This window comes from Zalophus californianus, chromosome 6 (genome assembly GCF_009762305.2).
Source record: "Zalophus californianus isolate mZalCal1 chromosome 6, mZalCal1.pri.v2, whole genome shotgun sequence".
Lineage (NCBI taxonomy): Eukaryota > Metazoa > Chordata > Mammalia > Carnivora > Otariidae > Zalophus > Zalophus californianus.
Genome location: NC_045600.1, coordinates 3,803,810 through 3,875,898, shown reverse-complemented (window position 1 = coordinate 3,875,898; position 72,089 = coordinate 3,803,810). Strand labels below are relative to the sequence as shown.

Here is a 72,089-nt window from a genome sequence, read left to right as displayed (position 1 = left end):
GACTATTATAAAGTGATAGATGGAGTTCTGGTTGTGTTTGGCACACAATCCCAATGCTTTTATGGCATTTTGACGTTAGGAGTCACAGAAATCTGGTATTAATAAGGAAAGAAACACATTCTGTTTTATTATAGCAAAGGACAATCCTGGGACATTTTTCAAGGCTTTTCAGGCCACAGGCACTCAAGACCACCATGTGACTGCTGACGGGAGCTGGGGAGAAGACATCACTGGATGGAAATTTCAAACTTAGGAACTGGCCCTATGTGGGAACGTACATCCATACAATGTCTCTAATGGGCAATTAGGTAACATGTATAATCTAAAAAATACACAGTAATTACAGTTTGAAAAATCTGTCCTGAGGAAATATAACCAAAGTCTGCTTTTCTCACGCTTCTGGGATCAGCAATTGGACAATCCAGTCAGTTCATTAAAAAGTCAGTTAAATGGGGAAATCATTAACAATGGCAAAAACACACTATAAAGGTTTTATTATAAGTTATACACTGTGGATTCATTCATCAATTTTACAAGGAAGCGCCAAGGCCTTTCTCAGAGTTTTGATCCCTGATTAGATTCCTGTGATATCTTTCTTGCACAGACCACACCTGTATAATACATGTCCTTCATTGTGAGGTGGGGCCCAAACAGAAAGATATTTGTGTATCAACATGAAAACAGATTCTTTCTATAGTTAACATTTTTTTTTTTTCTCAAATTGGTGATGGGGCCTTGCCCATAACCTTATTTGGTAGCAACCTCATGACTTCACTTCATAGGGTCCTCCTTAAAGCATTCAAGTTGATTTTTATAGTTTTTGTAGAAGCAACCACGCTCTTTCTTTTTTCACTCATATTCCATGGTTAGTATTCCAATCAACTAAATCACAACAACGACTGGCATAAACACCTTTGGGAACAAACACTATTAGCTCTTGGGAAGCACACATCCCAAACAGTGGGAGCAGGAGAAAAGTGAATGTTCCCTGTGCGGTCAGCCCTGCAGAATGCGTGGAAAACTTTGATCAATCCAGCCAGTCAGTTAAGTGGAGAAGTGGTGAAGAGATTTCTTCTACAGTGAGATATGTCATCAAACATTTACATACAAAGATGTTTATTGGAATAGTAACTGATAGAGGCAAAAAATATGGAAAGATAAAATATACCCATGATGAATGTTTGTGCATGTATATACATACCTACACTCTATATAAGTATATACATTTATATAGTATATATATATGATGTAATGGTATGTAGATAGTAAAAGCTATATTTTAAAAATGATTTTGTGATATATAAGATGCCTGTAACATTACATTTATTCATTCAATATTTACTCAGCAATAGAACATTTTATAAGTTTTGAAACAAAATTTGCACTTAGTATCTTTCTTATAAAATTTAAAGTTTAGAGATTAGACAAAGGGGACTGATGTCATCTTGAGCACTTCATCTATTTTGACCTTGATTTATTTGGAGCTTAGGCTTTGTTCTTAAGAAAAACACATACATATGTCATGTAGGTTGTCTAAAAATAAAATGCATTTGCCTCCAGTAAAAGGTGAGAGGGAGGACTTCTTTCCCTGAGTATGGCCAAGTAAACTTTTCTTAGACCCCACTGTCCTGCAGATAACAACTACCAACTCTGAATAAGAATATAAAATAAGACTTTTGTTTAATGGAGGATGAACAAAAGGTAGGCAGACTCTACAGGAAGTCAACATTCAGAAGAAAAAAAAACAGCATAAGATGACATTCCTATTTTTATAGTTTTCAGCCTGTGGGCAACTCAGACTTGTCACCACAGAAGTGACTAAATCCCTGAAAGAAAACCAACCAATTTTCTGGGCTGAAGAACAAAAGGGCAGGCTTCTGCTCTGTCAAGTTGAGGGCAAACCAGGGTCACTGGAGCGTGAGGGGGTAATTCTGAGAGAGGTGGGACCGGAGAAAAGGCACTCCAAATTCTCTAGGTGACACCGGAACCATATATGTGACAGGTGGATTCAAAGCAGCTAGGCTAAGAATGAACGACTGAACTAAGATTTTAGCTATTCCAAGAGAAAGAATTTGCAGTTTCAATCCAATCAAGTTAATAGTCTGCTTTAAAAAAAAAAAAAATCAACCTTCTTCAGAGAAATATAACAGAATCCAGATGGCATCCACAATGTCCAAAATTATGGACAAAATTATGAAACACAGAAGAAAAAAAAAGTGACCTATTCTCAAGAGAAAAAAATAATACATGCAGACCAATTCTAAAATGATCTAAATGTTAAAATTATAAGACAAGGATTTAAAAACAAGGACAGAAATGAAAATATGTTCTCCATGCACATAAAGAGAGGAAATGCCAGCAAATAGAAACTATAAAAAATAATCAAACAGAAATTCTAAAGCATCAAACTATACGAAATAAAATACTCATTGTATATGCTCAACAGTGCAATGGATATGAGAGAGGAATGTCGTGAGCTTGGAGACATACCAACAAAAATTACCCAATCTGAGAAATATAAAGAAAAACATTAGAAAAAATTAATCAAGTCCCAGCAATCTGTGGGACAATACTACCAAGTCTATCATAATTAGTGGAATGAAGAGAAGAGTAGTATAAAAAATGTTTGAAAAAAATGGCCAAAAATGTCCCACATTTGATAAAAGATACACATTTATAGATAAGGAAGTCAGAGACCCTCAAGCAGAAAAACTACAAAAAGCACACCCAGGCACCCAGAGGCAACAGTTCCAAATCAAAGATAGAAAAAATTATGAAAGCAATCAGAGAAATTTAAATATTACATCCAGAAGAACAACAATTCAAATGATCTCCAGTTAATCATTACAGGCCAGAATATACTGCAACAACACCTTTAAAATCCTAAATAAAAAAATAAATTAAAAACCTGCTCACTCAGAATTCTATACCCACTGAATATATCCTTTAAGAATCAAGGCAAAATAAAAACAATTTCAGATAAAAGATTATTGAGAACTCGCTGACAACAGACTGGCACTGAGAAATATTAAATGAAGTTCTCCATTCTGAAGGGATATGGTGCTACATGGAAATCCAGATCTTCTGAGGAAAATGACAACTATGTGAAATATCTGGATTACTATAAAAAACTATTTTCTCAATGTGTTTAAAAATACTTATGACTATTTCATTGAAAAGTTATAGCATTGGATGGATTGATAATGTAGATGTAATACATATAACTATAACATAAAAGGAAGGGAGGTATAAATGAACTTATGCAATTATGAAGTTTCTACATTTTACAGGAGCTACAATATTAACACTAAGTAGACCATGATAAGTGAAGGATGCATACTGCATTGTTTAGAGAAACCACTAAAAAAAATGCAAACATGAACAAAAAACATGTGGGACAAATAGAAAACAAATAATAAAATGGTAGACCTAAATCTAACTATACAAGAAAATGCCTTAAATGTTCACTGACTAGGGGTGCCTGAGTGGCTCAGTCAGTTGGGCAACCGACTCCTGATTTTGGCCCAGGTCATGATCTCATGGGTGATGGGATTGAGCCCCGCATCAGATTCTGCACTCAACAGGGAGTCGGCCTGGGATTCTCTCTCTCCCTCTGCCCCTCCCCCTGACTCTCACTCTCAAATAAATAAATCATCTTTAAAAAATTTTTAAATGGTCACTGACTAAATATCTAATTAAAAGAAGTCTATTCTATCTGATATTATTATAGTCCTGCCAGCCTTCTTATGCTTACTGTTTTCATGATACATATTTTTACACTCATTTACTTTTTTTTTAAGGTTTTATTTATTTGGCAGAGAGAGAGATAGCACAAGCAGGGGGAGCAGCAGAGGGAGAGGGAGAAGCAGGCTCCCTGGTGAGCAGAGAGCCCGACTTGGGGCTTGATCCCAGGACTCTGGGATCATGACCTGAGCCGAAAGCAGACTTAACTGACTGAGCCACCTAGGCACACCATATACTCATTTACTTTCAACAGATCTCTATCTTTGTATCTTAAATGTGCCCCTCCTAAAGACGGCATATAGTTGGGTACAGCTTTTTTGTTTATTTTAAATTCATTCTTAGGAATCAGATAAAATAGACTTCAAGAGTGCCATATTAACAGAGATAAAGGATGAATATTTCACAATGATAAATTTATAACTCACCAGAACAACATAACAATCCATAAAGTGTTTGCATCTAACAGCAGATCCTCGAGTGTGTAAAGCAAGTATTGACAGAATTAAAAAGAAATATACAATTCCAAAATCATAGTTGGAGATTTTAACACCCCTCACTCAACTATTAATAAAGCAACTAAACAAGAAAACCAATGGAATTGGTGAAGATACAGATGATTTAACAATACTATCAACTACCATGACCTAACTGATATTTATAAAATGCCACACCCAAAACCTAGGGAATATACTGTCTTTTCAAATGCACATGATTCATCAAAACATAAAAGAAGTCACACTAAAATCATACAAAATATGATCTCTGACCACAATGGAATTAGAAATAAAAAAATAAAATATCTAGAAAATCCCAAATATTTGAAAGTTAACACATTGCTAAGTAATGTCATGAGTCAAACAATAAAGCACAAGAGAAATTAGAAAATGATGATGGAAATACATATCAAAATTTCAGGAAGTGATCTAGAGCAGTGCTTAGAGGGAAATCAAGCTTAAAATACTTACATTTGAAAAGAAGAAAGATCTAAAACCAATGATCCAAGGTTCCAACTTAACACACAAGGAAAAGAAGCAAAGAAAACTCAAAGTAAGTACACAGAGGGAAATAGTAAACATAAGAGCAGAAATCAATGCAATATAAAACAAAAAGCAAAGAAAAAAATCATGTAACCGAGAGCTGTTCTTGGAAAAATAAATATGATTGATACATAGATAGTCTGATCAAGAAAATAAAGAGAGGAGGAAAAATTAACAATATAAAGAATGACATAGGGAGGGGGGCCTGGGTGGCTTAGATGGTTGGGCATCTGCCTTTGGCTCAGGTCATGATCCTAGGGTCCTGGGATCGAGTCCTGCATCGGGCTCCCTGGCTCAGCGGGGAGCCTGCTTCTCCCTCTCCTTCTCCTGCTCCCCCTGCTTGTACTCTCTCGCTCTCTCTGTCAAATAAATAAATAAAATCTTAAAAAAAAAAAAGAATGAAAAGAATGACATAGGGACATTACTACAGATCCTACAGATATTAGAGACTATGCCACCTTTAACAAATATGACAATTTAGATGAAATGGGCAAATCTTTTATAAACAGAATATCTCAACTGCTATATATCTACAAAAGAAATTAGTTTCTTTATCAAACACATGCCCACAAAGAAAACTGCAGACCCAGATAGGTTCTTCACTAGTTCACAACATTTAAGGAAATAATAGCATCAACCATATACAAACTCTTTCTAAAAATAGAGAAGCAGGGGCGCCCGGGTGGCTCAGTTGGTTATGCTTCTGCTTTCGGCTCAGGTCATGATCCCGGGGTCCTGCTGCTCCCTTTACTTCTGCCTCTCCCCCTGCTTGTATGCTCTCTCTCTCCCTCTCTTTCTCTCTCAAATAAATAAATAAAATCTTTAAAAAACTTAAATTAAAAAAATTAAAATAGAGAAGGAGGAAACACTTCCCAGCATATTTTATGAGGCCTCTGAAACCTTAAAATCAAAGGCGCTCATCAGCATAGATGCAAGAATCCTTAACAAAATATTAGTAAATACAGCAAAATATAAAAAGGATAATACATCATGACCAAGTAGGAGTTACCCCAGAAATTTAAGGTTTTATTAACATTGAAAAATCAATGTAATTCATAACATTAACAGACTATAGGAGATAACCCATATGATTATTTCAACAAATGCATAAGAGGCATTTGACAAAACTCAAAATGAATTCATGATAAAAACTAGAAATAAGATCATGTATACAGCCAATATCATATTTAATGATGAAAGAGTAAAATTTCTCCCACTAAGTTTGGGAACAAGGCAAGAATGTTTATTCTCACCATTCTTATTCAGCATTGCATTGAAGGTTCTAGCCAGTACAATAAGCCAATAAAAATAAATAAAGAATTGGGGGGCGGAGCAAGATGGCGGAGGAGTAGGAGACCTGGATTTCGTCTGGTCTCAGGAATTCAGCTGAATAGGGATCAAACCATTCTGAACACCTACGAACTCAACAGGAGATCAAAGAGGAGAGTAGCAACAACTCTCTGAACAGAGAAGCGACCACTTTCTGGAAGGTAGGACGTGCGGAGAAGTGAATCCGAGGCGATATTCGGGAGGATAGACGGCGGGGGAGGGGCCTCCGCCGGCCGCTTCTGGCAAGTGCTAGAGCCGCGGAGCACAAAATCGGAACTGTTAGAAGTCGGCTCCGCGGAGGGACGTCGCTGCAGTGGCTAAGCAGGGGGTGGAGTCCTCCTGGGACAGTGTGGTCTCAGGACCCTTGGGGTCACAGAAAGACCAGGGGAGCCTGAGTGCGCCAGAGCTCCCAGGTATTGGAGCGGGGAAGCCGGCTGCAGAGACGGAACTGAGGCGCGGGCTCTCAGCTCGGGGTTGCCATAAACTGTGATCCGTGGCCCCATCGGGCCACTGCTCCTGCAGCAGGGACCCAACAAGCAACAGATCCGGGGAGACTCCCCTTCCTTCCCCGGGAGGAGCGGCGCGGGAGTGCACCGCAGGGATCTGCTGGGTTTGGAGACTCCACCCGGGGTCGGGTGCCAGAGATAGCAACGCTCGGTCACAGGCCGGGTGAGCACGGAGTGCGGCCGGAGACCGGGACACGGGAGTGACTGCTTTGCTCTGGGGGGCGCACTGAGGAGCGGGGCCCCAAGTTCTCGGCTCCTCCGGGTGGAGATTGGGAGGCCACCATTTTTGCCCTGGTCCTCCAAGTCTGTACGGAGAGCTTGCAGGGAACAAAAGCTCCTGAGATCAAACCCGAGCAGCTTGCTTAGCCCGGACCCACAAGGGCGGGGCAATTCAGCCTCCGGCAAAGACATTTGGAAACCACAGCAACAGGCCCCTCCCCCAGAAGATCAGCACAAACAGCCAGCAAGCCAAGACCAAGTTTACCAATCAAGGAGAACGGGAGAACTCCAGCACTAGGGGAATAGTGCACATAGAATTCATGCCTTTTTTTTTACCATGATTCATTAGTTCATCAAAGTTAATTTTTGTTAACTGTTTTTTTTTCTTTTTCACTTTTTCAACCAACATCTTATCAGTCTCTTTTTTTAAAAAAAAAACATTTTTTATTTTTCATTTTTAGAGTCATATTTTATCCCTTCATATTAGTTACCCTTATTTTTGGCATATATATATATAAGTTGTTCTCTCTTTAAAATTTTGAGATACAGTTTCTTCTAACAGATTAAAATATACCCTAAATCACTAGTGTATGGCTCTGTTCTAGTCTCCTGCCTGATCACATTCTCTCCCTTTTTTTTTTTTTAAGTCTTCTTTCTTTTTTCAAACAACTTCTTATCTTATCAAGTCCTTTTATAAAATCTTTTATAATTTTCATCTTTACAGTCATCTTCCATCCCTCCATTGTATCAACCCTTATTTTGTACATATATGTCTTTCTTCCTTTAAAATTTTAGGAGGCACTTTTTTCTAACAGACCAAAATACGCCCAAAATCCAGTGTGTGGCACTGATCTATGCACTAGCCTGATCATATTTGATCACATTCTGCTTTTTTTGTATTGTTCTGTTTTTGTTTTTATCTTTTTTTTTTTCTCTTTCTTTTCTCTTTCTTTCCCTTTCTTTTCCCCTGGTTTCAGGTCTTTTCTGATTTGTATACAGTATATTTGCTGGGGACGTTGTAAACCTGTTAGCATTTTGTTCTCTCATTCATCTATTCTCCTCTGGACAAAATGACAAGACGAAAAAAATCACCTCAGCAAAAAGAACAAGAGGTAGTGCCATCAGCCAGGGACCTACTCAATACGGACATTAGTACGATGTCGGACCTAGAGTTCAGAATCATGACTTTAAAGATACTAGCTGGGCTTGAAAAAAACGTGGAAGTTATTAGAGAAACGCTTTCTGGAGAAATAAAAGAACTAAAATCTAACCAAGTCGAAATCAAAAAGGCTATTGATGAGGTGCAATCAAAAATGGGGGCACTAACTGCTAGGATAAATGAGGCAGAAGAGAGAATCAGTGATATAGAAGACCAAATGATGGAAAATAAAGAGGCTGAGAAAAAGAGGGAGAAACAACTACAGGATCACGAGGGCAGAATTCGAGAGATACGTGATACGATAAGACGAAACAACATTAGAATAATTGGGATCGCAGAAGAAGAAGAAAGAGAGAGAGGGGCAGAAGGTATATTGGAGCAAATAATAGCAGAGAACTTCCCTAATGTGAGGAAGGAAACAGGCATCAAAATCCAGGAGGCACAGAGAACCCCTCTCAAAATCAATAATAATAGCTCAACACCCCGACAGCTAATAGTAAAACTTACGAGTCTCAGAGACAAAGAGAAAATCCTGAAAGCAGCTCGGGAGAAGAGATATGTAACCTACAATGGTAAAAATATTAGATTGGCAACAGACCTATCCACAGAGACCTGGCAGGCCAGAAAGGACTGGCAAGATATCTTCAGAGCACTAAACAAGAAAAATATGCAGCCAAGAATACTATATCCAGCTAGGCTCTCATTGAAAATTGAAGGAGAGATAAAAAGCTTCCAGGACAAACAAAAACTAAAGGAATTTGCAAACACGAAACCAGCCCTCCAAGAAATATTGAAAGGGGTCCTCTAAGCAAAGAGAGAGCCTAAAAGCAGCAAAGATCAGAAAGGAACACAGACAACATACAGTAACAGTCACCTTACAGGCAATACAATGGCACTAAATTCATACCTTTCAATAGTTACCCTGAATGTAAATGGGCTAAATGCCCCAATCAAAATACACAGGCTATCAGATTGGATTAAAAAACAAGACCCATCAATGTGCTGTCTGCAAGAGACTCATTTTAGACCCAAAGACACCCCCAGAATGAAAGTGAGGGGGTGGAAAACCATTTACCATGCTAATGGACACCAAAAGAAAGCTGGGGTGGCAATCCTTATATCAGACAAACTAGATTTTAAAACAAAGACTGTAATAAGAGATGAGGAAGGACACTATATCCTACTTAAAGGGTCTATCCAACAAGAAGATCTAACAATTGTAAATATCTATGCCCCGAACATGGGAGCAGCCAATTATATAAGGCAATTAATAACAAAAGCAAAGAAACACATTGACAACAATACAATAATAGTGGGGGACTTTAACACCCCCCTGACTGAAATGGACAGATCATCTAAGCAAAAGATCAACAAGGAAATAAAGACTTTAAATGACACACTGGACCAAATGGACTTCACAGACATATTCAGAACATTCCATCCCAAAGCAACGGAATACACATTCTTCTCTAGTGCCCATGGAACATTCTCCAGAATTGATCACATCCTAGGTCACAAATCAGGTCTCAACTGGTACCAAAAGACTGGGATCATTCCCTGCATATTTTCAGACCACAATGCTTTGAAACTAGAACTCAATCACAAGAGGAAAGTCGGAAAGAACTCAAATACATGGAGGCTAAAGACCATCCTACTAAAGAATGAATGGGTCAACCAGGAAATTAAAGAAGAATTCAAAAAATTCATGGAAACCAATGAAAATGAAAACACAACTGTCCAAAATCTTTGGGATACAGCAAAGGCAGTCCTGAGAGGAAAGTATATAGCAATACAAGCCTTTCTCAAGAAACAAGAAAGGTCTCAAATACACAACCTAACCCTACACCTAAAGGAGCTGGAGAAAGAACAGCAAATAAAGCCTAAACCCAGCAGGAGAAGAGAAATAATAAAGATCAGAGCAGATATCAATGAAATAGAAACCAAAAGAACAGTAGAACAGATCAACGAAACTAGGAGCTGGTTCTTTGAAAGAATTAACAAGATTGATAAACCCCTGGCCAGACTGATCAAAGAGGAAAGAGAAATGACCCAAATCAACAAAATCATGAATGAAAGAGGAGAGATCAGAACCAACACCAAAGAAATACAAACAATTATAAGAACATATTATGAGCAACTCTATGCCAGCAAATTAGATAACCTGGAAGAAATGGGTGCATTCCTAGAGATGTATCAACTACCAAAACTGAACCAGGAAGAAATAGAAAACATGAACAGACCTATAACCACTAAGGAAATTGAAGCAGTCATCAAAAATCTCCCAACAAACAAAAGCCCAGGGCCGGATGGCTTCCCAGGGGAATTCTATCAGACATTTAAAGAAGAATTAATACCTATTCTCCTGAAACTGTTCCAAAAAATAGAAATGGAAGGAAAACTTCCAAACTCATTTTATGAGGCCACCATTACCTTGATCCCAAAACCAGACAAAGATCCCATCAAAAAGGAGAATTACAGACCAATATCCTTGATGAACATGGATGCAAAAATTCTCACCAAAATACTAGCCAATAGGAGCCAACAGTACATTAAAAGGATTATTCACCATGACCAAGTGGGATTTATCCCTGGAATGCAAGGCTGGTTCAACATCCGCAAATCAATCAACGTGATACAATACATTAACAAAAGAAAGAACAAGAATCATATGATCCTCTCAATAGATGCAGAAAAAGCATTTGACAAAGTACAGCATCCTTTCTTGATCAAAACTCTTCAGAGTATAGGGATAGAGAGTACATACCTCAATATCATAAAAGCCATCTATGAAAAACCTACAGCCAATATCATTCTCAATGGGAAAAAGCTGAGAGCTTTTCCCCTAAGGTCAGGAACGCGGCAGGGATGTCCACTCTCACCGCTGCTATTCAACATAGTATTAGAAGTCCTAGCCACAGCAATCAGACAACAAAAAGAAATCAAAGGCATCCAAATCGGCAAAGAGGAAGTCAAACTCTCACTCTTTGCAGATGATATCATACTTTATGTGGAAAACCCAAAAGACTCCACCCCAAAACTGCTAGAACTCATACAGGAATTCAGTCAAGTAGCAAGCTATAAAACCAATGCACAGAAATCAGTGGCATTCCTATACACCAACAACAAGACAGAAGAGAGACAAATCAAGGAGTCGATCCCATTCACAATTGCACCCAAAACCATAAGATACCTAGGAATAAATTTAACCAAAGAGGCAAAGGATCTGTACTCAGAAAACTATAAAATACTCATGAAAGAAATTGAAGAAGACACAAAGAAATGGAAAAACGTTCCATGCTCATGGATTGGGAGAACCAACATTGTGAAGATGTCAATGCTACCTAGAGCAATCTACACATTCAATGCAATCCCCATCAACATACCATCCACTTTTTTCAAAGAAATGGAACAAATAATCCTAAAATTTGTATGGAACCAGAAGAGACCCCGAATAGCCAGAGGAATGTTGAAAAAGAAAAGCAAAGCTGGCGGCATCACAGTTCCGGACTTCCAGCTCTATTACAAAGCTGTCATCATCAAGACAGTATGGTACTGGCACAAAAAGAGACACATAGATCCAGGGAACAGAATCGAGAGCCCAGAAAGGGACCCTCAACTCTATGGTCAACTTATCTTTGACAGAGCAGGAAAGAATGTTCAATGGAAAAAAGACAGTCTCTTCAACAAATGGTGTTGGGAAAATTGGACAGCCCCATGCAGAAGAATGAAACTGGACCATTTCCTTACACCACACACAAAAATAGACTCCAAATGGTTGAAAGACCTCAATGTGAGACAGGAGTCCATCAAAATCCTAAAGGAGAACACAGGCAGCAACCTCTTCGACCTCAGCCGCAGCAACTTCTTCCTAGAAACATCACCAAAGGCACGGGAAGCCAGGGCAAAAATGAACTATTGGGATTTCATCAAGATAAAAAGCTTTTGCACAGCAAAAGAAACAGTCCACAAAACCAAAGGACAACCGACAGAATGGGAGAAAATATTTGCAAATGACATATCAGATAAAGGGCTAGTATCCAAAATCTATAAAGAACTTATCAAACTCAACACCCAAAGAACAAATAATCCAATCAAGAAATGGGCAGAAGACATGAACAGACATTTTTCCAAAGAAGACATCCAAATGGCCAACAGGCACATGAAAAAGTGCTCAACATCGCTCGGCATCAGGGAAATCCAAATCAAAACCTCAATCAATGAGATACCACCTCACACCCGTCAGAATGGCTAAAATTAACAAGTCAGGGAACGACAGATGTTGGCGGGGATGTGGAGAAAGGGGAACCCTCCTACACTGTTGGTGGGAATGCAAGCTGGTGCAACCCCTCTGGAAAACAGTATGGAGGTTCCTCAAACAGTTGAAATTAGAGCTACCATTCGATCCAGCAATTGCACTACTGGGTATTTACCCCAAAGATACAAATGTAGGGACCCGAAGGGGTACATGCACCCCAATGTTTATAGCAGCAATGTCCACAGTAGCCAAACTGTGGAAAGAGCCAAGATGTCCATCGACAGATGAATGGATAAAGAAGAGGTGGTATATATACACAATGGAATATTATGCAGCCATCAAAAGGAATGAGATCTTGCCATTTGCAACGACGTGGATGGAACTGGAGGGTGTTATGCTGAGTGAAATAAGTCAATCAGAGAAAGACATGTATCATATGACCTCACTGATATGAGGAATTCTTAATCTCAGGAACAAACTGAGGGTTGCTGGAGTGGTCGGGGGTGGGAGGGTTGGGGTGGCTGGGTGATAGACATTGGGGAGGGTATGTGCTACGGTGAGCGCTGTGAATTGTGTAAGACTGTTGAATCACAGATCTGTACTTCTGAAACAAATAACGCAACATATTTTAAGAAAAAAGAAAAAGAAGAAGATAGCAGGAGAGGAAGAATGAAGGGGAGTAAGTTAGAGGGGGAGACGAACCATGAGAGATGATGGACTCTGAAAAACAAACTGAGGGTTCTAGAGGGGAGGAGGGTAGGGGGATGGGTTAGCCTGGTGATGGGTATTAAAGAGGGCACGTTCTGCATGGAGCACTGGGTGTTATGAACAAACAATGAATCATGGAACACTACACCAAAACAAATGATGTAATATATGCTGATTAACATAACATTAAAAAATTTTTAAAAAATAAATAAAGAAAGAAAGAAAGAATTAAATAAATAAATATCCAGATTGGAAAGGAAGAAGTAAAACTGTCTCTATTTTCAGATGACATGATTGTTTACACAGAAAATCCAAAGGAATCAACAAACCTGCTACTAGAACTCATTAGTGAATTTAGCGATGTTGAAGGATCAAAGGTAAATATACAAAAGTTAATTGCAGCGAACAACTGGAAAAAAAAGTTTTAAAAATAATTCCATTTATAATACCATCAGAAAACATAAAATACCTCAGGGTAAATTTATTTTTTATTTAAATTCAATATAGTTAACATATAGTGTTGTTATTAGTTTCAGGGTAGAGTTTAGTTTTTCATCAGTTGCACATAACACACAGTGCTCATTACATCAAGTGCCTTCCTTAATGCCGTTCATCCAATTACCCCATTCTCCCATCCACTTCCCCTCCAACAACCCTCAGTTTGTTCCCTATAGTTAAAAGTCCCTTATGGTTTGCCCCTGTCTCTGTTTTTATCTTATTTTATTTTTCCTTCCCTTCCCCTATGTCCATCTGTTTTGTTTCTTACATTCCACATGAGTGAAATCATATGGTATTTGTCTTTCTCTGACTGACTTATTTCACTTAGCATAATATACTCTGGCTCCATCCATGTCACTGCAAATGGCAAAATTTCATTCTTTTTGATGGCTGAGTAATATTCCATTATCTATGACTAGGTCTATGTCTATATCTATATTATATATCTTTATATATCTTTCAATCTACCATATCATCTTTATCCATTCATTAAAGATGGATATCTGGGATCTTTCAGGGTAAATTTAGCAAGATATGTGCAAGACTTGTACACTGAAAACTATAAGATATTTTGAGAGAAATTAAAGAAAGTATACATAAATGGAAAAATATGCCATGATAATAGATCAAAAGACTAACCATTGATGAAATGTCAGTTCTGCCCAAAGTGATCTCTAGATTCATTGTGATCCCAATTATAAATCAATGCACAGAAATCAGTTGTTTTCTTATACACGAACAATGCAACTGTAGAAAGAGAAATTAGAGAAGTGATTCCATTTACAATAGCACCAAAATCCATAAGACACCTCAGAATAAACCTAACCAAAGAGGTTAAGGATCTATACATTAGGAACTACAGAACACTCATGAAAGAAACTGAAGAAGACATAAAAAGATGGAAAAACATTTCATGCCCATGGCTCGGAAGAATAAACATTGCTAAAATGTCTGTGCTACCCAGAGCAATCTATACCTTCAATGCCATCCCGATCAAAATTCCAATGACATTTTTCAAAGTGCTGGAACAAACAATCCTAAAATTTGTATGCAATCAGAAAAGACCCCGAATCGCCAAGGAAATGTTGAAAAAGGAAAACAAAAGCTGGAGGCATCACGTTGCCCAATTTCAAGCTGTATTACAAAGCAGTGATCACCAAGACAGCATGGTACTGGCACAAAAACAGACATATAGACCAGTGGAACAGAATAGAGAGCCAGATATGGACCCTCAAGTCTATGGTCAAATAATCTTCAACAAAAAAGGAAAAAATATGCAGTGGAAATAAGACAGCCTCTTCAATAAATGGTGCTGGGAAAATTGGACAGCTATATACAGAAGAATGAAACTTGACCATTCTCTAACACCATACACAAAGATAAACTCAAAATGGATGAAAGACCTCAATGTGAGACAGGAATCCATCAAAATTCTAGAGGAGAACATAGGCAATAACCTCTTTGACATCGGCCACAGCAAATTCTTTCAAGATACATCTCCAAAGGCTAGTGAAGCAAAAGCAAAAATGAACTTTTGGGACTTCATCGAGATGGAAAAAACTTCTGCACAACAAAGGAAACAGTCAACAAAACAAAGAGGCAACCCACAGAACGGGAGAAGATATTTGCAAATGACACTACAGACAAAGAGCTGATTTCCAAGATCTATAAAGAACTTCTCAAACTCAACACCCAAAAAACAAATAATCAAGTCAAAAAATGGGCAGAAGACATGAACAGACACTTCTCAAAAGAAAACATACAAATGGCTGACAGACACATGAAAAACTGTTCATCATCATTAGCCAGGGAAATTCAAATCAAAACCACATTGAGACACCACCTTACACCAGTCAGAATGGCAAAAATTGACAAGGCAAGAAACAACAAATTTTGGACAGGTTGTAGAGAAAGGGGAACCCTCTTACACTGTCGGTAGGAATGCAAGTTGGTACAGCCACTTTGGAAAACATTGTGGAGGTTCCCCAAAAAAGTAAAACTAGAGCTACCCTATGACCCAGCAATTGCACTACTGGGTATTTACCCCAAAGACACAGATGTAGTGAAAATAAGGGCCATATACACCCCAATGTTCATAGCAGCAAAGTCCGCAAGAGCCAAACTGTGGAAAAAGCTGAGATGCCCTTCAACAAATGAATGGAAAAAGATGTGGTCCATATATACAATGGAATACTACTCAGCGATCAGAAAGGATGAATACCTAACTTTTACATCAACGTGGATGGGACTGGAGATTATGCTAAGTGAATAAGTCAAGCAGAGAAAATCAATTATCATATGGTTTCACTTATTTGTGGAACATAAGGAATAACATGGAGGACATTAGGAGAAGGAAGGGAAAAATGAAGGGGGGGAAATCGGAGGGGGAGACGAACCATGAGAGACTATGGACTCTGAGAAACAAACTGAGGGTTTTAGAGAGGGATGGGTTAACCCAATGATGGGTATTAAGGAGGGCACCTACTGCATGGAGCACTGGGTGTTATACGAAAACAATGAATCATGGAACATGACATCAAAAACTAATGATCTATTTTATGGTGACATAACATAATAAAATTAAATTAAATTTTAAAAAATTATGCAAATGCCTTTTTTTCTATAGAAATTGGCAAGCTTATTCTAAAATGTGTATGGAAATTCAAAGGTCAATAACTGTCCTGTACGTTTTAATAGTCACTAGCCACATATGACTACTTAAATTTATATCTAGATTAATTAAAATTAAATACAATTAAAAATTCTGTTCCTTAGTAGCACCAATTACATTTCAAGGGCTAAATACTCACATGTGGCTAGTGGTTACTTCCTTAAACATTGAAGATATATAATATTTTTATCACTGCAGAAATTTCTATTGGTCATCAGTGACCTTGAATATACGAAGCAACATTGAAAAAAATAACAAAATTAGAGGACCTATACTACTGGATTTCAAAACTTACTATAAAGCTACAGTAATCCAAAAATTGTGGTATTTGTGAAAAGCAGAAGAATATGTTCATGACCTAAGAATAGGCAAAGGTTTCTTTAACAAGTCACATAAAGCAATAACCATAAAAGAAAAATCAGAATTAATGAAATTAAATGTTTCTGTTTATCAAAAGACATCATAAGGAAAATTAATAGGCAAGCCACCGTAGGAAAGAAAATATTTACAAAACAAACATCTGAAATAGGACTAGTATCCAGGATATGTAAAGAACCCCTACAATTCAACAATTATAGTAAAAGCAAAAACAACACCTCTCCTCAAAAAGGGAGCAGGAAGCAAAGGTTTAAAGAGAGATTTTCCAAAAGAAGATATGCAAATGTCCAATAAGCACAAGAAAGAGTACTCAGTATCATTAGAAATCAGGAAAATCTAAGTTAAAATCACAATGATATACTACTACACACCTATTAGAATAGCTAAAATTTTAAAAGAAGAAAACAGCAAATATTGGTGAGAAGGCAATGCAACTAGAACTCTCCTGCGTTGTTGGGGAGAATCTGTAATAATACAGCCACTTTGGAAACATACCTGTAAGTTTTCTATAAATTAATCATATACATATCCTATGACTTAGCAATTCCACAAGTGGGTGTTTACCTAAGGAAATAAAAATATGTATTTATTCACAAAAAGACATATGCAAAAAAATGTTTACAGCAGGTTTATTTGTAATGGCCTGAAACTGGAAACTTTCCCTATGTTCATCAACCAAAAAATGGACAAATATATTCATGTCACAGAATAACATTCCACAACACCAACAAAAAACTACTGATACACACAACAACATGGACAAATTGCAAAAATTATGCTAAGTGCAAGAAGCCAAACAACTGAAGAATACATACAGGATGATTCTATTTATATGAAATTGTAGAACAGGAAAAATTAATCCATAGTGTAAAAAAATGTCAGAAGAGTTTCTGCCTCTCGGGGTTTGAGGGTGGAGACTGAGTGGGAAGGAGCAGCAGGAAACTTTCTATGGTGATGGTAATGTTCTCTCTCTGGGCAGAAGTTTGGATTGCAGAGTATGAATTTGTGAAAACTCAGTATATTTGTTTTCTAGCATTGCATAACAGGTTACCACAAACTTTGAGGCTTGAAACCACACACATTTATTATCTCATAGTTTTTGTTAGCTGGAAGTTCACACACAACTGAACTGGATACTCTTCTCAGGGTCTCTCAGAGCTGTAATCAATGGGACAGCCAGGCTGTGTCCTCATGTGAAGCTTGCCTGGGGAAGAATCTGCTTCCACGCTCATCCAGGCTGTTGTCAGAATTCGCGTCCTGGCAGCTCTTAGACTGATGTTAGCTTTAGCTCTCTATCGATCACCTGGAGGCTGCCTTACATCCTACAGCCTCTCCACAGTTCCCAGGTGCCCTGGGTCTCTTGTGTGGGATTCTGCAACATGGCCCCTCATTCCATCAAGCTCACATGAAGAGACTCTGGTCCTGTCTGCTAGCAAGAGGAAAATGCTGGGGGTCCTTGTGTTCCAGAAGTCTTCCAGTTTGACTGAGAGGAATCTGTGAGGCATACCCTCTCAAAGTCTCTTGGGCTTAATAATCTGACCTTTGATTTTGGGGGTTTTAGCAAGAGGTTGTACTGTCACATCCTCAGATTTTTCTGTAGACCATGCTGACCGGATTTGAGCACCTGTCGTCATCTGGAGAGGTGCAGAATCTTCAAAATCTCCCAGTGCTGCTTCCTTTCTGTTTGACAGTTCCCCCATCAATTCTCTCTCCACCCACATTTTCCTGTATGCAGCCAGAAGAAACCAGGGGATGCCTTCAACACTTTGCTTGGCATTTCCGTAGCTATATAACCAAGTTCACGACCTACAAGTCCTGCTTTCCACATCACCACAGGAAGGAGGGTCACTTAACTTCCTGCCACTACCTGTCAAGGACTCCCTTCCTCCAATTTCCAAATGCACATTTCTCACTTCCTTATGAGCCTCACCAGCAGCCCCCTTAAGAAGTCCAGGTTTCTATTAGTAACAGTCTTTTCAGGAAGATGTAGGCCTTCTCTATCATGCTTCTCTAGCCACTGGTGAGCTCCAAAACCACCCCCCATTTTTAGGTATTCATCACAACAGCACCCCGCTTCCAGGTACCAATACCTGTATTAGTTTTTTTATTGCTGCATAACAGATCCCCACCAACTTAGCAACTTAAAACAACATACATTCATTATCTCATAGTTTCTGTAGGTCAGAAGGTTGGGCATGACTTAGCTGGGTCCTCTGTTCAAGGTCCTGCAGGACCATGTTCTCATCTGGAGGCTCAGCTGGAGAAGAATCCACTTCTAAGCTCACTCTCATAGTTGTTTCAAGAATGATTTCCTTGCTGTATGGCTGAGGGCCCAAGCTTTTTGCTGGTTCTTGCTGGAGACCACTCTCAGACCCTAGATGCCGTCCACAGCTCCTTGTGATGTGAGCCCCTCCAATATGGGCTCCTACTTCATAGAGCCCACAAGAAGTCCTGCTCCAGTCTACCAGCATGATGGACTCTTGAATCATACAACATAGTCACAGGAGTGACATTTTAGCCTCTTTGCCATATGCTACTGGTTATAAGCAAGTTTACAGGGTGTGAATGCCAGGTGACTATCACTGGGGGTCACCTTAGTGTATACCCAGCACACTCAGGGAATGGATACTTAATTAAGATTTGGGCATTTTACATCAAAAGGAAAAATAGGGAGTGCCTGGGTGGCTCAGATGGTTAAGTGTCTGCCTTCAGTTCAGGTCATGATCTCTAGGTCCTGGGATCGAGCCCTGCATCAGGCTCCCAACTCAGCGGGGAGTCTGCTTCTCCCTCTCCTTCTGCCCCTCCTCCTGCTTGTGCTCTCTCTCTCTCAAATAAATAAATAAAATCTTCAAAAAAATTTAAAAAGGAAAAATAGAATGAACTCTATATACGCATGCTGAATTGCTGAAAAGCATTAATAAGATGGATTGATGGAAGGGTAGAGGGTTGGATAGATGCATAAATATACGATAAAGCAAGTACAGCAAAATGTCAATGGCAAAATCTAGGTGTGGATGTATGAGTATTCACTGAAAATTTTTGCTATCCACTTGAAATTTTTCCATAATAAAATAGCAGAAAAATCAATGTACACCTATTAAACAGAGCATAGACATGGCAATCGTCATTGAGTAACAAGAATGAGTCTTTTCTATTTCCTGATACTTTTCGGCATTTCCTCACTCTACTGCAATAAGCATGAATTTTGTGTATAATCAGGAGTTGGGAAATTTTGTTTAATTAATAATGGAGCTAAGATATAAGCCAAAGGTCTCTCCAGCCCAGCATTGGTCTCCAGCAGCACTGCTGCCTTCCCAGGCATCATTCTCCAAGAGACCAGGATGTGATCTCGAACATTCTCAAACTTCCCTAATGCCCAGCTCTGGGTGGGTCATTTGCAAATTCACCTAAGCCCTCTGAGAGCTCATGTTTTTAGGATGCATCGATCATCTCTTGGGCATAACAGTTGTATAATAATAACAGGTGAACTACAGCTGTTCTTTTCACATATCCTAAAACTATCTCAGTTCTTCTCTCTGATTCTAGTATTTCTGAATTTGGTAAATAAACCTAAGCCCAGCTAATCTTAGTGATTCAGATTCTATCATAAAAACAACTATGTAAATCTGGAGTGCTTAGGACTCATAAACCACATACCTAGGAGTACCTATTAGTGTGATGCTGTTGTAGGTAAATTAATTAGTCAGTATTATTTAAAACATGTCCTACCACAGCCAATACCAACAACAGATGTTTGGAGAATGAAGTAACTGGTGTACACAGGCCTGGCAGACATTACCTTTTCCATTTTCTTTTTTTACAAGAGGAAATGGTTCTGTCCAGCCAAGCAAGGATGATTAAGGCATTCATATTTAATAAGTGGGTCCTGACATATGGAAGAAGGTTCTAAGGCTACTTACTGGCTGTTAATGGATTATCTATGCTCCCCACAAAATCATTTGATCTATAAGCACGAGTCACTTCCTCTGTCTAGAGGCAAGAATATAGAAAAAGAGAAGAGAGTTAAATACACAAAATCATTAGCAAATAATACAGTACAGTATGTAACATGCTAGAATAACTAACAATTTAATTCAGCATTTGTTTGTTAAGCTAGACACTGGAAGCGCAAAAGTGAGCTATTACTCCTGCTTTAAAGAGCTCATGGTGCTAAGCAGAACAGAGCTGAGATGGAGGTCCTCGCTAACTGTCTGCTATGCTAAAACAGACTAGAAAAGGCAATGAGTCGACAGAGATGGTAAAAATTCATGGACAAGGAAGCTAAGACCCATAAATGATGGGTTGGTTTTGCACTGGCATAAGAAAAACAAAGGAAGAGCCTTAAATATCATCTTTAATTTGGGGGTAAACCAACAGCAATGACAATGATATTGTTTGAGGTTTTAACAATAATCTGGCTGCTCCCAAGACAGAGAACAAACTCAAACTCTAGCATGGAGTTTTAGGGGAAAATGTTTCTTAGGATATGGCCAATATGATGAGGATAAAGAACAAATAAGTAAACCATTGGCAATGATTTCTATACTCGCAACCAGCCTTCTCCGTGAAAGTTTTAGGGGCATTGAGAAAAACTGGAGGGGGGGGGACAATTTTGCTAAATTTTGCAAACAATTTTGATTGGGAGATGCTATTTGAATTTTTAATAACCCTATTGACATAAAAAGGAAATACAAAGAATTGCATATATTTAAAGTATACAAGCTGGTGAGTTTCTACATATGTAAACCATTGAAGCCATTACCACAATCAAGATAATAAAATGATTCATCACCACCACCCATCCCCACGAGTTTCCTTGTGCTCCTTTGTACTCTGTGCCACGCCCCTCCCCACCATCCTTAAGCAACTACCAATCGGCTTTCTATCACCACAGATTACTTTCTGTTTTCCAGAGCTTCATGTAAGTGAACTTGTACTGTATGTACTCTGTCTGGCTTCTTTCACTCAGTGCAATGAATCTGAAATTCATCCATACCTAGCCCATGGTAAATAATTTCTTTTTATTAATGATCGATTGATTGATTCCTCCATATGGATATACTACAGTTGATCCATTCACTTACAGATGACATTTGGGTTGTTTCTAGATATTGGCAATTAACAAATAAGGCTGCTAAGAACATTTGCGTATGAGTCTTTGTACAGACATATGTCCACATGTCTGTCATTTCTCTTGGGTGGAGTGGAATGACCATCAAACCATTTTCGTTGTAAAGTGGCTTCCTCATTCTACCATCCTATTTGCAGGGGATGAGAGTTTCAAATGCCCCCCATTCTTGCCAGCACCTGCTATGATCAGTTTTTTTTTAACGTATCCACTTTATAGTTCCCTAATGACTAATGATGTTGAGAATCTTTCCATGCCCATATTTACCACCCATGTATCTTCTTTAGTCAAGCGTCTGTTCACACTGCTTGCCGAATTTTTAGTTGGGTTATTTATTTTCTTATCGCTGAGTCTTTAAAATTCTTTATATAATCTGGACACATCTTTTATCAGGTAACATGATTTGCAAATATCTCCTCCAGCCAGCTCATTCTCCTAAGAATGTTATTTGAAGAGCAGTTTTTAGTTTTGATCAAGTCCAATTTACCAATTTGTTCTTTTGTGGATCGTGCTTTCATTGTTGTATCAACAAAATCTTCATCTAATCCAATCTCAAAAAAGTTTTCTCCTCTTTTTCTCCTACAAGTTCTCTAAATTCGGTTTTGTGATGAGGACTAGGATCCACTTGGGTTAATGTTCTGTACATGCTTGTGTGAAAGCCCCAGCACCTACTGTCGACAAGATGACCCTTTCTCCACTGACTTGCCTTTCAACCTCCGTGGAGCTGTTCATATACATGTAGGTTTATATCTAAACTTTGTCCTGTTCGACTGATGCAGTTTTTCAAGCCAGTATATCACTGCCTTGATTACTGTTATTTTATGATGTCTTGAAAATTAAAAATGTTAATCTTCATTTTCAAAGTCGTTTTGGCTGTTCTCCCTCCTTTATATTTCCATAGGAATCTTAGAATCCATTTGCCAAGCACTACAGAAGAGCCTTCGGACTAGGGTTTTTGACTGGGGTTGCATTCAAGCCATACAGATATGTAGGAGAATTCACATGTCACCAGTAGACTCTTCTGACGTGTAGACAGAGGACATCTTTCCATGTGTTTAGGTCCCCCTTGATTTCTTTTGTAGGTTTCAGTGTTCAGAACCCACACATCGTTTAGTAAATTTACCCTTAACATATTTCATACTGATGCTGTTATAAAAGATATCTTTAAATTTTTATGGTTTTTCATTATTAGTACATAGAAATACAATTATTATTTGTTCATTGATTTTGCATCGTACGACCTCGTTAAGCTAACTTAGCAGTTCTGGCAGCTCTGTTGTTGATTCCATCAGATTTCTATTATAGACAATCTCATCGTTTGTGACTTCTTCTTTTCCAAACTAATTGCCTTCAATTGCTTTTTCTTTCCTGATTGCCCTGGCCAGAACTCCCAGTACAAGAACCAAAGTGGTGAGAGAACACGCCCCAGTCCTGTTCCTCCTGATCCTGGAGGAAAAGCGGGCTTTGATGTTAGCTGAAGGTTTTTTGCAGATGCCCTATAAAACATCGTGGAAATCCTTTCAATTCCTGTTTGTCAACAGTATTTATTAGAAACAGATACCAGATCGTGTTCAATGCTTTTTGATGGGAGACGAGGAGATCCTCTATTTGAATGACCAGGTGGTTCTTTTTCTCTGTTTGATATAATATATTGCATTGATTCATTTTCTAATATTAAATCAACAGTGCATTCCTGAGATAAACCACACACGGTCATGATGCATGATCCTTTTTATGTATTGTTGCATCTATGGTCATAAAGGACATTGCTCTAGAATTCTTTTTTGTAATGTCTTTTTCTTGTTTTTAAACAAATTTCCAATTGTTTAAAAAAAATTTTTAATGTTTGTATAGAATTGGTACAATTTTCTCTTTAAATGTTTGGTAGAATTGACCAGCAAAGTCATTTAAGCTTGACATTTTCTTTGTGAAAAGGCATTTGACCACAAACTCAATGTTTATAATAGATTTAGGGTTTTTTAGGTTACTGCATTTGTAATGAGCGAGCACTGGTGTCTTTCAAAGTATTTGTTCATCAAGTTGCCAATTTACTGGCATAAAGTTTTGCATAGTATTCCCTTATTTTAAACAATGGTATAATCCACAGTGATGTCATCTCACTCATTTCTGATGCCGGTTATTTGTTGTTTCTCTCTTTTTGCCTCATCAGTCCATATAGAAGTTTATCAGTATTATTGACCTATTAAAAGAATCAGCTTTTGGGTTCAATGATTTTCTCTATTGTCCTCTGGGGGCTTTTTAAAAATGGATTTCTACTCTGATCTTTTCTTTTTCCTTCTACCTAATTCAGGTTTACTTTGCCCTTCTTCATGCTTCTTTAGGGTGGGGCCTAAGGTCACTGATTTGAGGTCGATTTTCTTTTCTAACATAGGAGTTTCATGCACCTCGTCCCCTGGAATTCTCCAACAGGGAGCTCCCACAAATTCTGATGTGTAGTATTTTCATTTTGTACTATTTCACATTTGTACTAGTTCATAGCCCATGGGCTATTTACAAGTGTGCTTTTTAGTTTCCAAGTATTTGGGGATTGTCCAGATATCCTTCTATTCTTGATCTCTAATTTGATTCTATTGTGGTCAGAGAATACTCTTCATATAACCTAAAACCTCTTTAATTTATTGAGACTTGTTTTACGGCCCAGAATATGATCTATTTTGGTAAATAGGTCATGTCCAATTCAAAGAATGTGCATTCTTCTATTGCTGGATGGAGTGCTCTACAAATGTCAATCAGGTCAAGTTGTTCAAGTCTTATCAATTATGAAGAGAGGGTATTGAAATCCCTGACCGTAATTGTGGATTTTTCCATTTCTCCTTGCAGGTCTATCAGATTTTGCTTTATTTGTTTCAAAGTTCTTTTATTAGGTGCATAAATTGCTAAGATGTCCTCTTGCTGAATTGACTTCAATATCCTCACAAAATGACCTTCTTTATCCCTTTACTCTGATATTTTCTTTGTCTGATATTAATATAACCACTCCAATTTTCTTTTGATTATTATAATCACAGTAAATTTTTTCCCATCTCTTTGCGTCTTTGTAGTTAAGGTGCATTTTGTTTTGCTTTATTTTTTGCAGACAGCATACAGTTAGTTGAATATTGCTTTTTTCGTCTTCTAGCAAGCTCTAACTTTTAACTGGGGTATTTTATATTTGCATTTAATGAGATTACTAGTATGGTTGGGTTTAGATCTATAAACTCATTGTTTCCTGTTCATCCCATCCGGTTTTTTTCTCTTCTTTTGAATTGATTGCATACTTTTTTATGATTCTATTTTATCTTTTTCGTTAGCTTATGAGCAATATGTCTTTGTTTTGCTCTTTCAGGGGTGACTTTGGGATGTGTAGTATACCTTCTCGCAGTCTACCATCAACAGATATTATATCACTTTGCATACAGGATATGAACCTTAAAATAGTGTGCTTCCATGTTTTCCACGGACTTTTATGCTACTGTGGTCAGGCATTTTGTTTTTACACTCATTATAAACCTCATGCTACATACACTCAACTGTCGTTCAAAGAGATCTAAATAATAATATATATTAATTACATATATATTAAATATATATTTAATATATATATTAATATATATTAAATATTTCCCCATGTAGTTCCCATTTCCGGTACAACTCATTCCTGCATATAACCCATATTTCTATATGGTATCAATATCCTTCTGCCTGAAGGACTTCCTGTAACATTTCTTATGGTACAGGTTTATCGGTGATGAATTCTTTCAGCTTTTGATTGTGTTTATATTTATCTTGAGTCTAGAACGGCATTCCATTTAATGCATAAACACAGAGGGGGCCTTGGGGTACAGTTTTAACATAAAATTAATTCTCTAGGAATCTGACTGCTAGGTCAATCGAGGAGAAATATTATTTTTTTGTTTTCCTGAACTCAGCCAAAAATTGATCGCCATTACAGAAAAGCACATCACTGATGGTAACATCACTCACGGTATCTGACTCCCATCTGCTCAGCGGTGCACCTGATGCAGGTAAGTTCACGTGGCTCCTGGTACCTTCTGCTGCTTCATCATGACTTCTGTGTACTTAGGCTCCAGCACTCACGTGTTATTTATCATTAATTACTTTCCTATTATTTCCTTTTGTATTACAATTAAGGTAATGCATTTTTCTCTTTAATTAGATGTGTGGTCATTTATATAACCTACGAATTTCAAAGAAAATGAAGGGTCAGGACCAGTCTCCTATTGGTGCCTAACAAACCACCCCCAACTTAGTGGCTTCATGCAATAATTACTTCTTTGCTCACAATTCTGTGGGCTGGAAATTTGGGTAAGGCTCAGCCACAGCATTCTGGCTGAGTGCACTTTGCCTTTGGGAGGAGTTGGCTGATCATCCCGGGACTGGCTAGCTCCAGGCAGCCACACATCTGGTGGTTGGCTAGGACTGCCCGCTATGGCAGCTAGGTTCTCCTTCATGTGGCCTCTCCAGGTGGCAAGTTCAGGCTTCCTCACATGGTGATCTGTCTCCAAGAGGGAGAAGGTAGAAGTGGCAAAGCCTTTCGAGACCTTGGCTCTGAAACCACACATCACCTCTGCTCCATTTTATTGGTTGCAGTTAATCACAAGGCTAGCTGGGATTTAAGAAGGTAGAAAAACAGACACCACTTCTTGATGAGACAAGCGACCACATCCCCATTGCATAGGGAATACATACACAGATGGGGAATTTGTAGCCATATTTGGTAATTAATCACAGAGCGTTGCAAAATATATGTTATAAAAAGGGGCATCAGGTCAGCAGGATTGAGAACCACTGCTGTGAACAGTATTTTCTCCATTCCACCCCTCACCTCCCTCAAAGAGCACATGTCCTTTCTTGATTTCTCTTGCAAACAAATAAGGAAAAGTCCCCTATTTACTCAAGAGAGTTTCTCCTCTACAGACTGATAGCAATGGTCTACTTCCCAGCTTGCCAAGTAACAGGACCTGTTTGCCTGCAACGGTTAGTGTTTGTCACTAGGTACTACTTACACAGTCAAAAAGAAGTAAAGTAAAATGAGGATTTGTAATTACCCTTGTCTTGCTTTGTTTTTTCCTAGAAATCGATGAGCAGAATGCTGATAGCCTGTAGTGAATTTTTAGGTAAGCGGTCTTCATTATCGAATGGCTAAAAAATCAATCAGATAACTGACCGAGGAATTAGATAAATGACAACTTCAGCCACCCTGGGCGCTACACACACTTGACCCTGACATTCAACTGGCAGGGTCCCCACATTAGAGACAGTAAAACACCAGCTCCCCAGACACCAGAGAGTCTCGTCAATGGACACAACACATGACCCAAGTGATGGGATCTACCAGTTTGGCCCAGGAGTTTGGGACAGCACGTGCCAAGTTCTGCACAGCAGGATTCTGAACTCCTCCAAAAGGATAGACTATCCAGACCCAGATTCTCCCAGGCTGGCCTTGCTTTTGCTGATACACTTTCCTCACAACCATGGGTTACATTATCCACAGCAAGAGTGGGTAAAAATCACAAGTGAAAACCAACAGACATCTCAGCTCAGAGGGCACAGAGTCTCGGTGTTTTCATTACACCCAGGGTGGCAGAGGCTGGGCACGTGGAGAATCAGGGTGTTTTCATTCAGGAGAGCTCCTCGCCAACCACTCCAACGTCAAAAACCATTTCTGTTCACATTCCCTTTTTAGGAGAAACCTTCCCTGGAATCCCACTGCCTCCCCATAGGTCCTAGAGAGGCAAAGCGACTTCAAACGCACGGAGCCTGCAAATATTTAACAAAGACAAGTTCATGAGCCAGAGTGACCTCAATGTTCTGACAACACCTGCCGGCCAGGGATGGGGGCCAGCCAACCAGAGGCCCGGGGACAGCCCTCCTTACCACCACTGGAAGGTACCAAGAGACAGCCTCCCCGTTTGGCTGAACTGGGGCACAACCAATTCCAAGAAGTAAGTCTGAAATCCTATCAGGCAGCAGACAACAAATATGCTTTCTTGCCAGACTGAACATAAAAGGTAACATTTGCAAGGCACTGTGTCACATCCAGCCTATTAAAAGCTGGCAGCATGTAACTATTTAAGAAGAAGTAGGGAGCACCCTTCTCCCCACCCCCCAATAACATACTCCAGATCCTTGGATCTTCCAGTGGAATTTATTTAGGGATCAATTAGGTCTCATTTCATCCACCAGGAGAGCTGAGACCTTTGTTATGAAGTCTGAGCTCCATGCAGCGGACGCGACCCACCCAGATTCATCTACCAGGTCAGTGGACCCATCCCCCAGCTGTGCGTGTGGGGTGCTCCTGGCTGCCCCCTTCTCCCGAGGGTCTCCTCCATCTGCCACACAGGAGACACGCATCTGAAAGGTAATGCCCCTCCCCAGAGGCAGTCCAAAGACCCACCAACCCTGGGATTGGAGAGACTCCTCCCTTGACTCCAGGGAAGACCAACTCTGAGGCTGGTCTCACACTCACCTCAGGCTGGTGTGCCCCCAGGTGTTAAACAGAATCATGCATCTGTCCCGTGCTCTTAGCTTTTCATGTATACACAGCTCATGTGTTTATAACTCCACTCGACCATGACTTCAAGGACAGGAGCACTCTAATCTTTAATGTTTGCTGAACATCCCCTACAGCTAGGACTTTCCAATTTTTGACAATGACCCAAAATAAGACATTAATGTGCTATATGTTGTAATCTAGCGTATATGCGCATATGTGTGTGTGTGTGCACATCTCAAATGTGCATTTCGTGAAATAACATCCACCTTTACTACTCCTGTTTTCTATTTCATTTTTAAAATGTTGGTCACTAAGATTAAAACAGAGAGGGAGACAAACTATAAGAGACACTTAACTCTAGGAAACCAACAGGGTTGCTGAGGGAAGCGGGGATGGGGTAACTGGGTGATGGGCCTTAAGGAGGGCACTTGATGTAATGAGCACTGGGTGTTACATGCAACTGATGAATCACTAAATTGTACCTCTGAAACTAATAATACACTATATGTTAACTAACTTGAATTTCAATAAAACCTAAAAAAAAAAAAGTTGGTCACAACTCCCTAAAGTAATTTTACTAACCTAGTAATGTGTATGACACACAGTTTGAAAAACGCTGCCTTAACACTTAGCAAAGTGACTCACACATAAGAGGTACTCCATAAATATTTTATGAATGATTAAGCGATTGGCTGGTTATGAGAATATCCAACTAACAGTCTGGAAAGGCCTTGACCTTTGGCTCTGGGTCTTTGGATCTTTCCAATTTGTTAGACTTCCTGGCAAGTTCCATGATTTACCTTCACAGAGGGTGAGGCCCCTCCAGGGGCCCTGGGAGGGAGGGGATCAATCCAAAGGGCCTGTGTTGGTGTGTTTGCCCAAGTCCTTAGGCTCCCAAACAAGTCCTGTAGTTTTAGAAATAGGCTAATGGTAACAAATTCAAGACAGCCAGCAAGGACCAGAAATTAAGTCAAAGTATTACCTCCAGAGAGCAACTGCCAAAGAAGGCTGCAAGTAAATAAAATGGGAATCATGAATGAAAGCAGAAAAATAAAAAATAATAAAAAATTTAAAGCAGCAAAGAAGGCTGTGAGAGCGTTTGGTATCATTACTATAGGATGTCAGGCTGCCAAGCCGTAATCTGGAAAGCACTCCTTCTCTCTGTGGGTTCCTCAAGAAGACACACACATTAAAAACTGGGAGTAAAGAGCTACTTCGTTATGAGCTGGGCCAATGCATAAGCCGTCCCAAATCCAAGGGCTCCTGGGTCATGGTGGAAGTGGGAGACTCGAGTCTTATCCAGTAGGAAACAATAAAGTCTGTGTGCTTTTTTTTTTTAAACTGTGCTGGCTTTTCCAAGATTCCAAAAAGAAAGAAAGAAAGAAAGAAAGAGAAAAGAACAGCATAGAGGGGGGCGCAGAGAGCTGTGCATCAGGGCCACTGCCTGGCCGTCCCAGGGGGTATGCGTGGCGGCCTCTGCCCTTCGTCCTGCTCAGCCCAGTGGCCACCCCCTCCCCTGGCATCCAACTACATCAGCACCTGGGCCCTGCCCCAGCGACAAACCTGAGCATCTCTGGGTCTGCCCTTCCATGACCCCACTACCCACGAAGACTTGATTTCCCATTTTATCAACTACCATTCCCCAGATGAAGCAACCTGCACTTTGACCTATTTGTAATTACCATTTACTGCAAAGGAGGCTGTGAACCTGAGTGGGAGGAAGCTTCAGCTTCAAGTTCACCACTCTCTAACAGACATTAGTACGCTCCTTTCCACTGGGAAGGCAGGCAGCACATCTCCACGGCGTCAACATTTCTGGTGACCTCGTCATCAACAGAAATCACGAATGTTCTCTTACCACATCCATGGTGCCACAGGCATCTCAAAATACCACTCACACTCGTCGCTGCTTTGAAATTATGGTAGTTGCTACGTTTACCACCAGATCTCATTTAAAATAAAAGCACATATATGACTACATCGCAAGTCTGCCTTTTAATATATTGTAACTTGATTTCAATAGAACAGGTTTCCTTTGTAAGCCTTTATATTTTAAATTTACTCATTTAAAAATGTGAATCTGAGCTGGGTCTGTAGGCTTCTCCAGCAAGCAGGCCCATGGCACAGATGACGACCTTGGATGAACGCCCCGTACGCCGGTAGTTGTGTCTATTTCTTATTTCTTTCCATTTTCAACCACTTTCTTCTTTTGATTTAAAAAGCTATATATTTATTTACATATACTCAAATTACAAGAATAACTTAAGCTTATGTGAACCAGTGAAGCAAGGCAAAAAGATGACCCAAGAGTCGATACGGTCACCTCCTCCGTGCCCCTCGACGTCTATGCCCTGAAGAAACCTACCACACCCTTCCCCTTGCTTCTACAAACACACGAGGGCTGATTTATTGCTTGCTTTATACCAAAATAGAATCATTCTACACACATTATTCTGTAATTTATATTTGTCACTTGGCAATTGACACTGCAACACAGACATTCCTACAAGTCTGTGACTACATGTTTTTCTAGTTTCTTTATATGCACTTGTATAAAATCGTATGTGAATGAACCCCCATCGTGCACGTCATGGTGCTTTGGCACAGACTTCCCCTCTCATCCGCCTCCTCGCCTCCCTGACTTGTCTTAGTTACCCATCGCTACATAACAAGATAACTTGGACCCTAGCAGCTTAAAACAACGCATTTATTGTCTCAGAGCTTCGGGAGGTCAGGAGTCTGGGAGCACCCGGCTGGATGGTTCTGCGTGGAGGGTCTCTCATCAGGTTGCAGTCTGGAGATTGGGTGGGGCTGCCATCATCCAAAGGCTCGACTGGGGCCAGGAATTCTCAGAGTCCACATCGTTGGCAGGTGGGTGCCAGCTGGTGAAGGAGGCCTGTGTCCCTCACCACATGGGCCTTTCTAGAGGGTTGCTGAGTGTCCTCACAACATGGCAGCTGGCTTCTCTCTAGGGAAGGGAAAGCATGGTAGAAGCTTCGATGTCTTTTATGAGCCAGCCTCCAAAGTCACCCATCTTCATTTCTGTGTTGTTCTACTGGTTACCCAGGTCAGCCCTACTCACTGTGAGTAGAGGCTTTGCCAAGGTGTGAGCGCTGGAGGCAAGGCTCACCGGAGGCCCTCCTGGACGTTGGGTCCTCAACCACCACCTCCTGCAAGGGCCACCTCCCCAGATCACTCGTGTTAACAACCTTCTATATTTTGTTCCATGCTGATAGGAACATATGCAAACAGATCCATAAAGTACCTATGCAGACTACTTATGAGGGAGGTGTTATTAACATGAAAATTTTTAATATTTTTGAGCATTTCATATATCTGTGATTTATAGAAAGTTAATGAAATTTGAAATAAGTATTTTTAAATATTTAAAAATAAAGGAACAGAAACTCTGGTTCAAGATCATGTGTTGAAGAAGTGGAGCTGCTGGTATTTGGAGCCAAGACCAGCGGACTGCAAAGCCCACAGTCTTCCCAGGACACTGAGCCAACGTCACCACTTTGTCTTGCTGCCTCCCTCTTGGTGACAGCCCTGAGTCTCCTTCCAGGGGATCATCCCCCATTCTGATTGCTCGTGGGAGTGAAGACTCATGGGGTCAGGGCTTCTCTTCCAGGCCCTGTGCTCTCTGCTCAGAGCCCTTTGTGAAAACCTGGTGCTACCCACTCAACCTCTCCCGTTAACTTAATTTGCATCTGCTCTGGGCCTTATTCCACCACATTATTCCTCTTCCTAATTTTACAACAAAAAGAAGTTTTCTTTATGCTTTTATTCTTGCGGGTGCAAATACAGATCAAGACTCCAGGGAAGGTAACCTCACCCCTACCCCACCCTCCCCAGGAAAGGGAATGCAGGAAGGGGGAGCACTGGAGCTGGGCTGGCCCTGTGTCTTCACTTCCACTGCTTCCCTGCTTCTCAAGCTCTTATTTCTAACCTTCATGGCCATCAGCAGGTCCTAAGCAGACCTAGGTCCTTCAGTGGTCCACCATGGGACAGGCTTTCAACAGGCAGCAAGGGGATCCCCCTCCTTGCACTGGGCACTTTGCGAATACAGGAAGAGCATGCAGTCTGTCCCTAGACCTGGACACACACACATCGCAGTGGACTGTCCATTCCACCGATGCGGAGGAAGTGCTGGGGTGCAAGCCCGGAGGGCCGAGTGGGTGGTGGGCAGAGCAGCTCCTCGCAGGCAGCCTTTCCTTCATGGGGGGAGTATGCAGGGTTTCCCACAGACGTCAGCAGGTGCCCTCTGAGAAGGGTTCCGTGGTCACCCAGGACAAGGGTTGGGTGAAGCAAAGGAAAATGACATTCTCCTACTCCGCTAAAGTGCACTGTGACCCCAGGGGAGGGAAATCGTGCAAGGTTTCTGAAACAGAGTAGACCCCGGAGCCCTTCTCCCCCTCCCCCAAGAAGTACCCTCTACTCCCTGGAGCATGGCTTGGGAGCTGCTGAAACAGGGTAATCTAAGTTTTGTTCTGACCTCAGCAATTTAAAACACGCAACCAACGATGGCTGTATCCTTTGTTTTCTTCTCCTTAGGTCAGTAAAGAGATCTGAGAGGTTTCTGTCATGCCAGAATTCTTTATTTATTTACATTACAAAGCGGGGTTGGGGGGAGAGTACAACCACCAACAATGGCTTCTCTCCTTTTTTGTACTAATATACTTGGGTCTCGGCCTTTACCTTGCTGGAGGGAGCCCTTAATTACTCACAGGCTTTGCCAGAGCAGCCCTCGGTTCAACCATACCACTGTTTACACTGCAGCACACATTACAGAATTCCACGGATTGTGGTGCCTCCATGTCCTTCTTTGAGGCAAAGGCTGTGCTTTCAGCAACATACACAGAAAAGTTTAGGAAGTCCCAGCCCCTTGCTGGAGAATGCATAGATCTGGTGATTGGCCCCTCTGCCCTGAAAATGAGGACATTTCACCCTCTCCCCAAGGCCCCCAGAGATGTCAGTTAAGATTTCTCATTAGCCACTCGAACAAATTATCCTCACTGAGAAACTCTACAAGCCCCCCCCACCCCACCCCCAGCCAGAGCTCAATCAAAGCCAGACCATCGCCTTGAAATGGATGATGACCGTCTTTCCCTTGCCTGGATGGGCCTCAAAATCAGCGTTTCTAAAGAATACCAAGAAATGATGGAGCCTCCCCCGCAGAAAAAACACTTTTATGGATGACTAATCAGCAATAATGCTGCAAATGACCCGTCTGCAGAAATCTTCAGCGCCTTGAGATCTAAATTACTCTAATTTTTCTCCCCAAAAATTAGGTATAATATTATAATTTCAAGTAATGCCAGAGCAATTTCTCCCTTCATTGGATACCAAGCTCAAGATGTTACAGGAAAAAGAAATAGCTTTTACCGCTGATATGAGAAATTTAAAAGACAGACAAGTGTGAGCAAACAAAAGCTGTCACATCAAATACTGCGGGGGGGGGGGGAGAAAAATCTAGAAAAAATGCCAGAAATGCTCAAGTCTAAATAAAGTCATTTATTTGTTATTTTAACCCCTTCGCTGTCAGTCGCTGGCGAGGCTAGCGAACCCTCCGGGGGCGGGAGGTACCGGAGGAGACAGCTCTCTTGGGCTCCTCACAACGGTGGTCCGTGGTCCGTCACAGGGTTCTCTCATTCCCCCTGGCCCCTACAGGGTTTCCAAACACCGAGCACGCCGCCAGTGCTTCTCTGCTCCCGACTCCTCTGTGGGCATCACTTCTTCAGAGAACTCAATTGTGTCCAACTGCCACCTCCTTAAGCAAAGAAACTAGACCTTGAGTCCCCGAAGGGCAGCAGCAACGCACCATTCATGTGCATCAGCAGATGGCAGACATGCGGCAGAGCGCGGCGGAAGTCATCTCTTGAATTTAGTTTCCTAGACGGCTAACATGCAAGCAACTCCAAGATACTACTCCTTCAGAAGAGGGGGATTCTGTGAAGGGCAGCAGGGAAAGGGGAGAAAACACAGCCTGGACAGATCTGGGGCCCACCCCTTGCTCCTCCCTGGTCACGCCCATAAGCCTGTTTCCTATGTCAAGATGATGTACTTTTATTTAAAAAAAAACAACTGAGTAAGATAAGGTTGGTGCGAGAGCATCGCTAATGATGGTCTCTAGAAATAGAGGCAAGTATTTCCGGTTAAAATGGATTGATCGGGCACCGATTTTTGCACACTTCAGTGGGCCCCGAGATGAGAAAGTCACAGCTCTGTCCTCAAGAATCTATCCCCTCCACCCCCACTCTCTCTGCCCAAGGCAGTAAGGCTTCTGTTTCCAACAAACTGCTTCGGCACTGGCCAGCAGGACCTCCCAACAGAGAGGATTCCACAGACACAGCCCCCACCCGCGTGCAGACGCCTTGATGTGCTGGGTCTCCAAACTTTCTCCCAACTACCCATCCATCCCTCCCCTGTAGGGGACCCACCTTGAGCTGCCACGAACCGTGGCTCCCAGAGGGCAGCCTGGGAGGTGTCCTGGGTCCTCGCCCCTCCCTGCAGCCAGCCAGCTCCTCAGCATGGCACCCGAAACCCCCCATGGTCATGAGGTCCCCTCCACCTCCGAGGCCTTGTACCCTCGATCACCCCCCACTCAAACACACTCATCTCTGCTCAAGATGCTTCCTTGAGCCCTGAGCTCATGCCCATTCCCACTCCGGGCTCACCCCCTCCTGTTTTGGGGTGCCCAACCTACCTGCATTTCCTCTCCTCCCCTCCTTGGCACTATGCCCTGTGCCTGACCAGGTTTATGCACTCGACTGTCCTACTAGTGATGAATGCCTCATGGGCAGGAACCCAGCTGCTCTGCTTGGGAACCCCCCAGGGCCTTGTACAGGCTGTGAGGCAGGGTGGGTCCTTAACATGGGACGGCATGTGAGATGCCTAATCTATATACCAAAGCAACTCCCTTGGATCTTTAACAGGTAATGCTCCCTGGCTTTCCAAAGAAGTCTGGTTAAATGAAATGCTGTGCTTTTCAAAGAGATTCACCAACAGGAAGAATGGGCAGCGTCTCCCATCCAGAATCACAGACCGCCTGGGGCTCATTTGACCATTTCTCCACATTCTGCAGATTCCTCCCATCCTGCTGCACCTTTGTCTTGGGACCTTCTCCACTGCTCCTCCCCTTGTGCAGATTGGCTGTGGGTGGCAGAGAAGGCACCTCTGTGGTTCCCGGCACCTGGCGGCGGCCACCTGCTTCCCCACAGCATCTCGGCTGACCTGACTCCCTGGAGCCGGTGCTGGGGAGAGCCGCTCCTGGGGGCCTCCGCCCCTGTGAGCCTCCAAGGGACGCGAGGGATGTGCAGCCATGTGTTCTCAGCTCAGACATTCTGATGTGGGTTTCTGTGTGGGAGACAGAAAGATGCACACACTCCCGCAAGTCTAGGATCTGTGGCTTGTGTTATCTTACAACCTCACATTTGGAAGAGGTATTTTAATTTCTTATGAGTTGTGAAAATAATTATGTAATTCTGCCACCTTCTTAAAACTAAGATATTTCAAACTGACTCCTTGTAGTCTGGGGCTGACATCCTTAAGGGGACTCGGCTTTTTTTTTTTTTTCTCCTTTGAGTTTTCAGCCAATTTGTGCCAAACAAACTCTTGAGTTGTTAAAACAGTTCGTGATGGAGAACCATCTTGCATAAAAAAGTAGAGGAAAATCCTTCTTCCCTCCCAAAATTAACTGTCAACAATGACTTCTTAAAATTACAAATGCCGTTGGCGGTCGCCAGCGAAGCCCACTTTTCCGATTTGTGCTCAGGCTCCCGCGGTCTCTGGTGCCACCGGATTTCTCCGTCATCCTGCCTCACTCTTGCTTCTCCCTCCTGGGTCTCCCTTTTTTGTCTTCGGTTGTTTAAGAACCTAGGGAAAGGTTCAAGAAGATTGCACCAGCCAATGCCACTATGAAGTTCTCAACGGCGTATTTTAAATGATTGCCCGAAAGGCACTTCTCTACCAAAAGCCTTCCACTCTAGATTTACCCCGGCCAACCATTAAGTCACTTGGTCGTCAATATTTCTGAGCATCTGCAACATCCCAGACCTCATTTGGGGTTCTAGGGACACGGAGCAGACAGGCAGATGAAATCCCAGATCCACGGGTGACCATAGGGAGTTTATACTCTAACATCACCCATGGCTGACTTCGTGACATTCACACGACAAGGTGATCGTTTTGTTAAATACAGCCCAGAGACTGTCAGTAGTTAGGATGTGTTTATCATTTCTTCCAGGGCATAAGTTTTTTTTTTTTCTCATATGTATTTCATATTCCTAGCTGGAGAAATATCAAAAGAATCTGAATATCACCATCTGGACGTTACACCATGGGCTCCAGTGGGCAGGATTAGAGCCGGGTTTCTCTTCTTCCTCTAAAAGTGTGTTTCTTCTGCTTTGAAATGAGCACAGACATGGTTGATCCCCTGATGAGACCGACCCAGGCTCCAAAGGGCACTGAGTCTCTGCCCTCCATCCTCGCAGGCTCCTGGGATTCTCCAACGCAGAGGAAAGGGGATAGGGTCCCTTCAAGGACATCTGAGCGTCCGTGACTCACTGACTCACTCAGCCAATAAGTCGAATGTGCTCACATACATGATGCCAGCAACACAGCGCCCCACTCCTCACGGAGCAGTCTGCTGGTCTGCCCGGCTCCCAGGTTGTGCCACGGAGCCCTCGGGAGCCATGCTGGTGTCAAAAGCACGCAGTTGCCACCGAATGCTTCATAAGGTGTCCCTCCCTTTCACTAGCATTCCCCTCGCTGGTGTCTAATGGTTACTTTCGAAACTACTGGTATTCTTAAGGAACAGAGGCTGTTATTTGGAAAACACTCACTTTGTATACCTCCAGTATATCACTTTTACGTTTGTAAGTCTCTCCATGTCAGAATGCTTTCATCCTCTCCTCACATGGTTCTCTCTCCTGCCAGACCAGCCTGGGAGCTCCTGAAAGAAGTCTTGGCACCTGGCCCGTGAGAGACATGTGAGACACAGGGTGACTTTTAAAACTAAAATTGTATTTTTAAAAATTTTTTTAAATTATTATTATAGACATAGCTAGAAAAATGTGGCTGTGGCCCATGTCAGAGAGATTACTGCCTGTGCTCTCTTCTATGAATTTCATGGTTTCAGGTCTCTCACCTAGGTCTTTAATCCATTTTGAGTTTACTTTGGTGTATGGCGTAAGAAAGTGGTCCAGTTGCATTCTTCTGCATATAGCCATCTAGTTCTCCCAGCGCCATTTCTTGAAGAGACTGTCCTTTCCCCACTGTTGAATCCTGCCTCCTTTGTCATAGATTACAGCCACTGTGGAAAACAAGATGGAGCTTCCTCAAGAAATTAAAAATAGAAATACCATACGATCCAGTAATTGCGCTACTTGGTATTTACCCAAAGAAAATGAAAACCCTAATTCAGAAAGATATATGCACCCCTATGTTTATTGCAGCGTTATTTACAATAGCCAAGATATGGAAGCAGCCCAAGGGTCCCCTGGTAGACAAATGGATAAGGAAGATGTGGTATATAGAGACAGTGGAATATCACGCAGCCATAAAAAGGATGGGGTCTTGCCATTTGCGATGACGTGGATGGACCTGGATGATATCATGCTAAGTGAAATAAGTCAGGCTGAGAAAGACAAATAACATATGACCTCACTCATATGTGGATTCCAAAAAAACAAACTAATAAACAAACAAAAAGAATCAGACCCACAAACACAGAGAACAAACCAACGGTTGCCAAGGGGCGGGAGTGGGGAGGGGACAAAATGGGTGAAGGGGAGTCGGGGCACGGGCACAGTGATGGGAAGGAAAGGCACAGCACAGGGATCGTAGTCAATGATACTGTCATAATGTTGCACGGCGACGGGTGGTAGCTATGCATGTGGGGAGTGCAGCGTGACGCATACAGTTGTCCAATCACTATGCTGTACACCTGAGACTAAGGGTAACACTGCGTGTCAACTAGGCTCAAATTCAAAAGTTTAAAAATTTAAAATAAAATCAAATTGCATTTTTAGCTCTCCCCTGTTAACTATTAGTTAACAGTTTGCATTGTGTGTAGAGTCCGTATTGATAAATATAACATTAGCTCTTTCTTAAATTTTCACAGGACAAATTCGGTTCAGAAACATGCTCTGATGATCATGCAGGGATGGTGTCCAAACTGGGCGAGCGTTCCTAAATCCCACGGCTGTAAACGGCGGCCTGCTACAGACGTCTATTTCAAGCCCAAGTTCGAATCGCCTGCCGTCGTGAAATCGGCCCAACAGCCCTAACTTACGCCCAATTTGTATTTATCATTAGATAGTCTGTAACACAAATGAAGGACCCCCAGACGCCTCTTTAATGCTGAGAAGCAGAGCTGCCCATTCCTGAAGCCTGACCTCGGATGAGGCGTCCAGCCTCCCCGAGCTGCGGTTCCCTCCCCCGTGAGATGGATGTGCTAAGAGCACCCGACCTGCAGGTCAGACAGTGGGAATTAACGGAGACATCAGGTGAAGCCCACAGAACAGCAGCGGGCAGAGGCAGCTGTTAACTAAGACGTTCGCTCTTTAATCCCTTTGGCCTCAGGATGACACAACTGAAGATGCTTACAGACCTGGAGAAGGCTTAAGCATGAGGTTCTCTTCAGGAGGAAGAAATCTATAAACCGTTGTAATGATGCATTTTATAATAATGCATTACACGACCCCTATGCAGAACTTCAACCCAAAATGCTGTCTTTCCATAAACAAGACTCACATGGAGACTCCATCTACACACAACAAACCAGCTTCATAGTCAGATGAGATCAAACAACTGATCGCTAAAAACGTTTTATACAAACTGGTTTACATTTGTGGACCCAATCCTCAATATTTTTTACCAAGTTACCTTCAATATGTCATCAGAAAGGTTTTTAGTGGACAGCTTTGAACATAATTTTATAGTCTGAGGGTACATTAATAGCATAGTAGTGTCGTATATTGTATATGCACTTTCTAAAATATTACGTATAAGATATTCTAATGCCGGGTCTATTCTGGGCTTAAGAAACAAAGCCCCTCAACGTTTATAACATGATCTAGCTCGGTTATTCAGACTGAACTGGGGAGGCAGTCATCTGGATGTTTTTTTCCCATGCCTTATTTAATATAAATTGGAAGGGTCTTTATTGGGGCAACAATTCACGGTCCAAGTTGGCTTTCTCTTCTCTCTGACACAAGGATAACTGCAAGGTGGGAAAAGCTCTCTTTGGAAAATACCATGCCCAGGAAAACAGATCTGTGAAAGGCAGGACTGGACAAACTACATTGGCTCCCGTGACCACTGACTTCCATCAAACGTTCTAGCACTGTTACTGCCTCCAGCATTTACAAAAGTAAACCTGCTCCAGAAAGCAACTGTCTCTTTCTCAGCTGAGATGTGCTCTTATCACACCAAGTGGCATCAATCACCCACCCAGCCCATACCCAGGGAGAGCAGATTCCTGCAGCTAATCTTGGTGACATTAGCTGGTCTTCACACAACAGAAGGAAAGTGAGGCTCTGGAAGCTTCCAAGGCTTGCCCAAGGCCCTGTGCTGAGCCAAATCTGTACGAGGTCATCTCTGGGCCCTTCCCTTACACCTTGCTCATGCCTCTCTCTGCCAGGGACCAACATGGCATCAGCACCCCGCCTGCCAAGTATGCCTGGGGAACTAGCCAGCTCTGGGGCCCTGGATTTCCTTTCCATCAGGAGGAAGAGGAAGGAAGCCTTTCTCTCAGGTCCCCCCATGTTGCCAATGAGCCTCTGAGGCCCCCATTTCCCGAGCCCTTCCTCTACAGCAGCCGCAATCCTGCAACCCAACAGAGAGCCACACACTCACACACTCAGTCTTCTGATTTCGGGGCGATGTTCACGGTCATTCCCTAGTTCGAGTTAACTATAGGGAGGTGAGGCTGACACCAGCCCTGCTGCTGTTCCCGGACAGCCTGCAAGAGGTACAAAGTATACATACAGATGTACACACACTAATAATCTAATAATGTCTGTGAGCAACAAATGCTTCGGTCTCTTCAGGACTCAGACACTGAGAATGTACATGATCACATTAACAGGTAACAGACTTAATACTCTTAACATGGCATTAGAGAAAAGTACAAATCATTTGCAAGCCCAGGATCCAGCAACCTTAGTTTTTCTGATTTTGTTTTTGGAAAACCCTGTCTTCTCCTTAACAGACTGATGATATCATCACACACTTCACTAAGTGTCAGGCAGCGGGTTACCCAAGCCCTCCCTGGGTGAATCCTTACAGAGCTACCTGATGAAAACACAGAAGCCCACATCTGAGGCAGATAAGGGGACATAGGTGCAGGTGCCGAGTGACCCACAGGTCACAGCGCCAAGCTGAAGCCCACGGCTGGACCCAAGGCAGTGGGTCTCCACTGCTATGTTCTTCTCGAGCTCTCACTGAGCACAGGTTCCAAGAGCTTCGCAGTCTGTTATGTAACTCACCTTCTCCGCAGGGCTGAAGAGGAGAAACGAGTGCGTACTTTCCATGAAGAAGGAGCTTGTCCCTGTCCATCCTGATCTATAGGGACCTACATAAAAAATATAGATAAATTATATCTTAGTGATTGATAGACATAATACAATTCACTGAAAAATGATTCCAAACAATAGAGAAATGACTTCCCATCCTTTATAGATTCAATAATGGTTTGGTTGAGGCTTACTATCGGTCAAGGGCGTGTTGGACTCTGGGAGGAAGAATAAAAAGTATGGGGGGGGGCCCTCTCTTGACCACAGAGATCACAGTTAGGTTCTGATCTTATCTTTTATCTGATCAAAGTCAGAGAATTTGCATTTTCCAGAAAATTCTGCTTTTCATGATGTGAGCTCGGGTCAGCACTAGAAGCTCACTTATCAAACATGGTGGAAGGAAGACTAATAGAACAGTGTGTGAACGATCCTGGAATTAAAATTTTTTAAAAATAAATAAAATTTTTAGGGGCACCTGGGTGGCTCAGCCGTTAAGCGTCTGCCTTTGGCTCAGGTCGTGATCCCAGGGTCCTGGGACCGAGCCCCACATCGGGCTCCCCGCTCGGCGGGAAGCCTGCTTCTCCCTCTCCCACTCCCCTGCTTGTGTTCCTGCTCTCGCTAACTCTCTCTGTCAAATAAATAAAATCTTTAAAAAATAAATAAAAATAAATAAAATTTTGGGGCGCCTGGGTGGCTCAGATGGTTAAGCGTCTGCCTTCGGCTCAGGTCATGATCCCGGGGTCCTAGGATCGAGTCCCGCGTCGGGCCCCCTGCTCCTTGGGAGCCTGCTTCTCCCTCTGCTTCTCTCTCTCTCTCTCTCTCCCTCTGTCTCTCATGAATAAATAAAATCTTTAAATAAATAAATAAATAAATAAATAAATAAATAAATAAATAAATAAATAAAATTTTAAACTCCATGTAAAAAAAAATGGAGGAAGGAAGGAAGTATTTCAGGGGATGGAGGGGACCCTTGAGCTTTTGTCTCATGGCCAAAGAGAAGGCTGTGGTGACACGTGACATGTAGCAGTCCCGTTTGCTCCCGGGAATGAACAGGAGCCGACTGAGCCGGATAGCAGATGCAGCTTCACATGGAGCTGGTAATATTGCTTCTGCTTTACTATTTTTAAGATGCCATAAGACTGCTTTGTCTTTTAAAAAAAAAATTACAGATTAACTTAAAACCAGTGGGGTAGACATCTCTCCTCTTCTTTCAGGAGGAGAATTTTGGAATCACTTAAAAATCATAGCCTGTGTCCTCAAACATCATGGCTGCTGACTTGGGTATTTGTCTTTGAGCGTGATGAGCTTCATGCTGAATACTGATTTGAGGTGTGGTTCACTGCACTGCAGACTTAAATTGTCCTTCCCACAACTTGATCTGAGAAGCCTGACGGTGGTGACAATCACAGGACTGGTTTCATTGGGTAAAACTCTGCTATCTGCAATTTACTCTGACAGGCTCCACAATTTTAAGTGCAATTAAATCCTAAGAATTTGCCCAGAAGAAAAAAAATTCTATCACATTAAAAAAAAAAATTTAAGAGAAGATTAAAAAAAAAAAAGAAAAAAAAACAGTTGAATTGAACAACTAATTTCTAACTGGTTGCTCTTCTAAAAAAAAAAAAAAGAAAGAAAGAAAAGAAAAATGTATTTGGCTGAGCCCAGAAATCAGTTTCACTGTATAGGCAGGCAGCTCTCTCGGCCTAAGAACGAGGCCGGCCGGGGGGGTCACAGCCTGCTGACCAGATGCTCAGCTACTGCTGGTACCCACAGGTCCAAAGCGAACGTGGGAGAAAAATAGGAAACTTGCGGAAAACGACCATCAGAAGCGGCTATCACCTGATCTCCCCTCAGCAGGAGCAGAGCAGCTGACTCCAAAGCAGGTGGGAGCTACTGGCCTCCCTTGCCGCTGTTCATGTCCTCACCCCTCTGTTGTCATCACAGAGATGGGACCCAAAGAAATAGCCCGAACAAGGCAGGCCAGCCTGCCCATCTGACCAGACGCGGGGCCAGCGGGCCAGGTAGTCTTCCTTTGTAACCGTCTAGGGAATAGGCTCAGAAGCATAACTGTCTGACTGCTTGCCTTCTGGGACATTCCAGTTGCATTTCTAATCCTCAGCCAGGGTCGCTGGTGTCCTGGAAAAGGACCCGTGTCCCTACCCCTTCTTGGCATTCCACACTTGAAATCTTTATTCAACAGGAAGCTAATCTGACACCGAAACAGCTACCCAGGTTACGTTTGGGAAATCAGATTTTTCTTTAAGAGATGTCAAATTATACCTAATGTTGGGGAACATTTCATATAAAATATGCATTGAATTCAGCAGAACATCTTTGAGGAGACACCTTCAAGCTTCCTAATTCTTGTCATTGAGGAGCACGGGACTCAACAGCCCCAGCCCCCTGGCCCGTGACCCTCTCCACCGCCATCCCACCCTCTCCCCAACCCCAACTAGGGGTTACTGGCCCCGGGAGAGACCAACTGTTTGATGGTCTTCCCTCCTCCCAGCATGCCCCATGCATAGCACTGACTGCCCCCTGCAGCCCCACCCCCCAAGACTTCTACCACTGACAACACTCAAATGACCTTGCCCATCTTTCCCTACCAGGCCCTGAACTCGCTGAAAATGGGGACCACCTCACCCACTTCCCAGCACCTCACAGGGTGCCTGGCACACAGCAGGATTCCCAGGGATGTTTGCTGAAGGCTCCTTTCCTTCAGAGCTGCTAAACCAGGCACTAAAAAGCCTCCTGGGTGACGTGCTTCTCTTGCTGAATGTCTTCCCCGGCCGACTGCAAGCCCAGTGAGGGCAGAGACCATTTACCCCAGTGCCTTGGCCCGCGCTTGGACCTGTGAGATGCTCAGTAAATGTTTACTGAATACTTGAATTAAAGACTATACTAGGGGCGCCTGGGTGGCTCAGTCAGTTAAGTGGCTGCCTTCAGCTCAGGTCATGATCCCAGGGTTCTGGGATCGAGCCCCGCATCCGGCTCCTTGCTCACCGGGGAGCCTGCTTCTCCCATGCCTTCTGCTCCCCCCCCAGCTTGTGCTTGCTCTCTCCCTCTCTCCCCCCTCTCTCTGGGTCAAATAAATGAAAGAAAGAAAGAAAGAAAGAAAGGAAGGAAGGAAGGAAGGAAGGAAGGAAGGAAGAAAGAAAGAAAGAAAGAAAAGGAAGAAAGAAAGAAAGAAAAGAAAAGAAAAACACTAATACAGAGATCCTGAAAGTATGACTCGAAACCTTCAAACATCCCTGCATAAGAGAATATTAGAAAATTGTCCATCGGTGCTTCTCTTTTGTGGGTGCCTATTAAAGTCTGCAAAACTTAACTTTGAACTGCTGCAATCCAGCATGGTATCGGACAGATCAAGCCGTAGGGAAAGAGGTCATCCCATTGACATGTCATGGACAAACAGGGACGAGGAGCTGATGTCGCATAATGGAGAGGGGCACCCTGGAGTCCCAGCCCCTTCTTGGGCTGTTTGTTGCTTTTTCCTGGACGACCGTCTCTTTCTCATCACCCAGTGCTGTCCCCCTTGCCTCTCTATCAAGGCCAACTTACTCCATGTGACTCAGCTCAGCTACTGCCTCCCAAGGACGTGTTGCTGAGCCCCTCCTCGTCCCACCTGGATGGGTCCCATAAACACACCCGCACTGATGCATCTGACACAACACCCCTCCCCTGTGGCCAGCGCCCCGTGGCCCTCACTGAGCCTTGGGTCAGGAGGGGCAGAGACGATTTCTTCTTTATCAGGCAGTGCGTGAGCAAGCTCACCCCGGGCAGAGTCAGATTTGCTGTCACCTGTCCCTGCAACTAGCCCTGGACCCTGGCTCTCTTTTCCCCAGTCTACACCTTCACCTGCTTCCCTTCATTTTAATCCCACAAAATGAAGTCGATCCTTCCCACATCAGAAGCCGTGTAAACACCCTGAGGTCTCCCCAGGGAAGAGAAACAAGCATGAGAAATGCTAAGGGGAAGTTCAGATGGAAGGTTCCCTCGGGGCAGGTGTGGCCTCCATCTCCCGCCACAGCTGAAGTTCACCTCCCTGTAGTCAGGCCTCTCCCTTCAACGGGCGCCTCGGTACGCATGTCGGGTCAGTGGAGAGGGGTGGGGCAAGGTGCCACCACCTCGGCCCCCGTGGCTTTAAGGGACACCTGCTACTTTTCGCAGCTCCAAACTACACACCAAAGTGGCCCCTTTGAGGATTTTCTCCTAAGAGCTGCCTTCTGTTGCCTTCCGTGCCCTCCCCGTCCAGTCAGTCACGGGGACGCTGGCCCTCAAAGGCCCTTCCCCCTTTATTAGCATTAATACTGAACCCCAAAAGCAGGCATTACAAAAACAGGGCCACTCTGCTTTGAGCACTAGATGGACTCCTGAAGAGTCCGTGCAAAACAGAACCCTGGTGTGGCGGCCCTCGGTCCACGACCGACACTGTTCTTCCAGAAGCGCGTTCCTACAGGTCGCGCACTCACATCCAACGCAGCATCAAATCCAACAAAGCATTCTGACGCTTCCCAAGCGCACACAGCCCCTGTGCGCTGAATTTGCTTGTAGAGGCCCTATAAGAAACTTAAACCCACAGACAGCTCGGGACTTCTCTTATGAAATAAACAAGTGCTAATTAAAATATACATCACATTCCCACTTAAATGGGGAATGCTATTTCTGCGCAAAACAGTCCTCTTAGGACGGTAGATGTTTATTATTAGCCCGTATGGGGCACACGAACTCACGGAGTCAAAACTGGCCAGGACAGTGGAGGTTATGTAACCCAACCCTCCACCCCCTGCAGGAATCCCATCCACATGCCGGGGGCTGTCATCATTTTAAGGACCTCTTAGTGCCTCAGGTTCTATTAGTCATGAGCAGTTTATCTTTGTTCGAAAGGTCAGAGGCAAATGAAGGCGCTTACAGCTTTTTTTAAGCATGGGAGACTTTCCCGGCAGGGTGAGGGGTGAAACCCGGCCATCAGCGGTCAACTGCTATCCCTGGCGCTGTGTCCAGCCCTCACCTAGGGCAGGACATGGAAATCAGCCTCAGGTGTTAGTACTGGGCGCTTTTAATACACTAAAGCAAGGTCCTCAGTCCATTTTTTTCTGAACTATCTGAAAATACATAAGCAATTCTTGAAACAATGCTGAGGCACCACCTACAATTAAAACTGACCGATGGGAGAGGGTTGTGAAGGACCTTGGAACTGGTGCCTTTTTTGTTTGTTGGTTTGGTTTCTCTTTTTTTCCCCCCAGAAGGACACCAAAATCAGAACATCAAAATACTGTCCAAAACTAATGCGAACAGGATCAGTGTTCAACTACAACCCTGGTCAAAGAGACGAGGCGAGGAGACAGTCAGAGGATCTCATGGATGGGAGAGGCTTAAACCACCCATCCACCTGTTAACACTCTTCCTCAGGAGGAAGGGAGGAAGCTCTTCAAGTCTTTAAACCAGTCAGAAAATCATGTCACGTGCACGTCTTGACCTGGCGGCACTCCAGATGCAGCCATGCTTTGTGTATATATACCTGCTTCTTCCTTTGATGATTTTGCTGGTGCTTACAAGGATGGGCTGAGACTCTGATGCTTCACCACAGGGTCCCGGTTCTCCGCTGGAGATGGCGACTTTCAGGGTGGCCCCCTTCAGAAGCAGAGCGCTTGTCTAAATGCACGTCTGCCTGATTTGGGGAACCTGATGAAGTGGCTAGAAATGATACCTTTCTCGTGGATGGGTTGTTAACACGTGTTCACTGGAATCGAAATGCTAAATGCTCCTCCTTCAAATTCCCGAGAGCGTGCTTTTCACTTCTTCCTGTACCACGGCAGCTGCTAATCTCTTTGTTCCCTGAAGAGTTTCAAAGGTGGACTTGTTCACATCATTTCTGTCTTGTTAATTTAATCGTGTGCTATTGACCAGAGTGGGATTTCTCCTCCTCTGCAGAGCCAGCCCCACCACCAGTGTGCTAGTGGGGGGCAGTGGAGGTGGCCTGGGAGAAGGTGCTGGAGGGTCCCGTCCACCTCCCAGAGGCATCAGGGCCACGGGCCTTTGCCAAGACATGACAGCACTTGAGACTTTCTGAGGCTGTTTCTCAGGAATCTGCTCCTTTTCTTGGGCAAATCAAGATTATCCAAAGCAGACTGATCTGTTTGGATTTCTGGATTTGCTTTTGTTTTTTCCCCACTTTCTACTGCAGTCCAACTGAGTCATCCACATTTTTAAAACAATTTAAGATTCCATTTAATCGAAATAGTTTTATGTCGGTTTGAAAAAGTCCAGTGACAGGTCCTGTGAGTTCAACGGAGAAGCATGTCAGCTTCTCCCGATGCCTTAGGCAAACGGGAGCATTTGTCACTGTTTTTTTTTTTTTTTTTTTTTTTCTCCTCCCTGCTGGCTGAAATGTGATTCTGATTTATAAATCGACACCCGATTGACAGATGGATGGCCTACTTTCTGGGCGCTGGCTGCTGACAGAGCCCCAAGACGTGTAAAATGATACCTGCTCTCAAGGGGTCTTCATTGTTTTCTTCTCAACCAGAAACATTCCCAAAGCCAAGCTACAATATGAGAAAGAAGCAGGGCAATGAAAGACAGATGGTGTCACCAGGCCCTCCATGAGAACCCAGTGGTGGGGACGGTTCCCTGGGAGCCCGACGCAGGCCGGGTCCACATGGGTCCAAGAGACAATGAGGCAGGAGTCTGACAGGTGCAATCTGGACAGGCAGAGAGGAGGATGTAAGGTGTTTCGGGGAGGCAGAAGGTGGGAGGGAAATCTAGAGGCAAGAGTCAGCTTGAGGCAGAAGACTGTAAAGGCTGGGATCTGCAGATCCTGAAGCTTGCTGTCCTTTCCTGCCCAGGCCACAGGAGGCCCGGATGCGGCCAAGCAAAGGCAATGCAGACATACCGTGTGGACTGGCTGGAGGTGCAGCATGTGCACAAAACAAGAGGTCAGAGGCCTAGTCGCTGGCAACCACAGGGCCAGGAAGGGCAATGAAATGAGAGAAAAGTGGGGCAGATTTGAGAAAATTTTCCAAATCACTGATGACTAATACAAGCTACTCAAAACATAAACATTCAACTTTGCACATGTATTTTTAATTACTCCCTTATGGATTTAGTATGCAGCCCACTCCCCCTATAACCCATGCTCATTTCATTACCATCAAAATGATAATTCCTTAATTATGAGCCTATTACCTATTCTCCTTTTCTAAAACCAATCCAGAAACCACCAGGTACGAACTTCTATTTAATAAAATGAACATCTGTGATGATGCACCAGGAGCAAAATCCTAATTGTTCTAAAACTGGCACTTTGCTTTGACAACCAACTACCTATTTTTTTTTTTTACAAAAAAAAAGAAAGAAATGTTTTATCCCTTTAAAACACCTGCTTTATTTCTTTTTTGACTCCTAAAGGAAGAGATTCATTTTTATTGGCAAGAAGAGAAGTCACTCTGTAACAAAGGAAAAGCTGTGCTCTATGGAAGAGTTGCCCGCTACATTAAATAATACACAAGAATATCAACCCCAAACCACAAATCAAAGTGGGGCCAATCCCGTTTTCCCACATAAAAGCCCGCAGTCTGATAACCTCACTCCTTTGGAATTAGGCAGCCTGAGGAGGCTGCAATTCTTGCTACTCGAGGGTGGCCGCACCACCTCGCTTCTGGACAGCCGGATTTCCATTAGAATCGCCTTCCCTCATTCACTGCCTTCTTCTCCACCCCCCTCCACCCCAGCGCAGTTATTCAATGAGTTATAATTTGGCACTAAAATTCAATTAAGCTGAAACTTTGGTCATATGTGGCCTTTTTCTCAGCAACGCGCAATTTCTCCCACCCGTCTTCCAAATGTTAGCCGATCGATTTTAAAGCGGAGGAAGGCAGAAGTTTACTGGGACCAAGCTCTCCTTTCTAGAAACCGGCTGGGACTCTCTACAAATTCAAAGACACGCAGCGCGGGGTCAGTGCACCAAAGAGCTCCAGGTTTTGACAGCGCTGGTGGACCGGAGTCCTCGGAGCGCCCCGCGGCCAGTGCCTCCCGCTCAGGCGGCCGCCCCGCGGCCGGGACACCGGCGCGCCCCGAGGAGAGTGCGGCTTGCAGGCCGCTCGCAACGGAGCCCCCGCGGCTCTCGGTGAGCCGGCCAAAGTCTGTCCAAGCATTGAGACCCCATTGAGGACTGTGGGAGTTTGGGCGGCTTAATGGGATTGTGTTCGGTGCTTCAGGCGCTCCTTTAAAAGATTCCATGGCACCAACGAAACTCCAATAAAAGGGCCTCTCTAATTGCTCTCTGACTTTCTATGAAACTTTCTAAGCCGTGCTGACATCCTCGAATACGACTATGGAATTCAACAGGGGAGACCAAGGGGGTGTGCGCAGAGAAAGCGGTTCTCAGCGAGGCGTGTGTGGGGTGGGGGGTGACTTGGGGGAGGGGAGATGGGGCGGGTGTGAAGTCTGTGCCGGGGAAAGAAAAATATGAGTGTTCTCCTTTGTGTGCGGACAAACAGCCGAGCGCGGGAGGTCGGGACCGGGGTCACGCGGCTCCGGGCTGCAGCTGCCGCCGTGGGGCGGGGGTCCCTGGCGGCCCCCGGGCGTCGCGGCCGGCGGAGGCATCAGCATTCCGGCGGCGCGGACGGCCGCTGTCCTCGCACGACCCCGGCCCGTCCAGAGCGCGCCCCGCTCCAACCCTCGGGGCGCCCGGGCGCGGGGAGCACGGGGCCGGGGGCCCGAGCAAGGTAAGCACCGCGCGCCAGCGCCCCTCACCCCTCGACAGGGCGCACGGGAGGTTCAGGCTGGTCCCCGCTGCCCCGAGCCCCGCGGTCCCCGCGCTCCTGGGGCCCGACGCCCAGCCGGGACCCCCGGCAGCCCCGCCACCGCAGCGCCCGGCCTTGGCCTGGGCCTAGGCTTGGCCTGCTGGGCCCGCGGCGCCTCACTCCGGGCCCAAGAGGACGGATCCGCCTCGGGGCTCGGTCGCCCCTCTCGGGAGGGGGTCCACGAGAGCACAGGTGACCTGCCCAGGCCGCCCGCAACGAGGGTCACCCTCCCTCCGCACCGCTCCGTGGGCGGCGGCCTTACCAGGGTCCCGGGCCCCGGGCGCTGGCGTCCCTGGGGCCCTGTGCGAGCCCCCGCCGCCCCCTCGAGCGCTCCCGTGCGCAGGCGCGGGCCGCAAGGGGCCAGGCTTCGGCCAGCGTGGGCGCGTGGGCGTGGGCCCGGCCTCGGAAGCTGCCCTGCGTGCCCACGCGGTCACCCGAGGGCGAAGGCACATTGGGCGCTGGGGGGCGGGGAAAGAAATGGCGGCGTCGGCGAGGCCCAGGCGCCGGCAATCAAAGGCTGGGGATGGCGCCCGCCGCGTTGCCCACGGCCAGGCCCAGGGCATGAAAGGATCTTTATCCTCGAGTGACACGGCGGCGGTTTCCTCCTGCCTCCCCCTCCCGCGGCCCTAATTGGGGCCGGCTGCTAATGTGATTAAAGGCCAGTTAAATGTTTCTCGGGGCAGATGGTGGGAAGAGGCCGAGACCCCTGCCCCCTCCCCGGGGTCACGCCGGGCCCGTGGTCAGGGGGCCGGTGGTGGTGCCAGTCCCAGGGCAGCCTGGCCGGGCGCCCGCCGATTGTTCACCCCGAGGCGGGGAGGCCGCGGGCGGGCTCCTGGGGCTTTATGTAAGCTGGTGGGCTTGGGGCCCGGCCGGATTTGGGGATTCTTTTCGCACAGTTTCCATTTTCTGGCCTTTGGAACTGCGCCCTGGGCCCTTGGGGCCCTCCCCCTCCGGTGCCCGGCGCCTGCGGGGCCCAGCCGCCGAGGCAGGCCTGGGGGCGCGGGGCGCTGGGGGTCTGGCAGGCTCGGAGCAGTTCGGCTTGGTGTCTCCCCACTGAGGACAGTGACTCAGGATGGTGGTGCTGCGGAGGCCAGGCAGAGCCCCCGACCCGCAGCGCCCCCAGGCCTCGGCGACAACCGGGTTCCCACATCGGCGACGGCGTGGGTGGTCTCGCCCTCCCTCCCGGGAGGGCCGGGCGTCGTGGCTGCCCCGGGGCGCAGGGCCTGGGAGCCAGTGTGTGCGCTGCGCTGCCCGCCGCGCCCGCTTCCGAGGGCGCCCAGAGGCCTTGGGGACCCCTCCCCAAGCCCGCCCTGACCTGGTGGAGGCTGTGCGGAGGGGCCCCCCAGACAGCTCCGCTGCGCCCCGAGCGGAGAAGGCCAAGCCAGTGCCCGGGTCAGCGGAGTCAGAGCTCCGAGCCCCGGCCCCACGGGCCGCTCCCCGCCCGTGGCCCTGTCCCCCCGCGGGCCCGGCCATGCGCTCGCGCGGGTTCACGGCTCGGCAGTCCCCGAGCTGCCAAGAGCGCGGCCCGGCCGAGTCCCCGCGGCTCCGAAGTGGCAAATCTGGAACCAGTTAGGACGGGGGAAGCAGATAAAAGCCAAATGGAAGCCCGGCGGAGGAGTGAGCTCAGGACGGTCCGCCAGGTGGCCCTGGCCGTGCGCTCGGGCGGCGGCGGCGGCGCAGGGAGTGCGGGGCCGGGCGGAGCAGGTGGGACGCGGCAGGACCCAGGTCGCAGGCCGCTCACCCTCTTCCGGCCCCCGCGGGGCTTTCCCCGCGGCCTCCGTGCGCCGCGGAGAGGGAACATGCTAGCCAGCTGGAAGGCCGCGCGGGGCCGGGACCGCGGGCCGGCTGGAGGGCGCCCGGGGCTGCAGGCGGAGCCGGCCTTGGGCGGGCGAGGAGAAGGCCGCCGCCGGCGTCCCCGCCGCGCTGCCCTCTGAGAACCCCGCGCAACGCCGCTTTGAAAACTAACGTTAACCAAGCAAGCGTGCCGCCGTGGAAATTTTACATATCGGCTGTTTACTTTTTTCCAATATTTTTTGGAATAGTCTACAGAACTTTCTCACATCTAACAAATGTCAGACTGAGCAGATCAGAAAATATGAAATAAAAAGAATGACATTTCAGTTTAAGCGGAGTGAAAGCAAACGGTATTTTTTAATAATATTTTTGCCAGAGTGTATTGTGGATCTAAAATTTCGTCATGTTCAAAATATATAATTTTTTTGATACTTAAAATACACATTTTGTACATTTTTCAACCAGAAGAAGTAAAGCATTTAAAAAGCAAAAGCCGAAACCAAGGAAAGCCTGCAGAGAAAATGGTGAGGGACCAAAGCCTGTCTTTCTCCTGCTCTCCTATTTTTTTCTTTTCCTCCTTAATAGCCTGAAGGAAAATAGAGTCAAAATAAAACAATTTCATATTAAACTAACACATTAGATGGAATTAATTCCTTTCCAGATGGTCTGAGGGACCTGGCTGTTTTAGTGGGCTCAGAAAATGCTAGATTCAAGGTGATTTTCTTTCCTTCAGCTGCTCAGGGAATTGTAAACAGCATCAGCCTCATGATTTGTTTTAATCTGCTTATTGAACACAGATAAAATTAGAATCGTCCTTCCACTTGATATAAACATGGCACAGGGAAAAGTCATCAATGTTTTTAACCAAAGGAATATCTGTTTTTGTTTTGTACAAAACAGTAGTATTTAACTAGTATGTAACAAACCCAGTGACCTTGCATTTGTTTAAAACGGCAAATGTTCTAATGTCAGTAACCCCAATGGCTGTAAAAAAAAAAAAAAAAAATCAGTTTTTAAGTTAATCTTCCATTTGCTCTTTTCCAGTGATCTTGTGTCAATGAGCAAGCAGCATAGAGTAAAACAAATAATTTGTGTGTTCCTGGTAAATAATTCTTTGAGTCTCAAAAAATCAAAAATATGTCAACAGCTGCTTTTTAGGAATAACCTTTAAACTGGACAGGAGAGGGGAAAATACGGTTTTGTTGACACTGGGAAAACTGGAGGCCAGTCGAGGAGGTGCTGTTGGCATGAAGGGGAAATGCCGCTGGATGGGGAGGGCGTGTTGTGATGTGAGGCTCTAGGTGCTCAGTGGCACTTCTGTAGACACAACTCGGCCCCGTTACAGTTATGACGCCGGTGATGATGTTATGAGCCAGACAGATCCGTTGTGCACCTGCAGTAGGGGAGGTGCCCTGGACCGTGCAGACGGGACCCACACCCGCCCGGCCGCATTGTGGTCCCATCTGGAGGACCCTCTCCGCTTTACAACATTTTCTCTCCTTTAAACACTCCGTGGTGGCCTGCTCAGCAACATGACCGGGGACCCGTTTGTCATTTTCACACACAAAGCCATAAGTAACCAAAGTCTGGACCAAAACTTAGATCAGAGAAGCCCCCAGGCTGCTTTGTCACATCGACAGCCTGTAGTCTGAAGAGCGGGCCAACCATGGGACATCTTTGTTCATAGCCCACAAAGGCGACAGCACGTCCAACCTCAGGCCCGCTTACGCAGTTGCATTTAGGTGTGAGTCAGAGTGTTTGGGGTTTTTTGTTTGTTTGTTTCCATCTTTGTTTGGTTCTGTTTCTCTGGGAAAACTAAGGTCCCTTTCGCAGCACTTGGGCCCTCCTGCACGGCAAACGGGAAATCCAGCCCAGACCGGGGTTGGGGTTGGGGGGGGGACGAGGCCTCCCTTTGGGATGCCAGTTTGTTCTGTGCCTGTTTATTACAACTGAAGGTTTCAAGGTGCCTCGAATTGCCCAAACCAGAGGCCCATTCCCAGGAGGGGAACGAACGCTTCGCTGCCACGAAGAGGCCCCTGCAAAGTTTGTCCAAGAATCTTCCCAGCCTTCCTCATGGGGATGGGCCCCTAACCCTCTCCAAGGAACAACACAGCCAACTCACATATTTTGAACATCCAGAATGTTCAGTGATACTGAGAAAAGTAGACAGCTGGCCTCTGGCCTTGGAGACCTTAAAACGATGTGGCCATAACAGACAAAAGAAGTGACAGGGTCTGTGAGTGCTTGGGGGAAGAAGAATGCCCTGCAAGGTAGGCAGGGTACATCTGAAAATGGCCCCCCAGGGGTTTGTGGCCCCGATCCATGCCTCTGTGGTGGGAGCGGGACGATCTGGAGGAAGCCAGCAGATCCGGGGGGCCAGCCCCACACTCAAGCCAGAGTTAGTTCCAGATTGAAAAACAAATCTGATAACCCCCAAAACCTTCCTCCAGGTGCCCACTGCTGGCAGGAGGGAGCTCAGACGGCTTCCCCGACAGGCCTCCCGGCCCAGCCGGACATTTCTTGGCCCTTGCCCGTGTCACTGCCCTGCCATCCCTCTGCTCCCCAAGACACTCTCCTCGGCCACCAACACTGGCTCAGGGACGGGAAAGGCTCTCACTCTGCTGGCTCCCCATAACCACATGGGGTTCGGTGCCACTCAGGCCAGCCTGGGGAGGCCTCTTTAGGGCCTTGCTTTGGGGACCTCCAGAGCACCCCTGGCCTGCAGGTGAGAAACAGGCACATCTCGACACCCCAGCCTCTCAGACCCCACACAGCGGTGCCGCCACCTTGCTGAGCCAGCCCCATTGGTGTGCGGGTGGGGGCACATAGCGGAAACCCTCCAGCACGTCCTGGCTCCTGTCCTGTGCCCAGCACTGGCGTTCTTGTTCGGAGAACAAAGGCCCGGAGGCCCCTGCAGAACAGAGAAAGGCTGAGGGCAGTGGCTTTCAAAGCTTGCTGACCGTGGCCAGGGTAAGAAATACATTGTGCCTCTCAACCCAGTGCACACAGAATGGCTACAGATAAAATAAGCAATGAACTTGTTATAAATGTCTAACAGAACGTTTTCACAAAAGAATACTTCTTCCGTGCATCGTGAACCCTGATGTTTGTTATCCCTTTTCGTGTCTTCTCGGTGATGGCAGGCACCTGCTAAAATGATCCCATGACCCTAGTGGGTTGCAGCTCAGTTTTTGCAGAGCTGAGGCTGTGTGGGCTGAAGGAGCTTGGGACTCAATCTGGGGGCACCCTCAGTTCCCGCCTGCTACCTTTGCATCCCCCCCCCAATTTCAGCCCTAGAGTCAGACCATCTTGCTGGGATTCCTAGAGCCATGAAGCTGAGGAAATCACCTCCCTCCGCTGAGTTTCTTTCTCTTAGAATGGGGGTGACAGCCCCCACCTCCTAGGGTCACGGGGAGGATCAAACGAGATCCTGCACGAAATGAGGGCTGGACTCAAAGCACCCAAGCACCTGTCCCTTTCATTCCTCTGCCTCTCAGCTGCATCTCTGGTCCTGACCAGGATGCCGACCCCGGTCTGCCTGCCTCCCAGCTGGATTCTCCCCCTGCCGGCTCCCCTCCCCGTTTCCCTCTGGGCCACCTCCTCCTGGGTTCCCACTGCAGGGTTCAGTCCAGCTCAGCATCCACCGAGCCCCGATTAAGTCCTACTGCCCTGATGGAACTCCAGGTGCTATATCACACACCCGTGGACCACCAGCTGTCCTCTGGGCGAGACCCTAACAATAGTACATCGTTGGATACAGGTGTTGCTCCTCTCCTCATGTTGTAGATCAAGTACTGGGGGCCAAGAGGGGTGTTGCGCAGTTAGTAAGCGTAGAACTGGGGTTAGGCCAGCTCTCCTGGCCTTGGAATATTGTCACACTCCACCTGATGCGCAGCCCCTGGGTCCACGCCCTGCGTCCTCCCTGGGGCCAGGCAGAGAGGACTCCTGCTTCACGCTCTCTCCCCAGCCACCCTCGGGAGATGGCTCCTCTCCTGGGGCTGGGGGATGATCCTTGGGGAAGGGACAAGGAACTCCCCCGGGCAACAGTTGGAAAATAATTCCCAACAGAGGGAATTATTCCCTGGCCCACCTTCATCTCCTCAGCCCTGAGAGGGCTAACTCCATTTGCCTTTGAGCGTCCCCCACTTGGGGGCAGAATCACAGTGTTCCTGCACCCCCTCACTGGGCTCGCTTCAATGAAGAAGTCACAGACACGGGAACAGGGCAGCTGCCCTGCGTTCTCTGCACACAGACACACGTGTACACAAGTATGCATGCACTCACGCGCACACATGCTTGCCGTGTGCATTTTAGTTGGCAAATTACTCTCACACCCTTTAACCACTCCAGCCTTCCTATAATCGGTAAATAAATATTAGGAAATAGATGGCTAACTCGCTCTTGAGGGAGGCAATAGAAATTTTGGAAACATGGAAATTGGTGGAAGGCCTCTTTCCCTCAAGTTTTTTCAGGCTTTATGAGTCTCCAGTGGCCCTGAGGTGGGAGGTCGCTGTGCAGGGACAGCAATGGACAGAGTTCTTCTGTGGACCAGGCTCTGCTGCAGACACCCAGGTCCCTGCCCATGGAGCTGACGTTCTAGTGGGAGACGGGCGGGCGGTACAGCCGGGATGGACCATGTCTGGGAGCAGGCGGTGGCCGTGGAGGAAGGTGCCAGCAAAGCTCTGGAGGAATTCTCTGGCACCTGTGCCTGCAAAGGCCTAATCCAGGACCAGGTCCAATAGCGGAGCAGGAAGGAGCTGGTCTGGCTGCAGCAAGAGGCAAGTGGCAGAAGAAATGGAAGAAGGAATGGTGGGGTCTCTCTGGCCCTCCAGCCCTGCACATGCTACCTTCCCTGCCCCGCCTCTGGCCCCACCCAAGGGTGCTGCAGGGCCCCTCCCCCAACACTCCCCCCCCCGCCCCGCCTCTCAGGGCTGCAGCAGGTCACCGCAACCCAGTGCCGACCGACCCACAGGTCCATGATGGCTCTGTGGAGCCAGCCCCGTCCGTTTGCCTCCTGCAATTTGTCCTTCTGAGTCCATTTTCCCTTGTAAGGATTTTCCTTTTTACTTGTTTTGTTCCTCTGACAGCTTTTTATCTCTTTGAAGTTGCTCTTGTATGATCCAGCTGTTGCGGCCTGCCATTTTACTCCCTCTCGGGCCCTTCCAGCAGGTGCTGAGAGCAGTGGACACCCCTGCCACGGCTTCCTTGTGGCCTTGGCTGCCCACCTGCCTGCACTGGCGGAGCGCCGGAGGGATGACCAAAGCACTGGCAGGGCTCGAGTCATTCTCCAGGCTTTGAACTGCAATGCGGGGAGGCTCCTGCACCCCCATTCCGCATGCATAGACGCATGCGTGCATGCGCGCGCGCGCGCGCGTAGACACACACACACACACACACACACACACACACACACACAGGCCTATGGTCCCATGAGGAAAATCGTTCCCATCCAGGAGTGAGCTGCCCAGCACCTGCTGACCCAGTGTCACCCTCCGAGCCGCTCTCAGGGCCAGTGCAGGATGCCTTCTGAGGCTCGTCCTGACCCTGGGGCCCGGACACTGGTGTTTTCCTCGAATCTGTCCACCTGGAAAGCAGGTGCCATAGACCCGGTCTTCTGCCCCCCTCCCCCGCCCAACGGTCGGCTCAGGTGTGGGGCTCACCTTCAGCATCGGTGAGTGCTGCCATCTACCCACCTGCTTCATCCACGCATCGCCTCTGCTGGACAGCTCTGCACAGTGTGGGCAAGTGTTCTAGAAAATGCTTTGAGCTCCATGGGCCCCCGGGACCCCCGGCCGTCAGAGATGACGAAGCTGGCCTTGCAAGGCAGACAGGCGGTGTGCACAGAGGTGGGCAGCTTCCTCCCAGGGCTGGGGATCCCGTCCTCCCAGCCTCCCAACCTCCCAGCCTCCCGCTTGGCCCCCACACGTGCCCTGCTCACCCCGTGCTTCCCTCTTGCTCTCTACCCCCCTGCCCGCTGGACTTTGGATGCATTTTTTTCCCTTCCTGCCAACCTGTCACCTTGGCCACTGCCCTTCACCCAGTGCGTCCCCCAATATATTTTCCTCTGAGGTTTTCCGCCAGCATAAACCTCCAAAGTTTTTGCTGTAGGGTGTATTAATATTCATATTCTTAGAGGCACAAAAACCCCAAAGCAAAAGAACGCCTTATGGTGGCAGGTGCCCAAGTGAAATTGGGATCCTGTGGCCGGTCAGCCTGTCCACCCTGCCCAGAGCTTGCTGAACTCCAACTCCAAGCAACACACTCAAAGTGCACCCCCAAACTTCAGTTCAAAGCACACCTAATTTGGAGTCTGATAAAGTCATGGACCCGTGGAAGGAGGAAATCCCTTGGAGGGCATCTAGCTGGGCCCCTTATTTTAAGAGAAGAGCATAGTAGCTCAGAGAGGGAAAGGACTGGCCCAAGGTCACACAGCCAGCTGATACGTGTAGTAAGATGGGTAGAAGGGCTCTCGGCTTCTGCTCTGGCTTGTTAGGCATGGCAAGCAGTAACCCAACTGTCATGAAAGGTGTGATACGCACACCAGTCTGACCTAAGCATTCACTGTGTGTGAGTACCATCATGCCGCTGCTTCTCCATGCCTCTCTGAAGAATCCACCCCTTTCCCAGCCCAGTTGGTGCAGTCTGTACCAAGCAGGGAAGCCTTCCAGGCCACGCTCCCTGGACAGAGCTTCGAGTTCCAGCCCGGCCCCAGCCATCAGTCTTTCAAGACTTTGAACTAAGCTGAGCTGGGCCTGGGGACACAAGACCCCACAGATGCAGAGAGTGGTGTCTCCGTGTAGTAAACCATAGGTTTTCAGTAGCATCCCCTGCCCCCCTCTATGCCCCTGCTCCCCCAGGGGCCTCACTGGCCTTCCATCAGCCCACGATGAAGCAAGGCCTGGTTCTCCAGGGGCGGGATGAGACCAGGGTTGGGGAAGAGAAGGGGACATGTTGGAGGCAGCCTGGGCTCCGGAGGATGGAATACAGGGCCCCACATCCTTGAGAAGGTGAGCAGGCACCTTAGCAGCACCCGGGACGGACTGACGCTGAATGCCAAGATGTCACAGGGTGAGGCCCCACCCCCGGGACCACCTCTTCGGCCCAGACAGGCCCAAGATGTCACAGGCCTGTCGCCCCACCCAGCTCGAGATCCTCCTGGACACCTGTGTTCATCTCCTAGCACCCCCCTAACGAAGGACCGCAAGCTGGCTGACTTAACACAATAGACACTGTCACAATTCTGGAGGCCACAAGTCTGGCGGCCACAAGTCTGGAACCAAGGTGTCTGTGGGGCCATACGTCCTCTGAAGGCTTCAGGGGAGGATCCTTCCTGGCTTCTTCCTCACAAGGACACTGCCATTGGGTTTAGGGCCCATTGGGTTTAGGGCCTGTGTAATCTCAACTAATTACATCTGCAAAGACCCTATTTCCAAATAAGGTCATGTTCTGGGGTTCCAGGTGGACGTGAATTTGTAGAGGGGGGAGACAGGATTCAACCTGACACAACCCCCCACGCTCTCTAAAGAAAGATGGCCCCCATATACCTTGAGGGGCCATCGGGTGTGCAGACAACGTTTGCTTCTTGCCTGAGGTGGGCTCGACAGAAGCTGCTGGGGACTCCCTGACAGGCCGGGGGTGCTCACACCGCCTCTGTGGTGTCAAACCAGGGCAGCGATGGTACCAGGCGAGCCAGTGTTCGAGGGGAAACTGGGGGCCTGTGGGAAAAGGGCAGGAGCGTGGCGCCCCCAGAGAGGGCAGCTGCTGGTCCGTTGTCCTGTTCCCGCGGTGTGTGCCCCCCACCCCGAGCCCTCTCTTAACAGGCGCTGGTTTGCCTGGTGCGCTACACATCTGTGGTTCTGTTGGCCCCAAGCCCCAGGCTTGTCCCTCCACACTGTGGTCCTTATAGTTTGGGCGGGGCTGGGCCAACAGGGCTCCCGGCCCGGTACGTGAGCCGTGCCTGGCCCAGCGGCACACTGTGGTGGTCCACTCAGGACGCAAGCGCAGGGTTGGGCCAAATCAGGGCTCTGAGGGGGCGCTGAGATTGCTGAATGGCAGAATGACCCATGGAGTCACTTGCCACTTTGTGGGGGAAGCCCACCACACAGTGAAGGGGGTCTGGACAGAAGCCGAGTGCAGAAGGACAGACACGTGCCGTGACATCATGTGAGCCAGGGGGTCCAGCTGAACTTTGGACTCCTTGGGCACAAGAACCAGTCAGTTCCCTTTAAGCCAGCCTGAGTGGAGTTTCTATGCTAACTGGCCACAACTGTGCCCCCTCCACCAGCTCTGGGAACAAGTTTCGCAGAAGGTGTGTCTGACTCAGTACTGAATCTACACACAAAGCCCTGTCCACACTCAGTCCCCAGGAGGGTCACGGACGTGCGCCAGGGCCGAGGCCAGAGACCAGGTCCCAGATGGGACCGAGAGGAGATGTGCTCCTGGTCTCAAGCACCGATGGCCAAGACCGCATCTGTGCTCTAGACCCTGGGCCACCCCATCCCACCATCGCTGTGGAAGCAATGGGCAACTCGCAACTTCCAAGGCAGTCTAAGCTCCTCGGTCACCAAGCACTGAGACCCCCAGCCCCTGCATCTGCGGCCTCCCTTGTAAGGCAGAAGCCAGGAGCCTGGTTCAGGGAAATAAGGGTGGAGTTTGGGGGCCCATGTAGGAGAGAAGACCCCTTCTGCAAGTGGACAGACGTCAAGAATGAAGGAAGCCCACAGTGGGGATGGGGCGGAATTGCTGCTCTAAGTCCAGCCTCTGGGGGTGAGGGCTTGTGATGGAGGGACATGGGGTGCAAACCAGGTCTTGGGGGTTGCCGGCCAGAATCTGCTGCCTTCACAGTGCCTCGCAGTGTAGTTCCTCTCTGTAAAATGAGGCCCTTTGTCTTTATGGGCACCCTCCATTACCAAGTTTCCAAGGGTCTAAAAATCAAGGTCACCAACCAGTAGGAGGCCTGGGGCTGGAGCCCACCGTCCCACCATTTCCCTGGTGACCATCAGGAGACTGGCCAGAGATCGGATGGGCAGGTCTCCATGAAGATAGGACCAAGATCCCCAAGACCCATTGGTCTGTCCTTCCTCTGACCTGAAGCAGGAGCAAGGACAGGAAGAAGACCATCTTAAAGGCTTGAGGTCCTCTAGGCCACTCCCATTGTTCTACAGAAGGGGAAACTGAGGCCGGGGGGGCGGCTCTGGCAGGGGCAGAGCTGGATGCCTGCCACACCACCGTCGCCCATGCAAACTTGGCCCTCCTGAGCACCTCAAGTGGCCTTCCCGCACCAGGCTGCCGGGATACCTGTGGTCACCAATGGCAACGTCACCCTCTCAGCAGCTGCGGCGAGTAGCATAGCAGCACCTGCCAGGTCGAGTGTGTGGAGGACTAGGGCCGGGGTCGTACCAGGGAGGCAGCCGTTTGGGGGCCAGGCCGAGAGGAGACAGTTCTGTCCCAGGGGGTCTTTGGATTCTGCCTGGGACTAAATAGAGGCCCTTGGCCACTTTGACTTGGTTATCGAGCAACCATGGCAGAGAAATAGGAGGTGTCCTCGCCTCCAGCTTCGGGTTCAGAGCATCAGGGCAGGCCCTGCGTGGGGCCCAGGAGACACTGAGAGCAAGGCAGCCCCTCTCTTGGCCTCATTTGGCCCCGCATGAAATGAGGACTTGGACCAGAAATTGTCCAGGGGCCTTCCACCTTCCACCTTCCAGGTTCTGGAAACCACAGGCAACAGAGCTGACCCGTAAGCAAGCGTTGGGGGTGGGGGGGCCTGAGGCCCCTGAAGATTCACGTTCTGGAATCCTGGTGCTTTCTTCAGTTCTCTTCCTAGGGACCCAGTTTTCTCTTCGGGGGGATTGAGTTTTTAAAATGGCATGGCCATGTTTCTCTCTTTCATACAGAAAAACGCAGCCAAGGAACGAAAGACTGTTACGCCCCTCCAGATACCCCTGTTGACATTTTCTAAAATAAAGTCATACTTGCAGCTGGAGAGGAGCCACAGAGAACACGGAAAAGGTGAAGAGTGGAAGCCCCCAGCCCAGCCTGAGGCCTTGCGCCAACAGCATGCCAGACAGGGGCTCGCGGCCTGCACCCCCCCACACACCTGGGCAGGGCCCTCACCTCCCCCGACCGCGGAGCCCTCATCCACAGAGGGGGCCGAAAGGTAATACCCACTTCCTGGGCCCTCCAAGGACCTGCCAAGTTACGGGCCCGCAAGCACTTGGAGGAGAGCTCAAGATGGGAAGAATCAACTCCTGGCACTCACCCCCAGACATACCCCCATCGATCTCTTCCCCCTTTTTAACTCAAAATGGATCAGACTTTGTTTGGCATCTTGCGTTCTTTACCCTGTTTATTCTAGAGATCTGTCCATCCCAACACGTGCAGGCAGACGCACCTCCCTCTTGCTCAGAGCCTTTAGATCCAGGGGCCCATCCTCTGTCACCCTCTCCGACACCAGGCCACCAGATTCCTAGTAAGTGTGGGTTCCGTGCAAACTGTGCATGCATTTTCAGTGTGGCTGGATTCACACCTCCGTCGACGAGGACCAGCGGTCCCCTCTCCAAAAACCCCTGCCAGCCCAGGGATCACGGTGTCCTGGGCAGTTTCTGATCTGCCTCAGGCACCCCCTCGGGGACAGCCTTGCAAGGCGGGGACTGCAAGGGCCCTAGTGCTGTGGGCGAGACACGGAGACCAGGAGTGGGCTCCAGGGCTGAGGGGCGTCTCGGAGACCCCGGGGGGATGGGCAGGAGCCATAGCCAGCAGCCAGTTGCTCGTGCCCATAGGCCCTGCCCAGCATTCGGCTCCCAGGACGTTTGGTAGAATGAATGCCCACCTTGCGGCTGGGAAGTCAGCTGGGACATTATCAGCCAGCTTTCACTGAGCCTCTCCAGAGGCAGCCCTCTGTAGCCCGGGGCTGGCTAGGACACCTGCCTTGGGCCCCTTGGGGGGGCCTGCAGAGACAGGCCGTTGTGTGGCCTCCTTAGCAGGTTCAGCTCTGACCTCAGAAAGCCGGCCACTTGTGGAAACAGCCAGATGCCATTCTGAGCCAAGCCCAGCGGGGCTGCTGCTGGGGCCAACCCAGGTCACCCATCTGAGTGACCACAAAACAATGAAGCCCATCTGTCCCTGCACCATTACTGGCCTAGAGAACATTCCAGAAGAGAGGCTGCAAACCTGTTGCCAGTGAAGGTGGCACTGCTGGGTACAGAGGCAGCCTCCAGGGTGACAAGGGGACTTGTTAGGAAAGACTGAAATTTAGCCGCCTGGTTAAGATATTCACCTGCTGGGTCTAATCATCCGCCTTGACGCGGGTTGGGTCACCAAGCTCAGCCGTGTCCGTGGCTTTGCAGACACTGTTCCCTAGGCTCTGCCTGCGGCCTCCACCCCACCTGGCGCTTCGGGGTCCTCTGCCCCCTCCTAGGGCCACTGAGCCATGGCCTCTTCCTGTAGACACTTCTCACCCCCTTGTCCTCACCCCAACACCCAGATGATGAGCTCCGGAGGTCAGAGCTCACATCGCTCCACATCTGTGTCTCTGTAGCCCAAAGCAGTAGTACCAGCTAACAGGGATTTCGGTGGAGGAAGAGAGACATGTAGAGCAGCCCCTGGACAAGAGCGTTAGAAGACCTAGGGCTGGGGCCCGAGCCAGCCACAGGGCCCGGGCTCTCGCACCTTGGTCTCCTAACCCATAAAAAGGGGTGTTGGGACCACAGGAATCCACGGCCCCCTCCAGCCCTGTTATTTGTAGGCTTTCTCCTGGGGGAAGCTGGAGGGTGGGAGAGGCCAGGGGAGGCTGAGAGAGGCCCCCCACACTCTGTGCCCTGCGTGCAGTGAAGGGGCAGCCCCGTCCACAGCCCCCAGGACAGTTCCCAGACCCCACGCTGCCCCCAGGGAAGGCTGCAGAGGTGCGCGGGAGGGCACGGGAGGACACACTTTCACTGACTGTCCAGCCCAGCAAAGCTAGAAACCGTCAAAAAGTAAAAATTCCATTTGTAAACAAGATCGAATTATTTGATTGTGAAACCAGGGTCCATGGAATTTTAAATAATTTAATATGAAACAATATCATTTGAAATGCGGGCCAGCCAAGGACCTGGGGGCAGGGGGTGGGGAGGGGGGCGGGCCTAGCCTCCTGCGGCCAGACACGTGGAACCCAGCCTCAGGGAATAACAACAAGTCACCGGTCAACAGGCGAGGTTGAGAGTCGACTGCGAGGCTAGCCGGGACGGGGCCGCCAGCCCGGGGCTCCTGTCCTCCTGGGGTTCACAGTCGTGATGGGCTAGCAAGACACCAGCCGTTTAAAAAGCAGTGCCGGAGAGCAGGAGGGGTTTGGTTAGGTGGCATATCATCCAAGCCAAAAGAGAGGCCCGAATGGAGCCAAGGGTAAAGTACACACGTTACCCTCGCAGGCGCTGTCAGGGAGGCTCCAGGCCATCCCATATCGTGGTAAGGAACTGGGAACAACACCTCGGAGGAGGGACAGCTGAAGAAGGGTATTCGGAATAGAAACAATGACCGCTTTTGACCCCGGTTTTGTCTGCACTGCCTGTGTGACCTGGGGCATGCAAGCCACTCCCAAGCCTCTGTTTTGTCATCTGTGGAATGGGAATAATCCCAGTGCTCACTCCCTGGTGGCGTGAGGGTCAGAAATCAGGCCTTCTCCTGAAAGCCGACATCCCTGATGGACAGGGGTGTTCCGGGTAGAAGGTGTGACGCAGTTGGCACTGATAACAGACGCCTGAGGGCGGGAGGCAAGGGTGGGCAGGTGCCCTGGATGCCTCTGCATGCGGCTGGCTCAGGATCCTGGCTGCGGCACCTGCCGGTGCTCTGCGGAAGGATGGGGGAGGCAGGGCCCGGCAGATCCTGGTGCAGGAGCCCCCTGCCTCCACGTGTCCTGTCTCAACATAAACACAATCAGGAATATTTCAGGACTGTAAGCACAGGAAAAACAAACCCGGGGAACCCAGACAAAGAGTGCAAATGCTAACTTGCATGTCGCATCCAGAAACCACGTGTTCAGCAAGCCACCTGCAGGCTCGTGGCTCAGCAGGGAGGTGCAGGCTTGCTGTGTTTAGAAACCAAGCTAGCCGGACAGCTGGGGCGCCACCTCCCTCCAGCCTCCCGGACACCGCGCCCCCCACAGAGCAGCCCTTGGGGCTGCCTGGGATTTCGGCGTGGGGACGGGCGCGAGTGCCTCTGGGTTTCACGTCACCTGGGAGTCAGTGGGGCAGAGTGGGAACTTTCCATCACTGCGGTACCACCTGGGCGCCTCTCCCTGCACAGAAGGGTCTGGAAAACGCCCAAGGTCACCTGGCCAGTGAGTAGCAGAACTCACACCAGGCCCCCTGACTCCACAGACACGCTCTCTTCCCGCTGTCCCTGGCTCACCAGCCACCGTCCTGCTCATGCAAACCAACTACCTATGGGCTCGGGGAGGGCTCCAGATCCCTCCTACCCTTTGAGACAGTGATGCTGAGAAGTGTTATTTTTATTCGTCCCCAAGCGTTGCCAGATTACATTGTCAAGGCCAGCACTTTGGAGATATTCCCTTGGTTTCGCAATTCACGCAGTGACTAACACATGTTACATTTTGAAAACCTCTCTTGGTAAAAATTTAAGCTGAATTGTAAATACATAAAAGTCTCGATGTTAATGGGGTGCATGATTTTTCAGTGGCTGTTTTGTAATCCCGAGATTCAGAAAGGATGTGGAATTCTATAAAAATGGATAACGAGCTCCCGCCCAGAGCCGCCCTTTGAAACCATCACTATGGGCAGCAAAGCAGCCCTTACATGCGTCCATCGTTACATAAGTTACAAAATCACTCCGAGTTTCCTGCCTCTGACGGGCCCAGGATACTTCGTGGGGTGATCAGAGCAGGGGATAGCAGAAGTCCGCAGCTGCGGACGGAGTCCCTCCAGGGCGCGTGAGCCCGTAGGTAGGTGGGGTGCCGGGCACACCTCACCCGAGGCACCGAGATGTTAAGTCGTGATGAGGGGGTAGAGCAAGGACCCCATCCCACGCCCCACGCCTCTCTGCAGCATGGGAGGCCCCTGGCTGTGCCCATCATGCCCACCACCCCTGCTCCTGAGCACCCATGTCCCGGGTCACTCACTCTGCACCCACCTCAGTTGATTGCACCAGGGTGGTCCCCGCCTGGGACAGGCGATGCAGAGGTGGACAAGCGGGGTCTCTGTTGGAGCCTCGGAACTAGGACATGAGAGAGGATGGGGCAGTTGGCAGCAGGACAACCTGAGGTTCCACGGGCACACTGGAGTTGGCGTGAGAAGGTGACAGGGAGAGGAAGAAGGGAGGAGACAAGTTGAGAGTGGCGAGGACTGGCCATCGGCTGGGAGAGAGGCTGGTAAGGGGGTGGGTCCAGGGCTGCCCCAGCCCCTGCAGGCTCAGGTGGGTGGAAGGCGTCCGGAATGCGGGCAGTGCCTTCCAGCCCCGTCAACACCTCCCTCACACCCCCGATTTATTGCCTTGGTGGATAACACTTATCAGTCTGTAGTTACCCTGTTTCTTCTTTCGTTTACCATTCAATGCAGGTCCCCACGCTGGACTGTAGACTCGGTGCATTAAGTGGCCCATCTGGCTGGCTCCCTCTCATATCAGCAGAGCCCGGCCCAGCGTCTGGGCATCATGGGCACTCAATAATTACTTGTTGAATCCATGCACCTCTGAAAGAACCAGGGAGCCACCCTACTCTGGCTGCCCCACCCCTGTGGGTAACTGTAGGACGCAAGCGCTACTCTGGCTCCGCAGACGGGCAATATGGGGGTGGGGCAGGAGCTCCCCCATCAGCAGAAGGTTCACCTGGCCGTGCAAGAGCCAGGAAGTGGCCGTGCCCCTCGAGACACGATTACGATTCATTGAACTCCAGGATGAACACTGATTTTCTTCCAAGTTCACGGCCAATCTGTCCGGGATCCTCCCGGGGTCCCGCCCACCCCCACCCCCCACCCCCACCCCCACCCCCACCCCCACCCCCACCCCCACCCCCACCCCCACCCCCACCCCCACCCTTGAGCTGCCTGCCAAGCCCGGAGACTCGGGCCATCAAGGCACGGTCTCCTCGATGCTGTGGGACCCCCTTGTTGCCAGCATTCCCGTAACCTGGACGCTTGCAACCCCGCGGTTGTTGCAATGAAGCTAAAAAAAAAAAAAAAAAAAAAAACATGTCCAGCCAAAGATACAACGTGGAGAAAGTGCTTTCTGAAGAAACTGTGGAAGAACTCAATTTGGGAGTGATACCGAAGTGGGCAAGGTGCAGCCCCTGCTCTCGAGACACCAATGGCAGCGGTAAAAGAGTGTGAGACAGACCCAGAGATGATCACAACACGGTGTGATTGTAATACAGGCACAGAAATAGCAGCTCGTCCAGGGCCCAGGAGGGAAGGACCGGCTCTAAATGGGGGTCACCAAGGGTCCCCAAAGGAAGGAAATTTCCATTGTCTGTTGCAATTTTAATTCGGCATCTCTAGAATACCTGTTATATTAGAGCCAACTGGGTCCTTAATGGAATTACTCAGCTTTCAGTAATAACGAGTTTGTCTAGGTCATGTGGGGAAGTGCTTTAAAGTTATTCTTTCTTTTTTATTATAGCAACGACTCACAGTGCTTGAAAGGACATTTTCCTTAATTCAATTACCAAGTGAGCTAAATGCATTTGCTGGAGATAATTAAGAATCTTTATAAATATAAAACAATTATCCCATCAAAATACAGTGCTAGATGTTATTATTCAAGATAGCTTTTCAATCAAGCTCCCCTCCTTTCAAAGCAATTCCAGAGCATTCCAGGCCCGCCTTCACTGGTTTTCCAGGCAGAGCTGCCTCTGTCCAGGCTTACCGCACCAGGCCACGTCGTCCTGCAAGCTTTTGACCGCGATGCAAGCGTTTGCCCACGTCCACCTGGCTCCCTGGACCACGAGCGGCTGGCGGCCAAAGCTCTCCCCGCTCACCTCTAGGGCACTCGCCTTGGCCCAGAGCAGGTATCAGAAAAGAACAACACGACATGGCCCACAGGAGCCTGGGGAGACAAGATGACCGTGTGCAGTGCATTCCCCAGCTCCAATGCTGGAGCAGAGAGAGAACATCAGTAGGACAACTGGGGAAGTCCAAATCAAGTTGGGAGTCAAGGTAATAATGGACCAATGTCAGCTTCTTGGCATCGGCACATGTCCATGGTGACCCAGGGGAAAACTGACTGAGGGGTGCAGGGAACTCTATGCTGTCTTTGCAGCTTCTCTATAAATCCGAAATTATTCTAAAACTAAATGTTTATTGGGGCGCCTGGGTGGCTCAGGCGGTTGAGCGCCCAGTTCTTGATTTCGGCGCAGATCATGATCTCAGAGTCCTGGGATCGAGCCCCGTGTTGTTGGTGGGCTCCATGTTCAGCCGGGAGTCAGCTTGAGGATTCTCTCTCTCTCTGCCCCTCCCCCCAATCCCATGCACACACGCACACCCTCGCTCTCTCTCTCAAATAAATCTTTTTTAAAAAAACTTTTAAAATTAAATGTTTATTAAAAAACAAAGGCCACAGTGTGACCAAATGCACAAGCAAAAGGGCAGATTCTCTATTGCTCAGTACTCCCCATCTTTAGAAGCCTGCCTTGGACGCCCCACCACCCAAGCCCAAGGCAGGAATGGCGATGTTATGCCATGTGCGCGGGCTGGGAAAGGCGTGCACCCTTCTGCTAGAGCTGTGTCTGAGCTACCCACAGCCCTGCAGTGGCAAGCATCACCCGCATGCTCTTCCAGGACCTCTCGAGAACCTGGCCTCTGGGGGGGCCGGGCAAGTTACAATCCCTCGGAGCTGCATGGTGATGTTCATGCCCACACCATAATAATATCTATATTTTAAATTTTTTAAATAAACTTTCAAATACTTCAACATTTGTCCACAGTAGGCAAAATCGAACAGATGTCTGTGAGCCCCTAAGAATGGCATTGAGACACGTGCCTGCCGTACCTAATGGAGAAGCGGGGTCCCCAGGCCACACTTTCCAGCTAAGTGACCCAGAGCAACTTCCTTAACCACCGCATCTTCAATCCCTCACATGAGAACCAGGGATAATGATGCCTGCTTTGCAGGCTTTTATGAGGATTGCCTAAGTTAATGGGTGTGAAAGCATTCACTCGAGCCTGGCCCCCAGGAGGAGATCGATAAGGACGGGCTGCCTTTCTGAAACATCCCAGCCATCTGAGCAGGCAACAATATTTCCATCTTCTAAATGTTCCCAAGAGAGCCTCAACTGGAGTTTGCCCACAAGGCCTCTTGATTTTATTCTGCAAGCTCTCTCATTACCTGAAATTAGAAGTACTTGAAAGGCATCTGGCCCCTCTACTTTGCCCTGAGTGCTTGTGGTGCCCCACTTACCGCCCAAGGCCGACGTGCTAGGGTTCCCTGGATGGTTGCCTTGGCGGGGGTGGGGGGCCCTTCTGGATCTCATCTTTCCTCCAGGCCAGGGACTCAAGTTCCCTCCCCGCACTAAAACCCAGGGAGGGTGTTTATGAAGGAGCTCTGACCGAAGTCCAGGCTCAACCCAGAATTTCTCTGTTTGTTTTCGCTCCTCCCGGGCGAGCTGGCGGGACGGCCTGGGTACTCACACCACCCCAATGACAGTCTCGGCATGGGCGCCAGGGCTGACCTCCCAGCTGGGTCCTCTGTGCCACTTCTGCTGAGGGCTCAGACTTGTCCTTTTAGCTTAACTGCCATGGCTGAGCCCGCAAGAGAGACTCGCTCCTTGGAATTCCCACAAGTGCTTCCCAGTTTGTTTAGCTTGGGAAATTAGGCAAGAGCAGGTAGAAAAACTGTGGGTCAAACACGAGCCATTGCAAGAAACTGACTCACACTTTACCAACAGCAATTATTCACCCTCTTTCCTCTAGCTGGCTATTTATGTATTCATTTATTCAGCAAATATTTCTGGAGCAGCCAACATGGGTCTTGGTCCCCTCACACCCCGACCTCACATCCTTGCAGACCAGGTCAAAGGTTGCCTCCTCTGGGAAGCCTGTGCTGGGTCTCTGTGCCAGACACCATCCCTCTCTGTCCCAAGGAAGGCCAGAGGAGGAGGTAGCTGTGGGGTCAGACAAGCCTGGCTAAGAAGCAAGACTCCAGGACCCCCGATGTGTGCCCTTGGGCAGATTGCTGAAACTTTCTGCTTGTTTCCGCACCTACGGAGTGTGGATAATAAGAAGAATACTTACCTCCTGAAATGAAATACCTGGGAATGCTACATAAAATGCAATAAACATTATTTGCAATATGCAACAGAGCTTACAGAAAGCAGAGGAGTCACCCAGGGGCCCAAACTGAGGGGACCTGAAATGGAGAGTGAGGAGCTGATCCTGACACCGAAGCAACCTCAGGGCGTTGGACAGTCTCAGCATCCTCGCAGGGAAGGTGCTCAGGAACCAAGAGGGCCTTGGGCATGTGCAAGGTGGGGTGTTGGGACCAGCATCCATGCCAAAAGCCAGGCTGGCTCAGAGGACTCCCACTCCAAGGAATGGGCATCTAGGTGAATTCCACCTGCTGGAGGAGTGATGACTTCTAGCGCCCCCCAGGTTCAACGTTCCTCTTCCTCCAGGCGCAGAGGTTTCCTGCCCCTTGCAGTTAGCCCATTCTTGGGACTGGTTCTGGCCAAAGGGTGCTGAGAAGAAGAGAAGTGAGCCGATTCTAGACTAAAGCGATCAACATCCAGTGCCAGATTCTCCAGTGCTCTCTCCCACCCCCATCCCCAGGTGCCTGGGGATGCTGCACACTCAGATGGTAGAGCTGTGTTGAGACTGATGAAACCTGGATCATTGACTGGTTCCATGATGGACAGTTGCCTGGAGAGTTGCTCAGATTCCCTGCAAACTTTGCAAGAGCTTCAAGAAATAAGCCTTTGTTAGGTTTCACCAGTGAGAGGACTGTTTGTTACTGAAGTAGAACTTAGGCTACCCTGACTAACAGAGCTGGCAAAAAGAGATAGCAAGCAAGAGAGCAAGTAGGATAACAAGGTAACTTGTTCATCTCTATTTAGAAAACTAATCTCCTCTGAGAATTCATATCCACAGTCCCTTACCTCACAAGAGTTTGGGGGTTGGATTTACACCATCCTTGTGATCCAGAAAACCCCAAACTGTAAAATCAGTTTAAAGGTATTTCTGGTAAGGTCCAGCGACTGGAAGCAAACTCAAATCCCCCTCAACCTGGCCTCATAGGATTTCCACAAATATAAAGCCATCAAACAGGCAATCCCAATCCCAAGTTAGAATCCCAAGTTCACCAAATAAATGCAATGAGTAGGAAACTTAAATAAACTTTTTTTTAGTGTTGTAAGAAAGGAAATCAAGAAACCAAACTATGGACAATTAGCAAAATACTATCAAAAAAGACCAAATAAACTTGAAAAAGAACCAGACAACTGGCTATGAAAATCTTATTAAATAGTATTAAAACCTCAATTTTTTGGTAAAAGAGCAAATTAGATGTAGCTGAAAACAGAATTCATGAAATGAAAGGTATAATCAAAGAAATTACCCAGAGACACACAGAGAGAAAAAGAGATCAGGGAAAAAAAAAAGGAGGTAACAGATATGAAGGACAGAGTTAACAGTATACTCTACATCCAACTGGTGTTTCAGAAGAAAACAACAAAAGCACAGGATGCTTGAAGATATAGTGGCCAAGAATTTTTCAGAACTGATAATAGATGGGAATCTTTAGATTCAAGAACCACATTGAGTCTGTAGCAAGATAAATAAAAATGAATTCACGCCCTGATATATCATAGTTAAATTGCAGGATACCAAAACCAAAACAAAGGCATAAAGGTGGCCATTTTTTCATTCCCTTATTTATAAAAGGGATATTTTTGAATACCTAGGTGCCAGGTACTACTGTGGACATTTGGGACACAGCAGTGGGGAAAAAACAAAACAAAACAAAACAAAACAAAACAAAACAAAACAAAACACCAGAATCCTTGCTCATTCTCACAGGAGAAATAATGAAAAATAAGCCTATGTAAATTTCACAATGTGGTAGCAAGTGATAAGTGCTATAGGAAAAGGAAAAGATCAGCATGCAGGAGGTGGATCTGGGATATGTGTGTGGTGGGAGAGGTAGGGGCAGAGTGTAGGGGTCACTAAAATGTGAGAGGAGGTCTCACTGAGAAGGTGAAATCTGAGCAAAGACTTCAAGTAAGGGAGGGACTTAGTGAAACAGAGGTTGGGGGGAGCACTCCAGGCTAGTGGATTGATCATTTCACATCGTCTGTGGAGTAGCTGTTCAAAGCTTTTGTCCAATGTTGCACTGTTTGCCTTACCATAGGGTTGCAAAAATGTTCTTATGTTTTCTGATAGAGTCTTTTACCATATGGGTGTACTGAAAACCTGTTCTCCCAGGCGGTGGTTTGTCATTCATTTTAACAGGTCCTTTGAAATGCAGATGTTGTTCATTTTCATGACCTCCACTTTGCCAAGTTTTACTTTTATGTTTTTGCTAATTTGGGTCTTATTAAGAAACCTTTGCCTACCCCAAGGTCACAAAATTTTTTTCTATATTTTCTATAAGTTTTATAGTGTTGGCCTTTATGTTTAGGTCTGTGTTCTCTTTCAAGTTAATTTTTGTGTATGATGTGAGGTAGGGGTTGAGGTTTATATTTTTACATACAGATATCCAGTTGTTGCACCAACATGTGTTTTAAAGATTTTGCTTTTCCCAGTGATTTACCTTGGCCCCTTTTTAAAAAATCAATTGGTCATGTATATATGGAACCATTTCTGGGTTTTCTGTTCTGTTCCATTGATCTAGATATCTATCCTTATGT

The 72,089-nt window shown here is 46.9% G+C and overlaps 1 long non-coding RNA gene across 1 annotated transcript; it reads right to left on the bottom strand.

Moving 5' to 3' along the window:
- Positions 1–30,500: 30,500 nt before the first annotated feature.
- LOC113910344 lies at positions 30,501–49,810 on the bottom strand. The gene is made up of 3 exons (XR_003516015.1): positions 49,737–49,810; positions 40,641–40,726; positions 30,501–31,117 (listed from the first exon to the last, which is right to left on the bottom strand). It is a non-coding gene; the product is annotated as an uncharacterized LOC113910344 (long non-coding RNA).
- Positions 49,811–72,089: the final 22,279 nt, after the last annotated feature.